Source organism: Patella vulgata, chromosome 4 (assembly GCF_932274485.2).
Source record: "Patella vulgata chromosome 4, xgPatVulg1.2, whole genome shotgun sequence".
Taxonomy (NCBI): domain Eukaryota; kingdom Metazoa; phylum Mollusca; class Gastropoda; family Patellidae; genus Patella; species Patella vulgata.
Genome location: NC_065882.2, coordinates 56,452,303 through 56,524,391, shown reverse-complemented (window position 1 = coordinate 56,524,391; position 72,089 = coordinate 56,452,303). Strand labels below are relative to the sequence as shown.

The window sequence follows — 72,089 nt, the reverse complement described above, 5'->3', positions numbered from 1 at the left end:
AGTTATTAATTAGTATTTTCTGTAAAGAACACGCGATTGATTCGCTACCAAAAGTAAAAAGTTTGTGTCGCTGATACTTTGATTAATTATGTGTATTATGTAATAAACACGCACACTTTGATGACATTATTTTATATGATGCACAAAACCACGTGCGAGTCAATCAAATTAATAATTGGTGGTATATTAAACATGTTTCATTTTATGGTAGAGGTCGATATTGGATAAAAATACAAACATGTATCATCACATGTCGTTTGACACACACTAATAGGGAAAAATCGAGTTGTAGAAGTAATTAACGGAGTCTTTGTATGGCGGGTTATCAGGTTCAAAATGCGATCTGCAGTAGAAAGGAGAAAATAAAAAGCAAAAGAGAAAATTCTTATCCAAAATGGACATTTTCGTGTGGGAAACATATACCGCTCGTGCTTTTCAACCTAATACGTCCACCTTTTCAACTTTAAGTCGTAAATATTCTACTTTCAACAACAGAATTTCTACTTTCAATAATCAAGTTTTGACATTCGACTTTCAACTTCAGATTTTCTGCTCGAGATTTTCTCCATGCATATTACGGAAATAAATTTGATCACGGGACTATTTCTGCATGTCATTAAAATACGATATTTTTCCAGAAAAATAAACGATCCCAGGGAAAGATAAATCTGGTTGTAAGACTAAGATAAGATGGTCTCAGACTAGCAATTATTTGCACATTGACTTCAATGTTAAATGGCTGTAACATCACAGCCTGTAGCTTTTTGCTCAAAATCCGTTGGTTCCAATCTTTATAGGCACAATGGGGACAACATTTGGCAATATTCTCATCATAAATTGGCAGGGGGTTGACCGTTTAGATTTTTTGCTACGGGGATTTGTAGTTGACTGGGGTGAAAATCTCACTTCCGACACAATGATTGCTCTGCAGAAAAACACTTTACACCCCCTATCCCTCCGCTGTAATATCATCAGTATTACCCCAAACTGCTATGAAATTGCAAATTTGATCCCTTTTCTCCAATTCTAGACCAAAAAGTCAACCCAAAAATGCAGGAAGAGAGGAGAAAAAAATTAAGGGAAAAATTATCATGAAATAAGGGGAAATAATTACTAGTCTGAGTCCCATAAGACCTCGCATGTTTTTGCAGTTTAAACAAATCTGTTGTTATCTAATAAACAAACATATATGCAATGCCCTGGCCAAAGATTATGAAAATCTATACATTTTCAGATGAGCTGTGCGGCATTCTGCAAACACTATAATACATCAGAAAACTGCGGAATTTCAGACAGAAATTTAAAAGCACATGAATTTTGAATTAAACAGAACATTTTTATTTTTGAACATAAATGCATTCTGTAAAAAGATGAGATAAATTCAATATAAATCAAACACGAAAATACTTTAAAATAGTAATCATGATGCAATATTAGACTTTTTAACACTTTCTTCGAAAACCACACAGTTTGTCTCTGTTAACGTAGTTTCAAGTGCCAAATTGTGGTCAAATCTAAGATGTTGAAACATGCAGTGCTTATCTATTTTAAAATATTTCCTATATAGCTGTATTTCCATAGGATAATTAAGTTGAAATAATCTGATTATGTAACACTGCAACAGCTTTTTCATCCCCACAGTTAACAGTTTCAAGTGCCAAATTATGGTCAAATCTAAAATGTTGAAACATGCAGTACCCATGAATTTCAAAATATCTCATCACCCCCCCCCACCCCCGCCCCACCCCATCCCCTTTCTTAGTTCATATCATATATAGGGACTCTATTCTTTTCGAGGCGGACAAGGACAGCTGTCTAGTCGTTCGGATGGGACGAAAAACCGAGGTCCCGTGTCCACATTGACGTGGTCGTAAAAGATCCCTTGACAGATGGAATTCGATATAAGAGTAGGCCGTAGTGCCGCTGTCCGGGCAAAATTTCACTCATCGCACAGTGTATGGCGTATGCCCGTCTTCATTAGCCCAGTTCCAAGCAGAACAGTAGGACGTTAAAACCCCATTTCATTTCTTTTCATTTCTTGAAACTAGTTGGGAAGCCCCCCGGTCTCTACCCCATACCCCGGCTCCTTCAGCTATGTCTACGAGCATGATTTGCTACCATATTATCTTAGCCCGCTGCTTAATATTGAGCGACTTGTTTATTCGACTGAATTATTCGACTGAAGTATTCGACTGAACTATTCGACTGGTTTATTCGACTGAACTTTTCGACTGAATTATTCGACTGGTTTATTCGACTGGATTATTCGACTGAACTAACTGACTGATTTTATCGACTGGACGAGGCCACATGAAAATGTCAAATACCTCATCCCCCCCCCCGCCCCACCCCATCCTCTTTCTTCGTTCATATCATATATAGGGACTCTATTCTTTTCGAGGCGGACAAGGACAGCTGTCTAGTCTTTCGGATGGGACGAAAAACCGAGGTCCCGTGTGCACATTCGCGTGGACGTAAAAGATCCCTTTGACAGATGGAATTCGATATAAGAGTAGGCCGTTGTGCCGCTGTCCGGGCAAAATTTCCCTCATAGCACAGTGTATGGCGTATGCCCGTCTTCATTAGCCCAGTTCCAAGCAGAACAGAAGGACGTTAAACCCCATTTCATTTCTTTTCATTTCTTGAAACTAGTTGGAAAGCCCCCCGGTCCCTACCCCATGCCCCGGCTCCTTCAGCTATGTCTAAGAGCATGATTTGCTACCATATCATCTTAGCCCGCTGCTTAATATTGAGCGACTTGTTTATTCGACTGAATTATTCGACTGAAGTATTCGACTGAACTATTCGACTGAAGTATTCGACTTCATTAGCCCAGTTCCAAGCAGAACAGTAGGACGTTAAAACTCCATTTCATTTCTTTTCATTTCTTGAAACTAGTTGGGAAGCCCCCCGGTCTCTACCCCATGCCCCGGCTCCTTCAGCTATGTCTAAGAGCATGATTTGCTACCATATCATCTTAGCCCACTGCCACCGCTGCTTAATATTGAGCGACTTGTTTATTCGACTGAATTATTCGACTGAAGTATTCGACTGAACTATTCGACTGGTTTATTCGACTGAACTTTTCGACTGAATTATTCGACTGGTTTATTCGACTGGATTATTCGACTGAACTAACTGACTGATTTTATCGACTGGACGAGGCCACATGAAAATGTCAAATACCTCATCACCCCCCCCCCCCCACCCCCGCCCCACCCCATCCCCTTTCTTAGTTCATATCATATATAGGGACTCTATTCTTTTCGAGGCGGACAAGGACAGCTGTCTAGTCGTTCGGATGGGACGAAAAACCGAGGTCCCGTGTGCACATTGGCGTGGACGTAAAAGATCCCTTGACAGATGGAATTCGATATAAGAGTACGCCGTAGTGCCGCTGTCCGGGCAAAATTTCCCTCATCGCACAGTGTATGGCGTATGCCCGTCTTCATTAGCCCAGTTCCAAGCAGAACAGTAGGACGTTAAAACCCCATTTCATTTCTTTTCATTTCTTGAAACTAATTGGGAAGCCCCCCGGTCTCTACCCCATGCCCCGGCTCCTTCAGCTATGTCTAAGAGCATGATTTGCTACCATATCATCTTAGCCCACTGCCACCGCTGCTTAATATTGAGCGACTTGTTTATTCGACTGAATTATTCGACTGGATTATTCGACTGAACTATTCGACTGAAGTATTCGACTGAACTATTCGACTGGTTTATTCGACTGAACTTTTCGACTGAACTATTCGACTGGTTTATTCGACTGGATTATTCGACTGAACTAACTGACTGATTTTATCGACTGGACGAGGCCACATGAAAATGTCAAATACCTCATCCCCCCCGCCCCACCCCATCCCCTTTCTTCGTTCATATCATATATAGGGACTCTATTCTTTTCGAGGCGGACAAGGACAGATGGAATACGATATAAGAGTAGGCCGTAGTGCCGCTGTCCGGGCAAAATTTCCCTCATCGCACAGTGTATGGCGTCTGCCCGTCTTCATTAGCCCAGTTCCAAGCAGAACAGAAGGACGTTAAACCCCATTTCATTTTTTTTCATTTCTTGAAACTAGTTGGGAAGCCCCCCGGTCCCTACCCCATGCCCCCGGCTCCTTCAGCTATGGCTACGAGCATGATTTGCTACTATATTATCTTAGCCCGCTGCCACCGCTGCTTAATATTGAGCGACTTGTTTATTCGACTGAATTATTCGACTGAATTATTCGACTGGTTTATTCGACTGAACTTTTCGACTGGTTTATTCGACTGGATTATTCGACTGAACTAACTGACTGGTTTTATCGACTGGACGAGGCCACATGAAAATATCAAATACCTCATCCCCCCCCACCCCCGCCCCACCCCATCCCCTTTCTTCGTTTATATCATATATAGGGACTCTATTCTTTTCGAGGCGGACAAGGACAGCTGTCTAGTCTTTCGGATGGGACGAAAAACCGAGGTCCCGTGTATACATTGGAGTGGATGTAAAAGATCCCTTTGACAGATGGAATTCGATATAAGAGTACGCCGTAGTGCCGCTGTCCGGGCAAAATTTCCCTCATCGCACAGTGTATGGCGTATGCCCGTCTTCATTAGCCCAGTTCCAAGCAGAACAGTAGGACGTTAAAACCCCATTTCATTTCTTTTCATTTCTTGAAACTAATTGGGAAGCCCCCCGGTCTCTACCCCATGCCCCGGCTCCTTCAGCTATGTCTAAGAGCATGATTTGCTACCATATCATCTTAGCCCACTGCCACCGCTGCTTAATATTGAGCGACTTGTTTATTCGACTGAATTATTCGACTGGATTATTCGACTGAACTATTCGACTGAAGTATTCGACTGAACTATTCGACTGGTTTATTCGACTGAACTTTTCGACTGAACTATTCGACTGGTTTATTCGACTGGATTATTCGACTGAACTAACTGACTGATTTTATCGACTGGACGAGGCCACATGAAAATGTCAAATACCTCATCCCCCCCCCCGCCCCACCCCATCCCCTTTCTTCGTTCATATCATATATAGGGACTCTATTCTTTTCGAGGCGCACAAGGACAGCTGTCTAGTCGTTCGGATGGGACGAAAAACCGAGGTCCCGTGTATACATTGGAGTGGACGTAAAAGATCCCTTTGACAGATGGAATTCGATATAAGAGTAGGCCGTAGTGCCGCTGTCCGGGCAAAATTTCCCTCATCGCACAGTGTATGGCGTCTGCCCGTCTTCATTAGCCCAGTTCCAAGCAGAACAGAAGGACGTTAAACCCCATTTCATTTCTTTTCATTTCTTGAAACTAGTTGGGAAGCCCCCCGGTCCCTACCCCATGCCCCCGGCTCCTTCAGCTATGGCTACGAGCATGATTTGCTACTATATTATCTTAGCCCGCTGCCACCGCTGCTTAATATTGAGCGACTTGTTTATTCGACTGAATTATTCGACTGGTTTATTCGACTGAACTTTTCGACTGGTTTATTCGACTGGATTATTCGACTGAACTAACTGACTGGTTTTATCGACTGGACGAGGCCACATGAAAATATCAAATACCTCATCCCCCCCACCCCCGCCCCACCCCATCCCCTTTCTTCGTTTATATCATATATAGGGACTCTATTCTTTTCGAGGCGGACAAGGACAGCTGTCTAGTCTTTCGGATGGGACGAAAAACCGAGGTCCCGTGTATACATTGGAGTGGATGTAAAAGATCCCTTTGACAGATGGAATTCGATATAAGAGTAGGCCGTAGTGCCGCTGTCCGGGCAAAATTTCCCTCATCGCACAGTGTATGGCGTCTGCCCGTCTTCATTAGCCCAGTTCCAAGCAGAACAGTAGGACGTTAAAACCCCATTTCATTTCTTGAAACTAGTTGGGAAGCCCCCCGGTCCCTACCCCATGCCCCCGGCTCCTTCAGCTATGGCTACGAGCATGATTTGCTACTATATTATCTTAGCCCGCTGCCACCGCTGCTTAATATTGAGCGACTTGTTTATTCGACTGGATTATTCGACTGAATTATTCGACTGAACTATTCGACTGGTTTATTCGACTGAACTTTTCGACTGAATTATTCGACTGGTTTATTCGACTGGATTATTCGACTGAACTAACTGACTGGTTTTATCGACTGGACGAGGCCACATGAAAATGTCAAATACCTCATCCCCCCCACCCCCGCCCCACCCCATCCCCTTTCTTCGTTCATATCATATATAGGGACTCTATTCTTTTCGAGGCTGACAAGAACAGCTGTCTAGTCGTTCGGATGGGACGAAAAACCGAGGTCCCGTGTCCACATTGACGTGGTCGTAAAAGATCCCTTGACAGATGGAATTCGATATAAGAGTAGGCCGTAGTGCCGCTGTCCGGGCAAAATTTCCCTCATCGCACAGTGTATGGCGTCTGCCCGTCTTCATTAGCCCAGTTCCAAGCAGAACAGTAGGACGTTAAAACCCCATTTCATTTCTTTTCATTTCTTGAAACTAGTTGGGAAGCCCCCCAGTCTCTACCACATGCCCCGGCTCCTTCAGCTATGTCTAAGAGCATGATTTGCTACCATATCATCTTAGCCCACTGCCACCGCTGCTTAATATTGAGCGACTTGTTTATTCGACTGAATTATTCGACTGAACTATTCGACTGGTTTATTCGACTGAACTTTTCGACTGAATTATTCGACTGGTTTATTCGACTGGATTATTCGACTGAACTAACTGACTGATTTTATCGACTGGACGAGGCCACATGATAATGTCAAATACCTCATCCCCATCGCCCCCCTAACCCAACATATCATATATAGGGACTCTATTCTTTTGGAGGTGGACAAGGACAGATGTCTAGTCGTTCGGATGGGACGAAAAACCGAGGTCCCGTGTACACATTGGCGTGCACTTAAAAGATGGGGGCATATGGGGATGAGGGAAAAAGTCAAGCATGACTTTATTAAGCCGCGGTGGCAATAACTAAGATAACACCTTAAAGTTTTAATTTGAACAATCAAATTTGAACATGAGGGGACGTAAAAAATAAACAAAAACAATGATAAAAGATATTGGAATTAGTGCGTTTTTTCTTTAACTTATACAGATTACAAACGATTCCAAAATTTTAATAAGCCATCGACCGGTTTATTCGACTGACTATTTGTTTTGGACTTAGGGTCGACTCAAAAATGCAGTATTTTAATGACATGCAGAAATAGTCACGTGATCAAATTTATTTCCGGTAATATGCATGGAGAAAATCTCGAGTAGAAAATCTGAAGTTGAAAGTCGAATGTCAAAAGTTGATTATTGAAAGTAGAAGTTCTGCTGTGGAAAGTAAAATTTTAACGACTTAAAGTTGAAAAAGTGGACCTATTAGGTTGAAAGAATTTTCTCTTTTGCTTTTTATTTTCTACTTTCTACTGCAGATCGCATTTTGAACCTGATACCCCGCCATACCTTTGGGGCATGGGAATACTTTTTTAAACTAAAGGGTGTGCACTTTCTAAAACACCCTTTACTGTTCCCTTTTGATATACTTTCCTATCGTTTATTCCCGTTCATATACTGTAATATACCCAAAATACAGGGGAGGGGGGCGGATTTATGACACCCCCAATTAATTCGGTTCTCTAGTGCATACACTCCAGATCCAATTTATTTATAATTCCTTGTTTGATTATTGAAACTATAAAACATACCGTTAGAGATTTAGCATGCGGTTTCGTTTAAGGGGTTTTAAAAAGTGACAAAATAGCTAAATATATAGATGATTATATTTTATATCTTAAAAAACAACAAAACATTACAAACCTACGATGAGTGAGATTTAAGGACAATGTGTCATGTATCAAAATAAGTTGCCTGTCAGTCGAAATCAGTAAACATTATAATTTTTTTAAAAGTACATAATTACAATCTATTATTAGATTGTGCTATCACAGCTAGAATACACCCGTATAAGGTTTTTATGGAGTCTGAAAAGAAAACAAAAAAGTGAAATTATCCTAAAATCTATATTGCGCCAGCCAAAGAAATTAAACCTTCCACAACCATTAATGAATTAATCGATTTATTATTTATGTACTCATTCATAAAAAGATTGTCCACGTTAAGGTTTATTTTTAAAGATAAATTATGCTAGATTTAGAAAAGCGCTGGTAATTCTTGCTATAATAGTTTAACAATAAATACTTGAAATTGAATATATTGCAATTGTCAGTCAAATTTCTGAAGAATTTTGAAGTTTTGAAAAACTGGTTGATTTTGACTGTTATATTCTCAATTGTCAAGTACCATTGCCAAAATAATAAACGAGATCTCGATTTTCAGTCATTCAATGCCGGCCATATTAGCGTTTAACACAGGACATTGTATAACCTACGCAATATCTAAGCCACCAGATGGATTGATGGACGAGTTGATTATGTGCTTGGACATGTGAAAAACATGTTTAAATAAATTTTTTTTAACATTTATGATCAGAAAAAAAACCGAAGAGGCAAGTTTAGCTCTTTCATAAGGCCTCTTTAACGGCTTTACAATTCATTCACTATATACATATATTTAGCCAAGTGTAGGATCTAAACGCTTTATATATTTCCAAGAAATCTGAAAAGTATAAAAAAAATCCCCTGTCTTATACCTGATATCGAATTGTTTAGTATGAATTGTTCGGTTTTCACCATCAAAATGAATCTTATGTTCTAAAGCTATATCGCATTTATCCAGTTCTCCAATATTTGTTAGTTTTATGCGAACAGCGTCTACCATTACAAAATCACAAAAATCAAACTCCATCTGAATAATATCATAAAATGTGATCGATACCAATATAATGATGTGAATATGATATTAATAGCCAAAACAAATTATGGCAAAATCATAGAATAAGATCATTAACCCCAAGATAAAGGAACCGCTACTTTCGATGATGGAGATAAATGAATATGATATCCATATGCTTACCATCTTAACTTGGTAAACGGAACCACGGTGACTCACTGAGCAGGAAGTGCCGGTGTCGGCGGATGCCGAGGAATTTCCCCGGATATTTCCAACTCGGTTTCCCCTTGTCAGTGGTACAGGGCGGAGGATCTTGCAAAAAATGTGTCTAGTCGTTCGGATGATATGGAAATCGAGCTCCCTTATACACGTTGGTGTACACGTAAAAGAACCCTTGCTAATTGTATTGAAATAAGAGTTGGCTGTTGGCCAGGATACAATTTTCCCCATGACACATTTCATGGCGTATGCCACGCCGGCATAGACCCAGTCTGTACAGAACAGTGAGACATTAAACTCCATTTCATTTCATTTAATTTGGTATACGCACTTTGTACATACGCAGTGTATGAGGTTTTCATATATAAATAAATGTTGGATTAAGATATATTATCTCGACCAGGTCATATTCCACAGCCACTTTTATTTGAATTAATACTTACAAATTCTACTTGAAAATCTTTCATTGCCATCAGATATTGGAAATATGTCCACAGACTTGTATGTTTTTCTAGTTGGAGTGTAAAGCCACTCGAGGAAAGATCAAAATCGAAAGATTCATTCACACATCTAAAAACACCAGGATATACATTAAATCCCATAATCTCTGGTTCTATCTTCTTCCATTCTATAATAAAAAACGTTTTGGGCGATGATAATGAGCAGGTCTTTTAGGGAGTTATATGCTATATTTCCTGGGTTTAGATTTTGGACGGGGAGCTGCATCCCACGCGCTACCCGTCTAGTTTGTTGTTCTTCTTAGGGGCGACGCTCTTCGAAATTTAAAAAAAAAATAAATACAACACTGACCTCACCAATTCAAGAAGGTCGACGTAAAACTTTTACATGACGCCGCTATTCCAAGATGGCGCCGTTGACGTCATGCTCCGCCTTTTACATTCTCTTCGTACAAGTTAAAGATGCATTATACAAGAGCTAAATATGCCTATTGCAGGTCTTTATTGTGACTTCAAATGTAATATATATTATTATTTTGACATTTATTCACATGGCATTCCTATAATCAACTCTCTAGATCATCGGATGGCCGTGATTCAAATGGATTTAAACACCCACGAGATTTAAAACCTTTACGATAAAATGGATAACTAGCGTGTCAAGTTACTACGACAATGAGTAATTCTACGCTGGTTTTTTTTTTAAAACCTTCCAACACTTATAACTTTGCTCAGAATATATCCATTTTTCATTATCTACTTTTGAACTATTATAGCAAGAACGGTCAGCTCTATATCTAAATCTTACATAATGCATCTGTAACAGATTATATTCAGGGATCAAGCATTATCTATTACGAAATCTACCTGCCTGAATTAAGATCTGTTTCCTATGCATCTTTAACAGATTATATTCAGGGATCAGGTTATTCTGGAAGTATTCAAGTAATGCTATCTAATACAAATTCTACCTGCCTGAATTAAGATCTGTTTCTTTGAGATCTGTACCAGATCTGAAAATATGCCCATATTGTTTCATATTGATAATATACACGTTAAAAATATAAGTAGGTTTGTAGATCACGGTAATTAATGTATAGGAATAATAATGGTACATTTGGTTGGTTTAGTGAAGCTTGTGATTATACATACTGAGAATAGAAGACTAGGGTTATTAATAAATTCCTGAATACATCATGAAATATGGAATGATAAACTGAGTTGTGTTGAAACGCTTTTGCAAGAATGCAAATAGAAATGACCCTTTACTTGGAAATACAATGGGTAATTGTGCAGTTCGTGTTTGTTTCATTATAATTTGATATTAGCTTCAGATTTCTTCATTATGATGCTGTAAATTTAGAATCGCCAAACTTAAATATAAATGAATAATGCAACATCACGAGACGAGCGTGTAAATAACTTTAGATGGTATTCTGGGTATTGATTGTGCGCCTATGCTTATTGGTCTTTATTTATATTCGTAATACGAATTTATAGAACGACTCATTCAAAAAATTAACAGAATAAAACTGCATTTCCTTTAGTACGGATCCGGTCCGGCTCCGGTCCGGTTGCGGATACGGAAAAAAACACTTTCATAGAATTTTAGTAAGAGTGTTTCCTTATGTGTGGGTGCGGATACGGTTCTGTATGCGGCGTCCGGTACGGTTTTTCGAAACGGACCATGTATCGTTCGGTACGGAAACGCATGCGGAACCGTGTCCGTAACCGCACATAAGGAAACACAGTTTGGATAGCCCGCACGGGAAAAAGCTAAAAATAGGTTGGGAAATTCGTCCTTTCTTGGACACGTGTTCGTGGAATCAGAAAAAGAAAAGATGAAAATCGAAAGAAAGGACACAGAGAAACTGATTGAACTTGTACGTGGCCATCGATGCCTGTATGATGCAAGCGGTGCAGAATATAAAGATGCACAACTGGTGCACAATGTCTGGGAATCGATTTCCCAGGCTATGGGATATGATTCCATAAAAGGTGAGTGGCCAAACTATCGATGTATAGTGACTGATAAGCAGATTGTATTCTATCATCACATCAATCAACTTTATAGCACATATTTCATTGCTGTGCCATCGCCAGTTTTGCTATATAGTTTACATTTAAGCATGCCCTTAATTTTGAAAAAACCTTGTTCCAAATATAATTTTAACACAGAGATCATTGCTACGATAGCCAGGTAATACAGGATTCCTGAATCGGAAGTGCCGAACGCCAAAGGAAAACACGAGTCATCCCTCTATATAACTGACTGAAGTGACAAGAGACACATACATGGGCAAATTCCGCTTGAATGACCGCATATAAGGATACACAACCTGCCATGTGCAATGTCTACTCCCGGACCGGAGCTGGACCGGAGTTGGACCAGATCCGTACTAAAGGAAATGCAGCTTAAGTCTTTCAATATCGCGCTTAGGTGTACCGTTACATATGGTATTGTGTTGCTTGACAATGTAGATTGGAGCACAAATTATATGAAATTGCCTTGGATCTGTTCTGTCAAAGCATAATGGATATATTTTTACAAAAGTTATTGCTATACTGAGGGAACCGTTCCGACTCAAACTCATAATTGCGAAAATATCAGAAAGTCTACCAAATAATTTTCTAGGTCTCCCCAATACTGAATTACAAAAAAAAATTATTTGTCAATCATATGTTTAGAATAAAAAGCTTTATAGTGATATAATAATGAGTCAGAGTATTACATTTTGTTGTTACTATAACACCAATTAATACGCGTCTCGGTGGCTCGTGATTTCAGGATAGGCCGAATTGCAATGCCCCTCCCCCCGCTTTGATTTGAAAACATATTTATCTCCTACTATAGTCATTGTTTAGGCATTCTAATTAGTCTGATATTAAGGGCATTTTCCCGTTCCGCATCTTAGTTGGGATTTTCCCCCTGAACCCTCAAATCTTATATTATCAAGCTTTCAGATATCTACTAACATGCTTTATCTGTTTATTTTGTTCTATTTTTTGTGTGTGTGCTTTTGTTTGTTTACCTGTATGGAGCTCTTCCATGAGGTTTTGTATCTTCAGCAGGGTGATACTCAATCTCTGCTTTAAAAAGTCTTTGTTTAGAAAATAACGATTTTATTAAGCCAACTGGAAATGAAAACAATGTTAGGTTTCATCTATTATGTTAAATAGAATCAAATAGGGTTTAACGCCGTACTTAACTGCAGGAAACGGACTAACCAAGAGTAAAGAGTAACACAGGAAGGACAATTTCTACTCCTTTCTTTGCAATATTATACTTAAAGCTGCAATATAATTTATCGTCAATAATCAGCCTTAAAGTTACAATTTCATATTTTCTAAAAAAAAGTCAAAACATAATTATTTCTATGTCTTTTGCTCAATAGGTTGTCAACTCACTATTATACGATCATAGGTTATCTTTCTCACACTTAAAAATCTTCACACCGGAAATAGTAACACAATTACCCCCCAATTACCTTCCTTGTTTTCCTATTCCCCACCATGGAATAGCTATCTTCAAACGTTTGAATTTGAAGTTGAAAATGATATTTTTGCCAATTTCTCAACTGGCAATATTGAATTATAGGATTAATAGGATTATTCTTTAACAAGGTAGGACTGTTTATAGATACCATCTATTTTAGGGCTTTATTTTAATACATTTTAAAAATATAACTTAAACATATGAAATTGTAACTTTAAATCATACTATTGGTTGAATATCAATTAAATATTTCTAGCATGTTAAGCTTCAGTACCTATATTGTGTTTGAATAATGATAATTGGTCATGTCATTATACATACATACATTGTGTTTGCGAAATGTGACCGTTTGAAAGATACATAAATGATAATGTAGTTCCTTTCGATATTGGTACGTATCGGATCATAACTTCATGGATTATGGCCCCTGATTGTACGCCAAATCACATTTTAGGTTGTGGACACACTAGAGGTTACAATTTTTATCCATTGTAAAAATCGTTCAAATTTATTACTGTTACACCATAATAGCAGTTGAGTTCGAATTTCGTGAAAATAGGAACGAAACTGCCCGATTAATGGCCGCTCCATAGTGTAAAAGTATGTTATACCAAGGTTGTGAACACTCTAGACGTCACAATTTTCATTTGATTTTGATGAAACTGAAAATACTGTACCTTTTGATATTCGCGCATATCGGACCGTCAAATCGTGGGTTATTTTTATCCGATTTAAGAAAAAAACTTTAATGATATCACTGTTACACCTGAATGATGGTTGAGGTCGAATTTCGTGAAAATTTGACCGAAACTGCGGGACAAAATGGCCGCTCCACGTAACAAAACGGTGTAAAAGTATGTAATACTAAGGTTGTGGGCCCTCTAGCGGTAGCAATTTTATCCGATTTGGATGAAACTTAAAATATATGTTCATATCACAAAGATCTAGATTAATTACGATAGTTGTGCGTTACCGTTCAGTGGAACATGGAACCTGATTGTACGAAAAAATCACTTTTTTAGTTTACCTAGTTCTCTGTCCATCTCTTGCAAAATATATGCGTGGCAACCGCTTGTTACTGATTAGTAACCTTCGATTTGTATTTTTGTTTACGTTTATCCTTATTTCTTGATTTTAAAGAATGACATTTGTTTGATCTGTGGTTGAAAACAATCATGAATATACACACAATTGTCTCAAAGAAGCTCATACAATGTCGAGCACATACCTGGATGTCGCAAACTACCTAGCCACCTCATATTGTCTGTTTTAGATGTCAGATCTAAGAAGTAGCCATATCCTATTATAACAGATGCGAACGAAACTAGACGATCATTTTCATATATAGATACTATGTTTGTTGGTCTTGTTGCACCTATAATAAATGTTTGAATGATTTATTACCTCTCGTTTCATTAATACAGTGCTGTTAATATATATATTCTTTTAACATGAAAATGTTATTGAAAAACCCTTACATAAACCGATTCTAGAACCTTTAAACAAGATTTGTATCCCATGTTGTCCGTGACGCTTATGTTGATGGATGATATCTGTGGTGTTAATGTTGATATCATTTATATTATGAACGGACCATAGTTTATGTAATTACATTTTGTTTTCACAGAATTGTTTGTAATTAATCAATGAAATGTATTCGGTGCACTGTTCGTTCCAAATGACATCAAAGTTAATATTTCTGTATAAAAGTCATCCGAGTAAATATTTATAACTATCATTAAACAAGAACAACATATTTGATTTATGAAAATATTAACATACTCATAAACTAAATTAGTTACTACCTCGTATAATGTGTAGCACAGAAGTGACTATGTCTTTAGTCTTGTAACACCCACCAGCTAAACCATTTCCAGTTCCTAAAAGGTTGATAAAAAAAGTATGTTTTGTGGTCTTTTATAATATAGTTACATGTCTATAAATGGTTTATAAAGATAAGATGGCTGTAAAGAATAATTCGTCTAATAGCGTTTGTCGTTAACGGCATCTTAACAATATGATTTGAAATATACCTGTAGGAATCATACCAATAGGTATATTTAAAGAATGAAGTTCAGTTTCAGGATTATTCAAACAAACTCCTTCTGCCTTTTGTATCCTGCGTAGTAAACTGTGCATCAGTTCTTGTAATGTTCCATCACCCCCCATTATCACTATCCTGAAAAGGGGAGAAACAAAACGGAGCATTTGAGTTTTATTTGAAACAATATAAATGTTTTCTATATACGAAGGTAGTGTGATATAATATAAGTACTATCCACAGCAACCATTAACTTATAATGTGAAATGCTGTTTTAACAATATGAAACTATCATAAGCTCACCCATCATACAGATTGAAATCCGTCTTTTTACCCATTTCTTCCACATGCTTTGGATAATCTGAAACTAATGTTAGAAGTATTGAATAGTACTTCAAGAAATTGTGTTCCATTATATAAATGTAAGTACACAAAATCTTATTTTATTGTACTCTATAAATATTCTGATTACATTCATTATAAAAAGTATATATTTGTACATTAAATATATATATACTATTCAAAAAAAGTAGGGGATATTTGATTTTGGGGGCATAATACTAAAATATGCAAATGACTACGAAAAAAGTCACTATAGAACCTAACAGAAGAAACATTTCCAGTTACATGTGACGCCCAAACGCACCAATAGCTACCGCATGGAATGCAGGTGATGCTTGGGATCATCATGGGGGTCCAACCCAAGATTTGCACGACTCTGACTTTGAATGTTACAGTCATTGTGGCATTGAATTCCAGGGTGGAAACATCAGTTTAATTGTTTTAGTGACCAGAAAACAAATTTTGATATGCGTCGGCTTACCCAAAATGAAAGGTTACGTGCCCTTGGCATGCTACAGATCGGCACAACACAGGCGGTTGTGGCGCGGACGATGAATGTTTCTCAGTCTGTCATAAGCAGGCTATGGTCCAGATACCGTGATACACAATCTGTACAGGACAGACCACGCTCAGGTCGACCAAGGGCGACAACTCAAGCCCAGGATCGATTTATCGGTACCTTGGCCTTGAGAAATCGTGTCATCACAGCAAATCAGATCAGCGCTCGTCTTCAAACAGACACTGGTGTGAGAGTGAGTGGCCAGACGATTCGGAATCGACTGCATAGGGGTCACCTTCGCGCCCGACGTCCTCGCGTGATCCCTTGTTTGAGAGATCATCACATTCAGGCAAGACGTCGTTGGTGTAGGGATCGTCAACACTGGGATAATCGACGCTGGAGCAATGTGATGTTTTCAGATGAGTCAAGGTTCACTGTTGATTTTTTGGACAGACGTAGGAGGGTGTGGCGTCGTCGAAACGAGCGCTTCCAAGACGTTAACGTCATCAGACATGATCGATTTGGGGGTGGTTCTGTTATGGTGTGGGGAGGCATCACTGTTGCTGGAAGAACGGCTTTACATGTTGTTGCAGGGCGTGTTACAGGCCAGTACTACCGGGACAACATCTTGGCAGTCTATGTTGTGCCGTTCGCACGACGTCATGGCCGCCGTTTCATCTTCCAGGATGACAACGCAAGATGTCACAGGGCCAGGATCGTTACAGGTTACCTCCAACAACAGAACATCACCACATTACCTTGGCCAGCACTGAGTCCCGACCTCTCCCCCATCGAGCATGTCTGGGACATGCTTGGACAGAGGTTACGTCAACGTCAACAACGTCCTGCCAATGTCCAAGAACTTGCTGCTGCGTTGCAACAGGAATGGGACAATCTGGACCAAAATGACCTTAGACGTCTCATTAGGAGTATGCCACGTCGGATCAATGCTTGTTTGGCAAACAGAGGAGGATTTACCCGTTACTGACTTGGTTGTGACCCCGGGTATCATTTTACCCTTATAATGGTCAGTCTGTGCCTTACTTAGTCTAACGATCATTTGGAATAAATCGATGAATGTGAACTTCATTTCATTTTGTCATTTGTTTCTTCGTCAGTTTCATTAGGTGACTTTAATAACACTTAAAAATCAAATATCCCCTACTTTTTTTGAATAGTATATTTGACAGATTTAATAATTTAGTATTTACCCATTACGGTTGTTTCTATAGCAGCTAGATTGAACAGGGGTTTAACAACATCATGGTATATTTGTTCAGCATTTCCACATCCACCAATAGGATTAATAATAACCAATAAATTACCAGCTTTCCCTGAAAATTTACAGAATAAACAAAACTTGTTTCCGATGTCACGATCGCTGAAGATAAATGGATGTATCTGGAGGGCATGCTAATGGCATGTGACAATAGTAGTACTTTAAAATTCCTTCTGTACATATTCATCAAAGAGACTGTAATTTTTTGCGATTATCTTACCACAGATCCGATAAACCAATTACCTCGAAATTGTCGTCTGTTAAGTAGCCTCGACCACCGCAATTCTAAACCACAATATAAATAAACATACACGGGGAAAGGGGGAAACGAAAACGATGGTACATTATTAATAAATCGCACGACAATAGTGGCTCGGATCCAGCTGCATCTGTGGTGTAGCCTCTCTTAGAAATGGTGTTCGCTCTCTACTTTATAATCTTTTAATGACATTAAGCGATTGAACATAATGTAACACAGCACAGTTCTATGGATAACAAGATTTCGCTGTTCGTTATCAAGCATACATGTAAATTATACAAACAAAGAAAAATTAGAAAGCGTTATGTATGTTGGGTGGTAATTGTCCAAGAACCACTTTACCGGACCCCCAGTGGAGTTTGTTCAATGGGCTCACCCATAGGGTCCATGCAAGTGACCATCGGTGCTACGAGCCCATTAGGAGCTCGGGAGGGCCATTGACAGCCTATGAGCAAATTGGGGGCTCGGTTCCGGTCCGGCGAGCCCTAGTGAGAGTTGGGCGCACAAATGAGTCAGTACAAGCGGGATCCGGGAACCTAATGGAGTCCAATGGGGTCCTTAATTTTTCAGTATTTCGGTATTTAAAGTTTTTTGGTAATTAGTTTTGTTTTTTCGATAATTAGTTTTGTTTTTTCAATTAGTAATATTTGGTATGTATGGGTTTACGGACATTTTCGGTAATTAGTATCTCATATTTTTTTCAAAATTTTTCGGAATTTAGTACATCCATTATATACTGCTCATAATACATCCCGTTACCAGTACCTGAATTAAAGTGACATGACATCTTTTATTTGTGTATCAAAATGAAATTCAGTGTGAAATACATTCTAAATTCATGTGTGTAGATTAAAGTTATATGAAGTCAGTTGTTTCATTAAAACGAGAAATAACTAGAGTGAAATTTGAAACAAATTATATAGATCCGATTTAACCTAATCGGATCCACGGCTTTAACTGTAATGGATATACTTAAAATAATGATATATTAAAAAAATGGCTAATTCATGGAAGACAGTTCAAACATCATACTATATAGATCTTCTTTTCACTCTTCGGCTTTCTATGTTTCTGCTTTTAACAGAACTGAATATGGCCTTACCTTGTTTACATCTATCTGTTATCTTTTTAATGAGATCCGCGCAGTTCCCCTTACAACTGAAGATCTTATTAGAGCGCAACAGTATATGATTTTGATCATTGGTCTTTGGTTTTTGAATAAAATGCAAACTGAAAGTTGAGTGCTTTTCAACTTCCACATCTGTTTCTGATTCCTTTTTTACTCCGATGATATTTATATAGGGAATTGAAACTGAAAATGGAAAAGTATATTGTTCTGTGTTTATTGTTAACTAAAATAAAAGGTCCGCCCATCATTGTATTATCCACAGAACCATATCAACGAAATAACAATGTTATTGTATGATTTCTGACATTTAAAAATTATCCCGATCATTGTGCTAATGGTTTCCAAATTAACAGGACACGAAATTTAAAAGTAGTTTGATTGATTTATTGTAGTATAAAGAAGATGTACTTAAATGTTCAGCAATATGTAATTGCATTAATCACTTTAACATATTAAGACCTACATATATAATTCATTCTGTTTCTGTCTGTGAGTTGAATAGGCGTTGTATTAGTTGTAAAGTAAAGCTGTGTTCAAAATTTAATACCGTTTAATTATTTTGCAATATTATATTCAATATGTGATCAATTTGATATTCAAATATACTATGTATATGAATTCAACGTTGTGCCTTTATTTAATTGTATCATTATGTACCAGTCACCAAAATACAACCACTGCTTTGTCAAAATTGATCAATAGCAATGACCTTAATTTACAGCTGTATGTAGAATGTAGATTGATTGAATGCATAATGCATTTAATATATACGATTACGGTATTTCAAATTTATCTATTAAATACAATGTGTGGCTAATTTTAGAATGTATGGCTAATTTAGGCATAGTTTATCAAGTAATATTATCATGGGGGGGCGTTGAAGTTATCGGGGTCAAATTATTATCTAGATGATTTTGAGTATCCAGTAGTGTTCGGGTGTCCTATTCAATCTATCATGAAGAGATCAATCTTTCGTAATACGCCAAAATAATCAACAGTGATAAAATAAATAACGAAAAGTATACCCAATCGTCTCCTTGATTTTAACTTTTACCAGTATATTTGATAGAAAAAGATGCTGGGCGGATGAGAAGAGAGACAATAGACTGGCTTTGGATAAATTACATGGTTGATTATTTAGACGGAACATATAAATAAAACGAAATTCAATGTATTAATAATCTTAGTAAGGGTTGTATACAGGGAACCATATATATCTAGTAAATAAAACCCAAACCTTGTATTTTGTCAACAATCCAATTAACACCTTGATCATTTAACCATAACTTGACTGGTTTAGATTCACTAACAAAATGGCCTTCCTCTTGCATGGTCTATTTGATCCAAGTGCTTTAGTATGTAGAATTAAAATATAGACCTAAACTACTATCTCCGCTTGAATGCAGTCTATTATAACACCTCAATAACATTCAAGATCGCTTGTTCATAAAACATTCCGCGAAACAACAATGTAATAAGTAATGAAATCGAAAGTAGACGTGCATGAAGACATTTCCAGGTACATTGCTCGCAGAAATGACGTGTGTAATTATAAGAATGATCAATTTATAGACATTGGAAAACACAAAAATGCAACTGTCTGGTCTATTAAGTGTACATCGATGTATACACGGCTGTACCCGACAATAAAAATCCCGGTAGGCTCTCGTAACAGAAAGTGCTCTTAGTACTTCTACTATTTTCTATATTCGAAACAGTTGCATCACATACCCCAAGCAGTGACATATTTCAAATTTGTTGGGCGCAACTAATGTAGTTTTACAAAAGCGCAATTTGATTTGTAAAGCCAGGTGTTTAATGAATGATGCGTAATCTTTCCGATGCGAATCCTGGGTAATTCGGGAGTTTACTACCGTACATAAGCGCACTATGGCAGCATGGGGTGGACGTTAAGGAATTGGTTGAATTTTCTCAATCCCGCGAAAGAGATCAGTAGAGTAAACACGAGAATTTCGGGCCACAGTGTATGCGCCAAATGATTATATAGCGATTAACCACATATTCCTGGATTAATCATAGCAGTTGAAACGTTTCATCGCGGCTCGCAATATGCCGCACCGACATACAAACTACACTGGAGATTTGTCTCCTGGTGTTGAAGGAATTAACACATATGACCTAAACAAATCGAAAGTAAAATATTTGTTCTAAACTGTTCACTTTTGAGAAATATATGGTTTGATTTCCAAGTATTCGTCATCCGAGAATAAAATAACCATTTCGTCTTTTACGAAGGGCTGCCAGTCCCTGTAAAACAGCAGGGCAAGGACAAAGATTTTAATTAAGTTTACAAAGTTCCATAAAGTCACACACCCGATTAGAATTATTTCAAATACATATAAAAACGATATTTTGATTTAACCAATTTTATTCAATTACATCATAAACACAAACATTGCAACTGAGTTTACTAGTTGTACGATGATGAAACCCTTTAAGCATACATAAGTTATATGAGTGGTGTACAACAAACACGAATTCTCCATTGTTCCACACTGGAAATAATATACAATAACACCTTGTGAATAAAGCTACCTATACAACACATGCTAATTGAGTTTGACGAAGATGGTAGTGAATAAGCAAAAACACGAGTTTTTCATTTCCAGTTTGTGGTTTACTATTTAATCTAAATCACAAACTAAAAAAAAACCATATACTGTTATCAGGTTCTAACATTTCTGTGAAAATGACGTACTGAAATATAAAATTTATTTATAGCCTGTACATTTATATTTGAATAGTAAAAATCCAAAGGATCATCAATTGATATTTTCTTGGAATGCCCCAAGGGGAACAACTCCCTTTTACATGCATCATTATGAATGCAGACCAGCAAAATATTTCACGTTGATTTTAAGATTATTTTCCCACCCCAAATGTTTTTCCAAATCTGCGTGTTTCGGCCTTCTTCATATCATGATCCTTTTTCATAAAATGAATACGATGCTAAGCCGTCATAATATTTTGGGCTAAACTATTTTCGTCGATTTATGTGGAAGTATCATGATATTATTTTGATTTAAATTACAGATATATAATGAGCGATTCTTAAATAATGTACAGAAAATATAATCGTGATGACTGACATATAATTAAATGTTATTTTGTACATAGTATCAACACTATTGTGGTTAATGAAAATATGTTTATTGGGTGAATGAACATAACGAAAATGCAGGCTATATTTTAATGTGTACGGAAAAATAAAACAAGCGTTTATAAAGAAAACTCAAACAAATGGAAATGAAGTGGGGCTTCTCTTTAGATAAAAGGTAAATGAATATCAAGAGGAAACTGGACCTTTTTCTGGCTCCGGATCACGATACCGTTGTCTGAAAAAGAGAACATAATTTACTGTTTTGGGTGATCTAAATCACAGACTAAAGTTTCTTTTTGTAAAATAACAGTTGCCAATCTCTTATAATTTTAACAAATAAATGCATGTCAAATAAGATAAAATATTTGGTATCTCCCATCGGACGATTTCCAATTTATCTCGGGGGCGACAACAATAGGGAATCGAAAATCGTGAAACCACTTTCAAATCCAGATTCATCGCCTCTACTGTGTATCAAAAATATAACCAGTTGATACCAAACTGGTAGTGGGAATCAGTCGTTTCCATTAATAAAACCCTGCTGATATTCCTAAAAACAAGAGAATTCTTTCAAAAACGCCATTAGCCATTTCTTTAAACGTGTACCGGTATCCATAAAATTGTGCCTTTCATTACAAAAAATGCTGGTTGGCTATACTATGACATATTGACTAATAACATCATTCTTCATTAGACCAGTCGGTGCAGAACAATAGGAAGTCAACCCACATTTCATTTAATTTATAATAACTTATCAGAGTTATTGCTTACCTATCGAGGGTATTGTATCATAAAGGTCGTGACCTCTAAAGGATCGAAGATGAATACTGATTGGTGTAGTTATTTTTTCTCCAGTTGACAATTCCCAGAAACCATCAGCCGTATGTTTCATTTTCACCCATGAATTTCCTTGAAAAGCTCGAACTTCAGTTGGCGGAATTCTAATTATTTTAAATATGTAAATAAAATACGTAATAGATGCTAAAGAATAACCAAATACAAAGAAATCAATCTAGCGAGTACAATGTTGATAACAACAGTCTTTCGGGAAAACATGCATATTCGAATAATCGATAGCTCAATAGCGTGGTATGCTCAATTTCGAAAAACGAAATATGGTGATAACATCACAACATACAAATGATTTATTAAATGTATAGTAAACGTTAAAGTTTCAGAAGTATAGCCTATTTAATGCGTTTTAACTGCGTTAGCTTTCGATTCTGACACATATTCTACCAATTTGTTTGTAAACTGTAAGCCATATTTTAAGAAATGAAGATTATCTGCCAAATTATGACTTCCTGCTCACATTTCTGAAGCAAGTGTTAGAGCATTATCAGCTTAAGAACCATTGTTAAGCGATGTTTCCGCTCAATTATCGTCTCCTAGGTTCACTAGAAATAGGTTCAACACAAACACGTGCCGTTGCATCAATGTCTCTCGGATTAAAATGAATAATACATTTCCGAAAACTGTAATCAGTGCTCGTTTGAGAGATGTATGTAGGTTTAGTACGAAATGAGATTGTATCGACTATTGTGATAAGTCTAACAGTGAAACATACAATGCAAATAATGCTCGTTGCCATTACTCCCTGCTTAAATTGTAATCTAAAGACTTAATTTTGAAAACATTAAATGATATGTTCTTTATGCTGTATACAAAAAAAAACATTACTTGGAAAGATTTTAAATTAATTACTCACCTTGCATTTCGTACCTGTAGTTTTATATACCATTCATTTGAACCTTGTAATAGATATTCTATATTACTATTTCCCACAGGACATTGCACAGCCTGCATTAAAATCTTCCATCTACCATCTCCATTCTCGGCGAAATCCAAATCTCCTGAAATAAACGCGAAAACAAAACAATTAAATTCAGCAAAAATGGAGTATAGACAGTACGAATCCTTATTTACACTTGCAGGCGGGTTTGTAAGTTTTAAAAGCTTGTGTTATTATAAATATTCCATGTGAGCTTGTCGAATGAGAAATGGTATGTGTACTAGAAAGAATTCGCACACTTTGCCTGGTTGTTAAAATACCAATATTTGTTTGTCTTCAGAACGATACCATCATTTATAGACCAAAAAGGGCCAGCAACCCAAGAAAACCCTGAGACAACACGTGTTATGTTCCTATCGATACCAATCACATAAACCAATGCCTTAAATAAACAGATGAATGTAAAATGTCACAATGATGTGATTTAAAAGATCAGTCTTAATCTTCAAACAGTTACCTTGAAGACATCCTGGACATAGATCCTTCACAAACACATTGAAATCACCAACAATAGGATTTAACCCAGCCCCTTTTCCTTCGGCGTGCACCTACATTAAAACAAAATAAACCTATGAGAGGGGTCCCGTAAGATTATAATATAATCATTTGTGGGATGAAAATAATTGGAATTTTAATTACACAGGTTATGGCATAAAAGAAAAACTTACCCGAAAGCACATTCCACAAGCAACAGAATCCAAGAATTGTGCTTTATTTAATGCTACAAGATAACCAATATGTGGGCTCATGGCTACTGGTGGTAAAGACGGTGGATCATATTGACATGTTCCGTTAGTTGTTTTAGTGTAATATGTTCCCTGAAACAAAGGTAAATCAAAAAATGTATGCAGAAAATTATATCAAAATAAACAGTTTCGGGTAATATGACAATGAAAAATAACAATGAAAAATAAGTAATCGCGACGAGTAAATTCTGTGTTTTTATGCACAGTTGTATTTAAGCACAATTAGCACGGAATGTTAACGAAAAAAAGTGCAGCAAACAGTTGCTAGCTATGTTAATATTGTGAACTTCTCAAATTGATCCAGTTGACGTGGTACAAGGGTTAATCAGCGAACTTGATGTATGAGATGTGTTGTTGACGTTTGGGAAAGTAGGACGAGGGGAAATGTGTAGGGAGTGAAGTGCTGTAAAGGGATAGTTAGATGTATTATGAATGGTTAGAGTGGCTGTGGTGTTACGGTGAAATACTATGCCGCCACCGTAACACCACAGCTTTATGATTTGTTAGACAGGAGTGATGTAATGGGTGTCAACAACTGGGTATGCTGGTACCGTCGCAACGTAGCCGTGAAATATATATTGTGGGGGGGAAGGGCGGAAACGGAAAAATATACAATGTTGACAGTATGTGCCAGGCATGAGGCTGCGCAGACCGAGCGGCAGCTCGATAGGGAGTGTGTGGGAGGGTCACCCTCATAAAAATTTTTTTTTTTAAATTTCAGTTTTCTGTAAGCAGTGAAAACACTATTTTGGCATTGTTTGCGGGGTTAAACCTAAAAATCACATTAATACACCTATTGCACGATATTGTGAAACTAGCTGACGAAGACAGCTCGGGCGGCGATTGTTCGACTCGGGGCTGCTCTGTCAGTATCTAACAAACGCATTTAGTTGGCGTACAACTTTTAAAAACCGAATGTCAGTATGGTATTTCTCACATAATTGGTTATCGCAAAAACAGAGTAAACTGAAAGCGAGTAATCTCGGCTCAAACCTATAGTCTATAGCCTACTTACTACACTCGTCACTAGGCTTCCTATATTATTGTTTGTGGACGGTTTACTACTCAGTGATAAGCCTGCGCCGCAAAAAGAGGTCTCGCCTTTTATTATTAGTATAATGACTTCCTCATGTGCGGCAGGTTAGTTTGCTTCTAAAAACACTGTTTTCCGTTCCAAAAAATACAAAAGTAATTTTCTACCAGATGACCATGGTTCTTTTCACCGAGACTAGATAATTTCTCTCGGTGTAAGGATATAGCTATGGATAAGTTCATACAAGGTCAATAAATCCGCGGTCACTTCGGGTCACACTGTTGAGAAAATAAACCGATGGGTTTGTTTAGTAGCAAATCGAGCGTGAATCAACTGAGTTTGAGTGATATGTGTGAACTGTCTTCACACATTCGGTTTATAATTAGCGATACACAGGTAGAGTGGCAAGTGTTGTACTTCACAGACTGTTTACCTCCGAACTACCTCCGCACGAAATCCCCGATTTGGGTACTTGTTAAAAGAAAAAGAAATAGTACCTGTGCGCATGCCAGTAAAAAAAACCCTAAGAGTTCGCGCATAAAAATGCCCGAACGTACCAGGCGCTAGGTCATCCAGTCAAACTGATCCACTCTGAACCGAGATTTTAGCGATTGAATTTTCGGCCTAGCCTCGATCAACATTACTAAAGACGGTACGATAAAAAAACATAGTCTCGATTATCCACTTGATGATTAAATCATGAATGGAAGTCGAACAGCAAATATGGTCCTAATCCAATAAACATCGCAGGCTAGCGATGACACCGAGAGTTGATTATGGTCTAGATAAGTTAATTAATGTCTAATTAATAATTTAGATAACAATTCAGGCCTAGAGGAAGACCTGTGTAATAGGCAGATTTAGCTCTGGCATAATGTATGTTTAAAATATATATATATGGCTTGCAATGTGTTAAGGCACGCGTGTGTCTCTTCATTAAATTAATATATGATACGTCGTATAATGCAATATTACATGATTTCCCGTACTGGACAGAGAGACGGAAATGGTGTTTAACGCGTTCACAACCAAAACTAGGTTATTGTGGGATAAACATATTTCAATAATTGCATGTACGGGTAATTAGGTTAGAGAGAAGTTTTAGAACGAAATGAAAAAAAGAGAGAGAGGGGTAGAAGTGGGGTTTAACGTCCACTCGACACAAACTAGGTCATTTCGGGACTTACATTTATTTCAATAATTCGCTTGCACGTAGGGGATTTTAGCAGTTGTGGGAAACCGGAGAAAAGTCACGAGGTTGGACAGGCGATCCTACTCCTTGTCACGTACAACCGGGGAATCTAAACTACGCCGGTTGACTCAATGACAGACCTTATGATACAATGCGCACGCGCTAACCATTCGGCCATGACCCCCCTCCCCTACGAAATTAAAAGAGAAGGTGAATATTTGATGGCAGAAATGTGGTAAAGCTTTGCGAACATATATGTTTCAGTATGTTCAAATAATTTAATATTAATATGGTTGTATGGTTTTGAACTATTATAGAAAGAACACCCAGCTCTTTATCTGAATCTTATATAAGCATCTTACATATTTCCATATAAATCATTTATAATAAACCATGTTTACACCCATTACACAAAAGCTGTCTGTATCCAATGGTGTTTATTAAATGGCTCAATTCACTAAATACTGAAGCTACACATGTTAGAATGTTTTGTTTGACAAACGAAATTAATTATAATTTACGTAAAAAAAAACGAGCTTATAATTTCAAGGTATATCATTGCGGTTACATAACACATAAATCCGAACAATTTTTACGTTTTACCGCTAAGCATGACATTTGGACCAACTTACATCTCCAAGATATGTATTTTTATACAGATCTGCTACAGCCTTATCTGTTTTTATATCCGCTTTTGTAGAATACAGCAATAATATCCCAACTAACAAAGACACAAACATTTTCACGTTGGTTCTAGAACTCATTGATTGTTTTCTGTAGCGTGATCTTCGTTTTATACTGCTCACGGTTGACAAACCTTCACTTGGTAAAGTCCATTTTTTTTACTCGGTGACTTGACACCAACAGTTGTATTCCAAACAACCATTAACGTGGGAACTCCTATTCATATCCGCAGCATATACATAGCTTGGGATTGATGTGGGGGTTTTGGGGTTTTTTTTATTATTTTTTTTTTTTTAATTTAACCTTGGTGAATTAAATAAAAAACGGTGACGTCTCTTCTTGGTCACTACGTATGATTTCGCCTGGGATGTGTGTCCTTGTGCGGTGCTACACGTTTCGAAGATGAATGAAGTTCGTATTTTCGACTGTAATTAAGTTATCAGGAATATTAAATTTTAATATGTATATTTGAAATACCTGTTTATGAATTCCATATACATGTACATTATGTCTTTTTTACTAATTCTCTTTAGAATCCACCCTTAGTCTGAGGTAATTGTATATAGATATTATTGCTTCTGTGCCCTAGAAACTGGCTAAATGTGTATTAGCATTCGGTTATGTTAACACTGATAAAAACAATGTGAAAACAGGTAAACAAATGAACTAACGTGTTTAAACATAGAACAAACCGGTAGTGTACACATACCGTCAACATCATGTCAATAAAATGAAGAATGTGTCGTAAGAATGCTACCTTAAAGGAGGTGCATTTGTCCTCCCTATTGAACCATTGACACAACACATGCACGAATATTTTACGTCATAGCCCACCAAGTACAAACTGAAAAGGGCAATTAGGTTTACAATCCACCATCATTAAACATACATTATGCAAGAGCTAAATTTGCCAATTGCAGGTCTTTCTTTATCTAAATTTTTAATTAGACATTAATTAACTTATCCAGACCATAATCAACTCTCGATGGCATCACTAGCCTGCGATGTTTACTGGATTAGGACCGGGTCTGATGCTTCTGATTAAATCAAAAAATGGATAATCAAGACTTTAGTAATGATGATCGATGGTAGGCTCAAAATTTAATTGCAAAATACTCGGTTCAGGGTGGATCAATTTGAGTGAAATTTTCAGCAAATTCCCTTTACATTATCTAGTTTTTAACTATTATAGTGAGAACTACCAGCCCTTTATCTAATCTCCCATATATTAGAATATTCGGTCTTTTGGTTGTTGTTCGTATTGATGAATCTTGCATTCGGGGAAATATAACATAATTCAGTTTTCTCGCTTACCCCTAAACTACGCTGTATTTCAAGACAAAGTTGATAACTTTTTAATAATTTCGCAAGAAAATAACATTATGATAAAGAGGCAACAGCGACAATATTAACACTACGCATATGAACGGGTACATTGCTTCAACATGTTTGAAAGGAACAATATAATATTGTTCAAGATATAAACCAACCAAAATAATATTCACTGGTACATAGCGGCCCCTCTTATGTTTATTATGAATACTGCGTGTCGTTTTCTATTCGTTCTCAATTTATCATACCACGCTAAGACAAGAACATCATCACGACCCTGTTAATCCTGGTTTCTACCTTCTTGAACTTTAGTATGGACTTCCCTTGATTTCACGTTGTGTAATTTTAATGTAATGAATCAAACTCTTTAACACCTTATTGTTCTAAATTCTTTTTATTTTACCCTAATACAAAAGTTACAAACAGCTATCTATGTTATTAAAATATTTAGAGTAAGTCTAAAACTCAGTAATTTTCTGCTACATACTGTCTCCTCCACAGCCGCTCGCATGGGCCGACTGATCCGAGAACCAACTCTATGATTCCCCCATCGTGTTGCACTTTTTACTTGATTCGCCAGCTTTCTAATATGGAAAATATATGCTCATTTCTCTAAGAATAGCTGATGGAGGGGGGGGGGGGCGCTTTCGTGACTAATAATAGGTGCCAATTAATGACCAAATGTGAATCCCCAGACAGTTGACATCACTGACCCAGTTCGAGGACACCCAATTTGCTCAAAATCGTATTTTCAACAGCCCCCTCCCTCCAAACGAAGGCAATTTTCTTGAGTGATTACAATATATGGCCTTAACTTTGCAGAACTGAGAAGTGGTATAACATGTTCTATCACAATATGAGAATACCAAATGCACAACAGCCGATGGCAGACATTTACAATGTAATATGTATTTATTTACCGTTATATTTTTCTAACAAACAATTATGATTAGTTTTCACAAAGAAAAACGGATATCAAAATATGTTATTACAAAAAGAAATACAGTGGAAATCGGTTGACTATTCAATTGCTTCCATTAAATAATTCATATAGAAATATAATTATAATTCACGTTATAGTTCTACAGATTCACAGATCCACTTATATTGTTAATTTCTGCAAGTTTAATTAGTATCGTGTTGTGAACACACAATATTTAAATTGCTACGAGGGTATGATTATCATTCTTTATCAAATACTATATCACGTTCTCTGCATAGAGTTCTTCAATTGAGGTCTTGATTTATAACTCAGGACCATAACCGACATTTTGTATATAATTAGCAGTACTCTGTTAAATGGGTTGAAATGAAATGAAATGGGGTTTAACGTCCTATTTATCTGTCTCGACTGGACTAATGAAGGCGAGTTAAATGGGTTGAATTTGGAAGTAAGTCCTTCAATCGTACCATTGTCTATCACTACTCTTCCAGTCTGAACCATTATCCAGTACTGTTTTATATGTATCGTCTAATAAACAGTTTTGATCTTGTTTCACCTGGCTGTCAAGAAGCTCATTTCTCTCCATCATACCACTGAAAATCAAACGAGGTATTCTATTAAAATCATATTCATTAGGCAACGTAATGCATAGATAAGGGAACATGTAATTTACGAATATTAGTTTCATTTCGAGTACACCTTATTATTGAACAAGTATAAATCTTCACCTCAATCAAAGACAATAGTCTGTTCTTTACTGTCTGATGTTTGCTACACCGACTGGGTTAACTGATTTTATTACACTGTTCTGGCAATCCACGTGTTCGATCTCTAGTTCTTGGGAGTTATTGCAAAGGGAGAGTTGGGAGAGAATTTGAAACAACAGAAACTAGATACTGTTAGATACACGGGGAAATGGGACAATTACTAGATGCGAGTATACTGTTTTAGAAGTTATATGTGTCTAAATATGGAGGATTTAATAAATAAGTATCCGAACTTACTTCAGTAATGTATTTTATTCCTTTGTGATTCTTTTATTTATCTTCTGGCGCCAACAATGTTTCACCCTGTTTCTTCAGAGATCTAACAAAATAATACCACCATTCCTTGCGAAGATCTTTCATTCCAATGTCGACCGAAGCACAAAAACTCATGAAAAGGTCAGATATATTAATATACTTGAAATCGAATAAATGGGTATATGCTATGATTTGTGCTATAAGGATAAATTTACATGGACAATATTATTATTATTTCGAATTCAAACCGGCAAGTGTTCTTTGACGTGGACGCCAATTGCCTCGGTTTTTCGTTCCATCCGAACGACTAGACGCTGTCCTTACCAGGCCATCCGTTCTGCACCACTGACAAGAGGAAAAAATAACATTTTTGATATTAATTGAATTTGATTGAAATATAGGATTTAAAAAATATTTAAAATACAATCCAATAAATGGGTATATGCTATGATTTGTGCTATAAGGATAAATTTACATGGACAATATTATTATTATTTCGAATTCAAACCGGCAAGTGTTCTTTGACGTGGACGCCAATTGCCTCGGTTTTTCGTTCCATCCGAACGACTAGACGCTGTCCTTACCAGGCCATCCGTTCTGCACCACTGACAAGAGGAAAAAATAACATTTTTGATATTAATTGAATTTGATTGAAATATAGGATTTAAAAAATATTTAAAATACAGTAGAATCCGTATGAGCAGCCACTCCTATTCAGCGACATCTCCTTGTAAGAGGTCACAATAAATTCCCCCCGTAGAAATTCTGTTGTTTCATCTCTTTATTCAACGGTCACTCCTCTAACGCGGCCAGCGGTCACTATTTTACTAATAAATTCAACAAAACATCGCCCATTCAACGGCCATTGTTGAATGATACCATCTTGTCGTTCTTTGTAACACCCCCGCTAATCCCGTGCATAATACTGTATAATAAAGACATATTTTATCATGTGGATATTACTTTCCAATTAGAGTGCTCATGTCGATCTTGATTTTACCACAGTAAATAATACTGATAAATATTCTAAATACTTCTTCATCATAATTCTTTATCTATATCACCAGTTTACCTTCTTCATATTGACCTTGACTTATGTTGGTTGTGGCGAATCAACTGATATAAAACACGGCTTCTGCAGCCAAAATAGCGTTTACACCATAAATTGGTATCTTCTCCTCCCTTACTAAAAACACCACATCATTAGGTTCTGGTTTCGGAGTTATACGACTTCCGGTTACGAGATACGTTTTAACGGTAGTATTGACCAATTTGGACCCAACCTCGGAAATGCCACATTGTCTGATGTATTCGTACGTTAATCCCAATGCTGTCTAATCTGACGTCTGATAGTACGTCTATATATGACCGTCACATCATATCTGGGGAAAGGAAAAGGGAGCCCTCCCTGCTCGTTCAAATACCGACCCTTGCAATTGGTACGTTTTTACTTCAGTGCTCGCAATATGTCACCCTGGATTTAAACACAATGTACTTATATGGGAACTGAGGCATAATTGATTAATGGTGGGTGCCAAAACTATGACCGAATATGGATTACCTTGCATATTGACGTTACTGGCCGAATTTATTTCCAGGGCACCTATTTAAACCCCAAACTTGCTGAGAGAAATGACCTCGATACACAAGTCCAACAGTATATTCTTAGACTTTGTATACTACAGTAGTTTCTCACAGTAGACAATTTGTAGGTTACGGCAAGTTATGAGATAAATAGGCTTTTAGTTCAATCGATCCCATAATACTTGTAAATAATAATCATCAGTTGATATGTTTCACAGAGATTAGATTTTAGTTTTAGCTAGTTGATCGTGTAAAACAGAATGACAGAAGGTGTCTTTTTGTTCTTTTATATTAGATAATCTACGGGGCCCAGACACTTATTGTTCCATGGATATGATTTCATATTTTGCTTCTAAATGACGTCATGAATTCTAACGATCAATTAGTGTTCCACCAATGAAATTGTTTTATTTCTTTGTTCTTATGTTGCTGGCTCCTTTAGACCATCTATGTCTATCTTCTTTGAATAACACTATAGATTTTGTAAATATTTATATAATTTTCTTTTTTTTAGAGGTAACCAGTGTATGTTAATAACAGGCCAATTGCCTACACATGAACATAAACAGTTCATATTTCACTCGCAAAGAGATACACTGTCAAAAGTGAAAATGGACGTTTTTTTTTATTTTTGTCTTAATAATGAGTAATTGCTCCACCAATTCTTAGACATTCAGCAATTCGTCGTGGCATGCTCCTAATCAACCGTCCAATCACGATTTGGGGCAATCTGACCCACTCACCTTGCAGTGCCACGGACAATTCTTGCAGTGTTGTCGGTTGACGTTGACGTCGACGAACACGTCTCCCGATCAAATTAAACGTAACACACTAAAGCAAAGATACGCTAAACAGTAAATCTTATGCAAGAACCGATAGGAAAGCAAACATGGATAGATAAATCAGCACGCGGCAGTTTTTATCAACCCTTCCTTGAAGTGTCAAATTTGACAATGAACCACTCCCACGTGCCAAAGCATGTCACATTTCCATGACTATTTATCATATCGCAACCTGCATTTCAATATCCCCTATTTTTTTAAGAGTATATATTTATGTTACAGTATAAGTATAAGAAATACGTTTCTATTAATTTTTCTAAAAAGTCCATATGGATTCTATATATAAGATCCTTAATGTAATATCAGATTAGAGAATAGTGGAACTGGAATCAAGCAGCGAGACTGGACCCCAGGTCTGGCTTGGTAGCTAGGCAATGTATATCATTTTGTATGTAAAAAGTATGTTTCTGGTGATAATAAATCTATTATGCCCGATGTCTAACCTGTTTTTCCGTGTATAAATGTTCCAGAACCCTCCTATGCTGTTAGTGTAATGAACTATGTCATAAAAATAATAACGTACATGTCTTGATCTACTGTATATGCATCATGGTAATGGCAAGATAAAAACAGGACAAGATGGACCCCAAGATAAATCAGTCAACAATTCTCAAATTTATTGTCTATGAGCACAAACTATTGTATTTAAATATTCAAAAATATATTTAAACTTGGATACCGGAAAAACAGTGACACTTTTATTTATGCCTAGAATCTGTTTTAAATGTCGTGAAATCGCAAACTAGTGATTCATAAATCCACATTAACGATTGCTGCAAGTACCAAATCTCGTCTGCAACGAGATACTGGCTCTGTGCTTCGCCGAAATTCTCAAATCGATAGACGTATACGAACTATTTAGTAATTGGGGTGCGTTGTGGGGTATAAAAGCATCCTACCGCTTTATTAAAGTGGACAGGACGTATGTCTTGCAAAGTACACAATATTTTATTCCGTTCAAATCTATTCAATCTTGCACTGATGTAACTTGATTAATTCTAAAGAAAAAAACATTTCAAACCAACTTTTTATTTCCTTTGGTTAACAGTAAATATAACAATATAACAATATAATAATACAACAATAAACAGGATTAACAATTTTCGGAACATTTGTCAATTTATTTCTGGACGTCGACTCCACAGTGTAAAGACCGTTTGTTTTTTTGAATATTTGAGTTTACGTTCATTTCAATTCATTTAGGTGTTAGGTGTTGATTTGATTTTTATCAACTGACAAGTCATTAATATGATAATCCCCTCGGTGACTCTTTGCTTTCTAACTCTATATTTTCACTCCAAAGAGAAGGTGGCTTTGATCCGGAATCAATCAGGATGATTTTCCAGGAACTGTTCAAAATACAGATTCTGTAAATTTTCAAACCTCTTTAACATTATATACCTGAAAATATCAATTTAGAAACATTAATTAGATTTTCATGTCTGTAATCTTTCAGTTGTGTAAAGTTATCTCATTTTACCACTGGCAATCATTTAGGGTCCGTTGTGTGTAATCATTTCTTTATAACTAATCTAATTACACACAGTGTTGTCACTCCAATTACTTCAAAATGATATTCACCGGGAACACTAAAATTCCATGGAACTTTAAAATGAAATAATACCTGTTCATTATTATTATTATTACCTTATTTAAGATATATTTCATTTCTCTGTAGTCTTTATCTCTATATTGATCTGCTGACGTCATCAGTGTCTCTCTCTGGTTCTGGAAACACCGAAGAAAATAATCCCAGCATGCTTTGCGTAAATCTTTCATGCCATATTCAACAGAAGCACAAAATAAACCTGAATGATGAGAAGTGGTTCAGTAAACTGGTTTATTATAATGTACAATATTGATTAATTTCATTTAAATATCAGTCACCTATGTATTTACATGTACCTCGAATAAAAAGGTTTAATATCTTGTAATTATGAATATTTCATTTCTTCAAACAGACCGAGGTGTACGTAGACAAAGCATGATTTTAGATGAGTCCATCTTTCTTTTATTTATTTATCCACAACTTACCTATAACAGTATTAATATCCACCTTGATTTTACCACAGTGAATAAAACTGATAAATCTTCTAAATACTTCTTCATCATAATTCTTTATCTCTATCACCAGTTTACCTTTCAACTTTTCAACGTTAACCTTCTTCTTATTGGCCTTGACCTCACGTTGGCTGTGAAGAATCAACTGATATAAAACTCGGCTTCTGGTAGCTAAAATAGCTTTTACTCCATAAATTGGTATTTTCTCCTCCCCTACTAAAAACACTACATCACATAATTCACTCATAGAGAGAATATAGTCCAGATTATCACACAAAGATTCTCTACTTTTAAACACCATCATTTCTTTAGTAGAATCACATGGTGCCGGGGAGGTATCTGTTTCTGATTGACAACTATCACAAGATTCATATCCAGATGATCGACTTGAAATATCTGAAAGAAATAAATAATAACGACAACATTTCATAATTTATATTTACTTCGGCTAAATATATTGATCTCATAATCGGCTTTTGATAAATACAGACATTTTGGACATAGAGTTACTTATTTAAAGCTTTGAAGTCACAGCTAGTAAAACAATGACCTACCATCGGAATCGTAGTTATCATAATTTCCAAGCTGGTCAAATTTCATAAGATCTAGAGATGATCTGCTGGAATCCATCTTGACGAGATAATTTGAACAAGTTGTAAAATCCTTATGTTATAGACAGATGCTATTATCCAAAGGGAGGCACACAGAACGAATGATGCTGAACCAAAAGCGGAACCAGAATTTATTACACAGCTGGTGTCAAAGGTCACACGTGACGAGTGACATGGATCAGTTGAGGTTAAAATTTGCCCAAATAATTGACATTGATTATATGTTGTTATAGTGACTGTCAATCAACTGACATGTTTGTTTGTACAACAGATTATATATTTTAATTGTGTAGGTAAAATATTAACACCTTGTATTAATCCTTTTACACTGTTCAGTTTATTGTTTTTTTCCCTGTTCTTATGATGCTTCATTTATTCCATTTACACCTTTCTAACGTTGCTAGTGTAACTTAATTACATGGATTATGTCAAATATTTCAATAATTTTTAAAAAATTTTGTGAATTATTTTATATCCGATTTTGTAAATCTTTTTAATTTTAAAGACTTTTAATTAATTTTCATCTGCCTTGGGTTAATTTTGTCTACCTCGTTTTCAAAGATTATATAGTAGAATCTGTAATTAGTTTATATTGTTTTTACATTAATAAATTGTAGTTTAAACATAAACACGTGGTTTGGTGTTAACAAAACATATATTTATATTTTACTTAAATTGACACTAGATCGTATTCTTTGAATGTCTCCATATTGATGTCTAGATCGATTGCTTCATTCAGTAATAATAAATAAATAATTTGAACATTTGTATAGCGCTATTCCTCACTGACATACAGCGCGAATGCAAAGAGTTGAGATTTCTACAATTCTAGCAACAATTAAAACACAATTCTAAACATAGCATTGGAACAGATAAGTCTTCAGTGATGATTTGAAAGTTGATAGGGATGGGCACTGTTTCAAGTGAGTAGGCAGCTTATTCCAATGTGAAGCTGCCAGATATGAAAATGATTTTGCTCCAGAAGTTTTTAAATTGTAAATTGGTAACTGTGGCTGAAAGTTATTTTTTGATCTTAGGTTCCTTGAGGGTAAATTAATGTTCCTGGACAAGTTCCTGGAGGCACACGGGTGCTTTTTTGCGAACTGCCTGATATGTTAAACACAGTTTTATTTCAATAATTCGCTTGCGCATAGGGGTCTTTAACAGTGGGAGGAAACAGAAAGACCCGGAGAAAATCCACGAAGTTGGACAGTCGACCTCATCTAACAAACTTTACTGCGGAAAACATACACTTGTTCATAATGATTATCTGACACGCTCGTGCAGACACAAATATCACCAGTATTTACTATTTCTACGCTAATACACCATTTGAACAATCGGGGTAAACATGCCTTAAAACAGATAACTATACTCCCTTTTTGAATATGGTTTTAGATAATTGAAAACGTTGTTCAAAGTAGGATCATTTATTTTGTAACTCAGACATACACAACAAGCGTCTCTAACATAGCCTATACAGAATTGAGATGTTCCAGAAACATCACCGTATGAGTATATCCGGTGTACTGATTAAAAAACAACAATGTAAAATTTATTTTCTGTTTTATTTTTCTAATAGACAATTATTAAATGTATAACAAAGAATATTAAATGTGTTATTACAAAATAAAAACAGTAGACATCGGGTGACTATATGGTTCTCCCTTTGTTAATTTTAAGCAGTTACAAGGATTGTTTTTTAAAAGACTAATACATTCATTTAGTTAATATTAATTATGTAGTAGCAAGATATAAAGCCTGTACTACAATTCTAAACGGGAAGGTGTAAATGTATTCGGACAAGATGGTAGAATTAGGTTAAATTCTTGATGGGAATGTCCTTTCTCAAAGAAATACTTCACTCGATTTGACGATAACTAAAACAACAGTTAATCAAGGCCAATTACTACTAATTAACTTTTGATTTTATTAACTAAACTGACCTATGACACGTGCGATCTTTGACCCTAGTCCTATAAATTCTAATGTTAGGGTTTTAACACCATTAATTTAATGTTCTGCTGATAACAACAACAATATAATTTATATTTCTCAAGAATTTGTATAATTTTAGAATAATGGATATATCGAAGTCTTCTCTTAATCTGACAAAATATGGCCAAAGTGATAACTATGGTTCAGATGGTAAGATTTTCTGATTTGTTGCTTTGAATAATAATGTTAAGAGTCTTGAAGACACTTTTCTATCACTGATCACCGCCATTTTAGTGTTATGTGTGCTGTTATCGATAATAAATTATATATTGTTCATATTTAATGTATCTTCTTTTTTCAGATACTGTTAGTCTGTCATCTGGATATGAATCTTGTGATAGCTGTCAGTCAGAAACATACTAAAGAAATGATGGCGTTTAAAAGTAGAGAATCTTTGTGTGATAATCTAGACTATATTCTCTCTATGAGTGAATTATGTGATGTGGTGTTTTTAGTAGGAGAGGACAAGATACCAGTTTATGGTGTAAAAGATATTTTAGCTACCAGAAGCCGCGTTTTATATCAGTTATAAATGTTGGATATGATGTGTAGAATGTGCATATGTATGTAAAATGCGCATATGTATAACATATATTTCCTATCGGTTACCATGAAGCTACATAAGACTTAAAAGCCTAATTCTCAGTACTCATGTAGTTTTGTGGATTAAATGGGAAATCATAAATATTATTTTATATTATTCTGTATTTCAGAAGAATGTAAGTGTTCAAAAATGAGTTATTCACTGGTCGGGTGAGAAATGATTTAATTAACTACTACGGGTGTACTTTGGACCAGGAATCGAGCCTTCTACGTCATCGGCGCCATCTTAGAATGGTCCAAAAAACTAGAAAGCCGAGTTTCATGTATTTTAGAATTGGCAGAACCTTAAGTTTTTATCGAAGATGGTCACCTTTATAGGAAGAACAACACGATGATTCCTAGCACAAAATTACGGTTGACGGATGAAGCAGCGACAGACGGAAGAGAGAGAGAGAGAGAGAGAGAGAGAGAAATGGGGTTTAACGTCCACTCGACACAAACTAGGTCATATCGGGACTAACACATGGTTTAATTTTACTTCAATAATTCGCTTGCGCGTAGGGGGCTTTAGCTGTGGGAGGAATCCGGAGGACCCGGAGAAAACCCGCGAGGTTGGACAGGCGACCCTACTCCTTGTCACGTACAACCGGGGAATCGAAACCCCGTCAGTCGACTCAATGACAGACCGTATGGTACAGCGCACGCGTGTTAACCATTCGGCCATCCACCCCCCCCCCCCCGACAAACGGAAGAGGATTGAGGCCAAGTGAATGGAACAGTTAAAGAGAGTATACGAGAGATGTGTATACAGCTAGTCATAGAAATTATAAAACATACTAGGAGGGGAAAGGAAGCCCTGGCCGGATGTTTATTATTATTTTGAATACTAGATAGTTTTCCTTAACAAGACACAGCGACCGTAAAATTGCACCTTGAAGACAAATTGATGATCTGGAAAACTGCACCCCAGTGTATAGTATCAAGATATTGAATCTGTTGTAATAACCTGAACTGTTTACAATAATTAAGATCTTTCTAATGGATAATGTATGTCAGTTTTTGTTCACCAAATAAATATTATTCAATGGTTTCTTTCCTTTCAACGAGGACTGGGCGTAGTAAAATATGCTTGAATATGGAATATACATCTTAAATGTTGTCAAGGTCTACACATATTGAATAGTATATACGGATAGTTGATATAGGAATAAAGCATATATTCTTTCATACTTCCTGATCCGTCCGCCCCAAAATCATTGATAATCGTCTAATCCTGGTAGGAAATGGAAATCAAAACACTATTCTTCAATATTCTAGACCAACAAAAATTGCCATCAAAAGGAGGGGGGAAGCAATTACTAGCCTTAATCCAGAATCACCCCTTGTAGTTTTATTTGGTAAATAAACAAACCATTCCGGTATCAAGACTGTCGAATATGATCATTTGATCTAAACCGTATTATTGTATTGTGGCTATTTTCTACTATTAATACTGGATATTTTTTAATGTGAATAATAAATGCGGAGGTTATCTTGTCTTCACTGTAGTGTCTTATTTAATAACGCTTATTCGATGACTTATTGTATCCGTCTACCACCCCCACCCCTCTTCTCCCTGCACAGTAGCTTTGGATAGCTGTGTAGACCTATAGATTTTTACAATATGAACAATTCAATAAAAGGATGCAACATTTGAAATTACAGGACAGGAGTTGAGGGAATTAAAACAGCGTCAGTTTTTGGGGGATTGTTCTTTTATGTTGATGTTATTATACAGTTACGTTGGGGTGTTTCAGTTGGATTGTGTGGAAAACCGGCGATGCAGGCGTTTTAATTTCGAATTCCGTGTATGATGTACAAAAACAGTTCCAAAATTCACCCCTCTACAGAAACTATTACTCGTACTGTTCCATAGACATCCTGATGTGTTAAAAATAACGAACGGTGATGTTTTCCATAGATTAGATAATATACTTGAGCACCTTTAGTGTTGCTGATGTTTTCACCGCAGTCGACGAGAGACGTCCATACCCCCAAGTTTGAAGGTATACAAAGGGACAAAGTAGCATCAGAGAGAAGGGATCAATAACATTGTATTATCTTATAACAGTGCTCATCCTGGAAATTGTCAACTATGGGAACTGGTAATAATCTTTAAATGGCATTTAGTAACTGGATGGAGTAAAAATAAAAGCACATACTTATGGAAACAACAAGAGTATTCTCTCAACTATATCAAGCTAATACCGTTTTGAGAATACTCGTCGAAACGTCGCCTCAAAATACAATAGTAGCTGTGTTCCATAAGAATGTGTTTTTTATGGGAACTGGTATAGACAGGAACGACTCGACATTAACCATACTAAACTTAGGCTGTCTGCGTACTATTAGCTCCGCTTGAGAACAGCCACTAAGCTAGATGACCGACATTTTATGTCCGAAATTGACGATTTTTATATAGTCAAAAACACTAAGTATGCTTCGAGAATTTTGAAAATTATTTTTTCTACTTCCATTTAATGGAATTGCATAGATTTATCTAGTCTTTGTGTGTATGCCAGGTGTGAAACAGAGTAGAACCGCATTACAAAACAATATACTAATGTACTAAATTTTGGATATGGCGGCCATTCAGGACAGAGATTTAATCTCGAAGTATGAAGTAGATGGATCTTGTGTTCAGAATGAACATTAACAAGATAAAATTGAATGATTAAATAGACTTTTTGCAAATTCTCTTTTAAGCAGTAAAGCTCTCTAGTTCTTGAATTACAATAGATTAGACAAAAAGAAGATAACACAAATGTTAACATTCTGTGAAATCGGACGTGAGCTTGGATGGTTTCCAGACATGATTCGTATGAAACTAGAAATAGAACCATAAAACGTTCATATGTAAATTTATATATCATCTCTTTTTTTTATTTCAAGTGGTTCAGTAATGTAATAAAAAAGACCATTGAAATAAAATAGTTTAGCTGTACAGGTATACTTTAGATTCCATTACTTTCTTCCACATCAATACGAATAACTGTTCTCTCATCCATCTTCCATTCTCTCTGTCAGCACCGGTATGCTACATCTAGCTTCCATATATGAAAATATAATTAGGTTTGTTTTCTCTCTGCTGGTAACGGTGTTCTGCAACCAACTTCCACTGGGAAACTACTTAGTGTGGATTTCACTCTTGCTGGTAATGCATCCATAAATATCTTTCTAAATAGAGTTGATTTCTGTCAGCAGCAGTATTCCATATACAGCTTCTATTGGGAAATATACTTATTTTGGATTTCCCTCTGCTAGTAACGACATTTCGCATTCCATTTAAGGTGTTATTCTGCTGTGAAGTACCCAAACGTTGAGATGTCGTATTGATACTCATTCATCTTTCTATTTTCGCATGGTATCAACTACGTTCCCTTCTCAGAAGACCACACGATTGTCGTAATAAAATAGACGAATCTTGTTTCCAGACTGTGGACTGATGAACTCATTTCTCAACAACATCATACAACTGAAATAGATAAAAAAAAACCAAATGTCAGTGAAATTCTGTACAACGTGAAAAAATGTCCGAAGGCTAAAGGTATTATTTGTTTTTAATTAAGAACATTGGAACAAACATATATGTTTAAGACAAAATAACAACTTCTGTCCGAGTTATTTTAGGTGAGATTACTGTGGATGGTGGTTTTAAATTAAACATCTGGTCATTTCTGATGCATTATGGAAAGTAGCAAAGTGCAATATTACCTTATTTAAGATGTATTTTATTCCTTTATCATTTTTGTATTGATCTACTGACACCATTAAAGTCTCTTTTTGGATACCTAGACATCTCAAAAAATAATCCCAGCATGCTTTACGAAGATCTTTCATTCCAAATTCGACCGAAATACAAAACAGACCTAGAAAGTAAACATAATTGTTATATCATTGCTATAAGTTATAATTTCAATGAAATAGCGGTGACAGTTTCAATGATTCAGAACAAAACGGGGTAAGGGTATAACTACTTCTTTGTAACACATACAGGTAAATACACTTACTATGAGCCACATTGATCAACAACAAAAATGTATGTATGTATATAACGAGTTGATATTACTTACCTATAACTGTATTAATATCCACCTTGATTTTACCACAGTGAATAAAACTGACAAATCTTCTAAATACTTCTTCATCATAATTCTTTATCTCTATCACCAGTTTACCTTTCAACTTTTCACCTTTAACCTTCTTCTTATTGACCTTGACCTCACGTTGGCTGTGAAGAATCAACTGATATAAAACGCGGCTTCTGGTAGCTAAAATAGCTTTTACACCATAAACGGGTATTTTCTTCTCCCCTACTAAAAACACCACATCACATAATTCACTCATAGAGAGAATATAATCTAGGCTATCACACAAAGATTCTCTACTTTTAAACACCATCATTTCTTGAGTTGGATCACGTGTTGCTGGGGAGGTATTTCGTTCTGATTGACAACTATCGCAAGACTCGTAACCAGATGAAAGACTAACATTATCTGAAAATAAAATATTACTTTTTAATACGAACCACTATAATTTATGATTAAATAACATATATATTTAAAATGGCTGTCGTCTACTTATATACTTAAAATGGCTATCGTCTAAGAAAAATGTTTTTAAACTCAAACATTATCATTGAAACAAAGGGTCAGAAAATCTTACCATCAAAATTATCGTTATCACATTGGTCATATTTTGTCAGATCTAGGGAAGACTTGGATATATCCATAATTCTAAAAATAGACAATTTCTTGAGGAATATAAAATATAATGTTTGTTGATACCACGACGAATCTTAAATGAATGATGTTAAAACGCGAAATTGAGCATTTATAGCACGGGAGTCAAGGATCACACGTGTCATGGGTCAGTTGAGGTTGAATTTTAGTTAATAAATTCATTAGTTAATTTGTAGTAATTGACATTGATTATATAAATGTTGTGATAGTAACTGCCAATCAAGTGAGAGGTTTGTTTATGCAAGTGATTAACTAATTGTAGCACCTTGTCCGCAACCATTTACACCTTCCAGTTTAAATTCTAGTACAGGCAATATATCTTAACTACTACATATTGATATGGTTTAATAAAAAACACCAAACTTCGATATGAGTTTATAATCCAACATAAACCTTTTTATGTATTAGTATTTAAAACTAAAGCACATGAAATAGTTGGTAGTTATTTTAATCAAGTACATGTACTAAATGAATTAATATAATTTAATATTATAGGGAAAGTGGGTTAATATAGGCTATTGAGATACTTATAAAAAAAATAAAAACTTCAATATGATGTTGTAATCCAACACATTCAGTTCGCTTTCTGTTTACTTGTACAAAACTACCTGTCAATAAATATATTATTCTTTAAAATTAATTGTTAACTGTTGTAAGATAACGTTTCTTTCAAATTACAGGCCATAGTTGACACTGATTGTAAATAAATATAAAATCCAAAGGAAAATAAATCATTAATAAATAAAAACGTATGTCGAAACACAAAACACAAACTGGAATGCACCACGAAAAACTGGTTTCAATTATGACAATATTAATCGTTAAGATCACTCCATTATCCAAAAAAAAGAAAGAATATATGTATCTAAATTAAAGTTGTTAAGAAGATAAAGGTGGCCTAAAGCCACAAAGTATTATTGACGGTAATCTACGGTCTAACATTTCCAAATGAGCTATTTTATTTACATATTAGTGCATAAATCTGCTATAGTAATTAACGTCTTTAAGCTGCTAGAAATTTATAGACAAAATTAAACGCGTGGCTAATATTAGTATACGAATTAGCGTACACAGTTAAAGTGTATTTACGCTTTAAAGTAAGCAGGATAATATTATAACCTGTTGTTATCAATTTATTGAAAATAGGAAAATACTATTTTTGCTATAAATTCTATGTTATTCTGTCGAAATTTAAATATCATTGGGAAGTGTTTACCTTATCCCTGCCCTACGATAAGTACTAAAGAAATATTTAAAGATATTTAAAATTATGAGATATCAAATTTGGATAAAAGATTTGAGAAACAAATTGGAATAGACTATCACATGTCTGGTAAATTAAGCAACGAAGCCACGTGATTCACACACATTCTGGATTATATATATATCCAAGCTACTAGTGTGGAGTGTCGTCTATACAGACGAAAACTGAATTTGAAAATCTATATCGTCTTGCACTTTGAAAAACTGACGAAAACATTATAAAATAAAGAGATTGTTATATTATCAATGAAGCTGTTTTAAAAAAAACACATATTGGTGTCACTTATCCGTATAAACTAATTAGCACTGATTAGCTTTTAATCTATCACTTTTAACCCCTGTCATTAATTACTTGTTCAGTGGTGTCAGTAAGGGTATATATTCGGAAGGTAAAATTTGACTTATATCATTCTCTACGTTTTAGAAGAAACATATATATTCCTTGAAAACTAAAGAAAATGAATTCAGCCAAATCTTCCCTGAATCTGATGAAATATGACCAACTTGAACAACATGATAACTATGATTCTGATGGTAAAACTATATTTTATTTATCTGGGCAAAAATCCCGAAATTATAAATTCTCATAGAAAAAACAATCTGTTAGATTACTCACAAAGGTCTTGAGAAATTAAAATGAATACTACACGTCTGTATTCTGATGAAAAGCTAATTATTATAGGACTAATTCATCTATTTTGTCAGTGGTGCATTAATTATGTATATTCCTATTTTTCCAGATAACTCAAGTCGATCATCCGGATATGAATCTTGTGACGGCAGCTATCAATCAGAAAGAGATACCTCTCCAACCCCACGAGATTCTGCTAAAGAAATGATGGTGTTTAAAAGTAGAGAATCTTTGTGTGATAGTCTAGATTATATTCTCTCAATGAGTGAATTATGTGATGTGGTATTTTTAGTAGGAGAGAAGAAGATACCAGTTTATGGTGTAAAAGCTATTTTAGCTACAAGAAGCCGGGTTTTATATCAGTTGATTCTTCACAACCAACGCGAGGTCAAGGTCACTAAGAAGAAGGTTAAAGGTGAAAAGCTGAAAGGTAAACTGGTGATAGAGATAAAGAATTATGATGAAGAAGTATTTAGAAGATTTATTAGTTTTATTCACTGTGGTAAAATCAAGGTGGATATTGATACTGTTATAGGTAAATAATATTTATTACATGGAATATTGACATATGTGTTGACATATAACCGATTTTCTGTTCTATTCTGAAAGCGTCCGTCCGTTCACTAATCAAATCAACACATCCAAAGTACCCGTATACAGTACTTTATTTGGACCTAAATCAAAGAGAATCAGAAAACATAGCGTTTTAAATCGGAATCTAAACCAATTTGCATTCTCTCTTTAAACATTGTCTGTTGCAATTGCGAATACTTAAATGAGACGTATTGTATATTTTCAGGCTTGTTCTGTGCTTCAGTAGAATTTGGAATGAAAGATCTTCGTAAAGCGTGTTGGGATTATTTCCTCAGATGTTTTAAGAACCAGAATGAGGCTTTGAAAAAGTCATGCGATAACTATCGAAATCACAGAGGAATAAAATACATCTTTAATAAGGTAAGTTTGTAACTTTGAGCATTTATTTTGCTGGTGCCTCATGAATAGAGGAATGTTACAAAATGTATGAAACTATTCTTTAGATAAATCACCATCTGCAGAAATCTGAAATCATTAAAAACAATAAAAGACAAATGTTAACGTATCTAAATTATTTTTTTAGGTGTATGATGTTGTTGAAAAATGAGCCAGTAACCAGCCAGTAGTAAGAAATGTAATTACTGGTTCCAATTGGAGGTAACGGCAGAATTTGTATCAGGAATTCGATATTACCTGAGCGTGTGATCGCCAGTGTGATCGACAAGATAGTGATGAAACACCAGACCCAAACGGTGACCGAGGAAATTAGAGAGAGGAAAGAAATGAGTTTCTAACATCAAATTTAGATCTTCAAAGCTTGTTCCTAATTATATTTTAAAATACGATTTTTGATGGAAGAAAGCGCCGAAGTGCAAATTAATTTTGAAATAAGTGAACAAGTTCATTAAATTATCTACTTGATCACTTTCAAAAAATTTTGTTATTTTTGTAACCTTCACTCTTGTTTGTTAAAGAATTAAAAATATATATTTGATATTGTTTTATTGCATTGTTCTCCCTATGTGGCTAAAACTTAGTGAGTTTCATTTCCGAATTCTTTCTCGTCGGAAACGAACAGATGTATATTGGGTTTAAAATGAAGATGTCGATTTGGTTAACTCTGGTAGGGTGCCCCACCATAAATAAATATTTCCAAATATCACGACAATTGCACCACAATGTTCACTTATAGTCACTAAATAAACGGTCATGTTGTATTTAATAAGCCATGACCATTTAACCATCCATAAATAATACGCACGTTAGGCAACTCAACAATTGTTTTAAAAACCTTGTAAAAGTAAAATGAACTTACTGCTAGTATCATGTTCTTGCCTAAACTGAGTGTTTTAGAGATATTATTTGTACTAAACCAAAAGATGCCACTCTTAACGGTACAGTTAATGATAAAGTAATTTAAAAAATAAAACGAACGTAATTTCTAAAGCTGCTGTAATAATCAAAAAGCTAAATATTACTGCTATTCAGAATCGTTAAAAATAGATTTTTTACGGCTGTAATAGTTGATAGATATGTAGAGAATTTCACGTGCGATGACTATTTATAGACTCGCAGAGTCTGTTATCGCACTGTGTGATTAGCCAGAAATCACTTCGAGACACGCCACTGAAGCGTGCACATTCGCCGTGTCGAGTTCAACTTTCTGTGAGAAAATAAAAATTTCGCTGCACTGGGCACCCCATGTTCTTGAAGCAACGACTGCGAGTTTTACAACATCTGGGCGTTGCTTGTTTACTTCACAATTCCCGAACTTATGGCTATGTTATCTACAGACACGTGAGCAGTACCGTCCAATCAGAGGTTGTGACTTTGCGACCTCCACGGAAACCTTGAGATTGAATGAACCTTGAACTTTGCATTTTAGACATTTTAGCTTGAAAGCGCGAGACTTGGTATTCGCGACGATCGAGGAATCTGATAGGCTCACAAGCTGGGCTTGTACCGAAATATGCAGGGTATTACGCGAAGGCTTTGATGAGGGGGGCATCCTAGCTCTGGTGTGTTCATTGTTGTAGCGAGAATTTTACAACCCTAGTTTCGTAGAATTAGTCAAAGTAGAGATCTTCGACAATATAAAAAGAATTGTTGAAACGATTGACATCCGCTTCCCATTTCGGTGTGTAATGGTTTATCACTTTAATTAATCGAAGAATCATATCATGTGTAACCAATTCAACCCCATCCACCAACCCACGTGTATAATACTTTTAGTGGCTAATAAACCTGACATGACAAAAGCCTCGTGTCTTTTAAATCACCGGGACTTACACCGTGTGCTTATTTTTAAGGTGTCCCCGTTGTGTTAGACAAATTCCCGATTCACATCTTTGTTTATCTAGATAATTATAGATGTGATGGAAATTATTTGTTTAAAGTAGTTTAAAATATTTATAAAATTCGAAACGCACCTTTTTACTATCCCTAAATAAAGCTTTTCACAACGAAGCTGGCGGGTACATATTGTGCTTTGACACACATGGTCGTTAGTTATTCTTTAAAACGCGAACAATGTTAAAAAGATCCTATGTATTTCCTACACAAGTGTTAAAAATTATATTTTGTTTTCTCACCCCATCTCCGTCATCAATATTAAATACCCCCACCAGGGAGCCACGGTGGCTCGCCGTGTAAGAGGTTGGCTTGCTAGCCTGGAGGCTTCGTTTTCGATTCATGTGTTGACCGAGAAAATGCCTCGGGGGGTTTTCCGGCGTGGTTCTCCCTTGTCAGTGCTGCGGGACGGAGGGCCTGAATAGTCGTTCGAATGGGAGGAAAAAACGAGGTCCCACGTACACATTGGCGTGTACGTAAAAGAAACGCTTCGATATTATAGTAGGCCGTAGTGCCGCTTCCGGGCAGCAGTAGAACAGTAGGACGTTAAACTCTATTCCATTTCATTTGATTTTTATCACCATCCTCATAATCATCAATGTTATTCCGTAACAAAAGTCATAAGAATAAACACCATCTTCACTCTTGTGATAATATTGTGCTCGTTTTCGGTGTACCCGTTTCCGTCGGCCAAAAAGTCTTTCTAATGAAAGTTAATGGACCTATTTCCAAGTAAGTGTTTCCGTGGGTCAGAAAACATTCCAAACTTTTCAGCGACTTTTCAATACACATGGAAATACAAAACATCTCGCGCAGAAACGTCTGTGTCTTCCCATTGGTGAAAACACTTACATGGAAAGTGAGCTTAGAATGGCATTACTGATGATCATGGCGAAAATTATTACTGTGTCGAGGCTTGTAATCATATTTCAGGGGCGAATTTCCATAGCTCGATGAACAATGAAAAATAGTACTGTCGATTCTAATGATAAAATTTAATCAGCTTCATATTAACAACAATAACGAGCACCCTTACAATGAAGTGTGTTTGAGGAGTTACATGATTGCCTTTAGGACATGGTGATCTACCTATGTATCCTGACTACCAATTAATTACGAATGTAGGACCATCACTCCGATTAAAAAATTCACTTCCCTTTACCCCAATTTTGCATGCGTGCGATTGTTGGCGTTTTGGTGAAACATCGAAAAAGAGAGGTTGAATTCATATTTTCCTTCGGGTTAAGGCGAGTATTCGTGAATTTGATGCGGAAGGATAAATGAGTAAAGCGGTTAATTACATTGAAATGTACGGCGGATAGTTATATCTCAAAACATTCCATTGCGACCCTCAAATATATTTTTGGGATGCGTTTCTGCATATTGCTCCATCTATGATAGAAACTTTTGACTATGGGGTCAATGGAACTAAAAGTAGTCTGTATCTCAGAATTTGATGTAACATATTGGTAGATAGGGAGTATTGGACATAAACAAGATAAAAAAAATTAACGCTAACATCAGATTTCTTGCAAGTAAAGATATCCGTTTGAAATGGAATGATAACCCAAGTATTGCATATTGCATTCTTCCCGCCATCCAGTGAAATTGGAAGTGGAGCTTCAATGAATTAAAAATATGACTCGTATGAAACTAGAAATAGGCTAATAAGAAGAAACAAAAAACGCTCACGTGTAAATTTGTATATTATCTTTTATATTTTATTTCAAATGATCGATAATGTAACACGAATATCAAAAAAGGAATATTGTACAAGTGGGTCAGATCAGAGATCCGTTACTTGATCGATTCAAACATGAGAATATTAAAAGTTAAACAAGAATGATATTCCAGAGTTCTATGTTGGTGGTATTACCAACTGTCTTCCACATTACTCAAATTCATTTTGCAGTCGGGAACATATTTCTAGTCAAGACTGATTTGTCTCTGCCTCATCAGTATGCTGCACTCTGTTTCCTTCCATTCAGAAATACATTTCTAGTCAGGGTTGATTGTTCACTACCAGTAGAAGAATTCCACATCCAACTTCATACAGAAAAATCTTTCTAGATTTCTCTCTGCTAGTAACGGTATTGCATATCCAAGAAAGGTCGGGGTGATTTTCCTCGGCCGGTAATGGTATACCACATCCAACTTCAATACGGAAATATTCGTGCTCCAATTAAGGTGTTACTCTGTTTTTTAAGTACCGGGAGTCGAGATGACGTATTGATGGTCGTTCAGCTTTCTATTCTCTTCATACCAACTTCGCTCCCTTCTCAGAAAAACACAAGATTGTCGTGAGCTGGGCTATCTTCATCAAACAGTAGAATCTTGTTTCCAGACTTTCGACTACGATTAACTCATTTCTCAACAACATCATACAACTGAAATAGATAAAATACTTTCAGTGAATTATACACGATGCGCATAAATACCAAAAGGTCTTTTGTATTATTTAACTAATAAACAAAAAGGGACAAAACGCTCAAAAATAATATTTGCGTTTGATTAAGAAAATTGTAACCAAAATCTAGATCAATTTATGGCGTCGTGAAGATCTGTTCGTTTTTTTTTTATCTAATTCCCCATGCCCTCCCTCATCATTCCTTCTGTTCCTGTCCAAAATACAGAAAAAAAATTAAGTGAAGTATTACCTTATTTAAGATGTATTTTATTCCTTTATGAGCTCTGTATTGATCTACTGACACCATTAAAGCCTCTTTCTGGTTACCAAGACATCTCAAAAAATAATCCCAGCATGCCTTACGAAGATCTTTCATTCCAAATTCGACCGAAGTACAAAACAAACCTAGAATTTAAAGTGAGTGTTATTAAATACAATGTGAAATATTTACTGTAATGATATTTATTTTATTCAAGAATCAAATTCCAATCGCATCCACTCTTGTTTATCAGGTTCATAACAAAATTCCGATATGTATTTTAAGGGTTTATATTAGGCCTACATACCTATAACAGTATTAATATCCACCTTGATTTTACCACAGTGAATAAAACTGATAAATCTTCTAAATACTTCTTCATCATAATTCTTTATCTCTATCACCAGTTTACCTTTCAACTTTTCACCTTTAACCTTCTTGTTATTGACCTTGACATCACGTTGGTTGTGAAGAATCAACTGATATAAAACACGGCTTCTGGTAGCTAAAATAGCTTTTACACCATAAATTGGTATCTTCTTCTCCCCTACTAAAAACACCACATCACATAATTCATTTACAGAGAGAATATAATCTAGACTATCACACAAAGATTCTCGACTTTTAAACACCATCATTTCTTTAGTAGAATCACGTGGTGTTGGAGAAGTATTTCTTTTTGATTGACAGCTATCGCATGATTCATACCCAGATGAAAGACTTACAGTATCTGAAAATAAGAAAATACATTTGTAAATATGAACCACATATAATTTATAATTGGATAGCAGATATATTTGAATTGGGTGTCGTCTGTGATATAAAAGTATCTTCAAAACTTTAAACATTATTATCCAAAGCAACAAATGAGAAAATCGTACCATCAGAATCATAGTTATCACATTGGTCATATTTTGTCAGATCTAGAGAAGATTTAGACATATCCATTATTCTAATAGGCAAATTCTTAAGAAATAGAAAAATATATTTGTTGTTGTTAACAGGAAGAACTTCAAATGAATGGTGTTAAAGCCAAAGATTTAGAATTTATAGGGATAGAGTCAAGGATCGCACGTGTCACGGGTCAGTTGAGGTTAAAGTTTAGTTAATAAGATCATTAGGTAATTACTAGTAATTGACATTGATATGTTGTTGTAATGGCTGTCAATCCAATTTAGTATTATAACCGAATCCATTTACACCTTCATGTTTACAATTTTAGTACATGCATTCTAATCTTAAACTACTACATTTAAATTGCATGAATTATTATATTTCAATAATATAACACCAAACTTCAATATGATTTTGTAATGCGACATATGCAGTTTAGTATTTGTCCACGTGTAACAATCTACCTTTTACATAATCAGTTCATATATTACTTTTTGCATATGTAGAAACACAAAATACCATCTGAAACGCACGATAACAAGCTGGTTTCAGTCATAACACTATTAATTGTTAAGATTACACCATTATATAAAACAGAATGTTTCTATCGAAATTAAAGTGTTTAAGTAGATAAAGTTGACCTAAATCCACAAATTATTATTAACGATAATCTGCAGTATTTACAAAATGAGGTTTTTAAAATTTACATAAGGGCATAATTCTGTCATATTAACGTCTTTAAGCTGCTAGAAATTTAAAAAATATGTGAACGCGTGTCAAATGTTATTTTAGGAATTAGAGCATATTGCTAAAATGTATTTCAAAAAGTAAGCAGGATACTATTATTATACGTCTGTCATAGATTTCATCAATTGTTAAAACTCGAATATCAGTGTTTATCATATTATACGCCTACTCAAGAAATTAATAAATAACTATTATATATGTAATCATTAATTGGGGTAAATATTAGAGAAGATAACTCGGATAGACTATATCATGTCTGGGAAAGTAAAATTAGCAATGAAGCCACATCATTCACATTCACAACTCACAATTATACATCCAAGCTTCTGGTGTATGGTGTCTTTCATACAGAAGAAAACTTTGATTTAAACATCTATTTCGTCTTGCACTTTGAAAAACTGGCAAAAACACTTTTAAATAAATTGATTGGTATATTATAAATATAGCTGAATAACAAAAACACACTATCGGTGTCACTTATCCGTAGAAACTAATTAGCACTGATTAGCTTTTAATCTATCACCTCTAATCCCTGTCATTAATTACTTGTTCAGTGGTGTCAGTGAGGGTATATATTCGGAAGGTAATTTAACTTGTCTAATTTTGTCTACGATATCGCCCTAGGTGGAAGTGGGCGTAAAACACTAGAAACGAACGAACGTAACTTGTCTACGTTATCACCTATGGTGGAAGTGGACGTAAAACTTTAGGAACGAACGTAACTTATATCATTCTCTACGTTCTAGAAAAAACATAATCAATATATATTCCTAGAAAACTAAAGAAAATGAATCCAGTTAAATCTTCCCCGAATCTGATGAAATATGACCAAGTTGAAGAACATGATAACTTTGATTCTGATTATAAAACTATATTTTATTTATCTGGGCAAATATCATGAGATTATAAAATCCCGTAGTAAAATTACACCAAAATACATTGAGAAATTAAATTGGTTACTAAACATCTGTATTCTGATGCAGATATTGTAATTATTATACGACTATTTCATCTATTTTGTCAGTGGCACATTAACAATGTCGTTTCGTGCTTTTCCAGATAATGTGTGAACAAACTGACCACCGGTTAAATATTCGTTGGGGAATTGTTTATAGCTTGCACTTGAAATAATCAACAATACCATCTGATCAAATCCAAAGAGAACTCGACGAAATGTCGAGCAAATTCAAAGAGATATTTTTCCAGTATTCTCTTTAAACACATTTTATATTGATGAAACATCAGTGGTACATGTGGTCATTTATTCCAACCCTCGAATAAATGTAAATGTGTCGATGTAATTAGTCATGGGGGGGGGGGGGGGGCTGGAGGTTAGCTAGCGTGCATGTCATTAAGTCCACTGGAGTGGTTTCGTCGATTACCCGGGTGTATGTGACAAACCTCGTGGGTTTTCTGCGGGTCCTCCGGCCGGTTTCCTCCCAGTGCTAAAGACCCCCTACGCTCAAGCGATTTATTTATATAAAATGGAACTATATGGTTTGTGTGGAGTGGCCGCTAAACTCTCTCTCTCTCTCTCTCTCTCTCTCATTAGTCATCATACACCTGGTATTAATTTCTTAAATTGTATGCCACCTTTTGTATGCAGAAATCGTGTTGACGTTTTGTTGTAGAACCGAAGAAGAGGACTAAATAAACATTTAAAACATTGATGTTAACAGATAACATTGTTAAATATTGCTCCACCTATGGTAGAAAGTTTTCAACCCGGCAAGGAATTGGCCATATGCTAGAGACACACAAATGGACATTAAATTTAATGAGACAATCAGTTTGAACCGAATGAAGGTTGGTTTCCACCCTAGTCTTTTTTAACAGCTAGACTAATTTATCAGACCCAGAATGAAATTAGTAAACTGTGATACATATGTAATATATGATTATCTGTATACTGACTTTGTACTAAAAACAACCAACAAGCTAGAACCAAGACAACATGGATGCTGAAAATAGTGTCGATTCCGAGATTTATTTCTTTTAACAAAAGATTTTATTACCACAATATCTCAAATAAAAGCACTTGATATTCTCTTTAGGCATTTAGTTTGTTGTTTACTGCTTGGTTTTTCCTCCACCCATTATCAACAGCCATTTTGAAACTTCCAGTTAATGTTGAAATTAAACCCCATCAAGTACAAGTGTAGGATGAGTTATAAAATATCTCTACCCTAACAACCGGTACACATTTGGGTCCTTCAGCTTCACCCATCTTCCACATAGCACATTCCAGTAAATGTTGAAATTAAACCCCATCAAGTACAAGTGTAGGATGAGTTATAAAATATCTCTACCCTAACAACCTGTACAAATTGGGGTCCTTGAGGTTCACCCCTCTACCACATAGCACACTCGAGGTGTGATAGCGTGGTCGCTTGTGAGGAGATCCCCTCTTAGACCGAGTTAGTTATACATATGTATAGTAATTTTGGTTGAACACACTAGAAAGTGGTTCAGTTCCGAAGTAAGCGTCATTTACGTAAAGTTTCAGTACAAAGTAGATCCATCGAAGTAAGCGTAGTGATTGCTACACTGCAAAGACGTTGTGTGTCTCTACAGCTTTGAATGTAACAATGTCGATCGGTTGAGATACGAAGCCTTATATACCTACAGATATACACTGACAAATCTACTGTTTTGTGCTGGCGTAGCAATAAATCTATATTTCATAACACAGAGTAATAGTAGAGGGGCTCTTTTGTGGTTAATACCGATTGTAGTCTACATATATCTATATCTACAGAAATCAATAAACCCCCCCAGATACCCTTACTTAAACCACTTACCTCTCATATATGTAGGTAACAAACAGCCGGTTGCCAGGTAGTGGTAAATAATTACATTAGTGATAAAATGAAAAGAAATAAAATTGGGTTTAACGTCCTACTGCTGCTACTGGGATAAAGAAGACGGGCATATGCCATGCAGTGTGCTGTGAGGGAAACTGAGCCAGGGCAGCAGCGCTAGAGCCTACTCTTATTTCGAATTCCAACTGCCAAGTGCTTTCGTCCGATCCGAACGACTAGACATTGTTCTTGTCACACACACACAATAACGACGGCCTCCGCAAATAACAGGGGCGGAACTGATAATGTCAGAAATATTACAAACCTCTGCCCGGGCTAAATTTCCGTCATAGCCAGAGCTCGTGACAGAACATAAGCAACTCAGCGAGTTCAAAGATACAATGGCATTTGTAGTGTCATTTTCGCGTATGTCTAGGGTAACTGGAGCACACTTTGCTACAACACAGAAACCGAGATTGACAAAAATTTGGCTTTCAGTTTCATTTTTAATGAGATACCAGTCAGCCTACCTAGAGCGACCGATAAATGCGTGCACGATCACTGACGACAGAGCGCTACACGGGTGCGCCACATTTATACCCAGACCGACACCAGAGCCTCAAACGGGACTTAAGAGTTTTTAATTCATCAATTTTTACAAAAACAGTGGAATGGCATAATCCGGTTCTAATCCTACCCGCGCCATTAGGTATCCACCAAGAAGTTTTAATGACGCCACGCTATCTTTAGTTCATTAAAGCTTCTTGGTACCTACAAAGAGAAAAGTCACCGTTTTTCCTCTACTTTACGACCAAGTAACAGTGTATTTTGTTTTTATTAATAATTTACAACTTTACCCCCCCCCCCCCCCCACACACACACACCTTCACGGGCCCTGGTCATAGCACGCTGTATGGCATAAGCACGTCTTCATTAGCCCAACCGGTACGGAAAAGTGGGACCTTCAACCTCATTTCATTTTGGTTCAATTTCGTCAAGATAGAATATCGCTCGCTATCTATGAAATCTCTTAATTCAACTTAAATAATATCGTTGGAAAAAACTACCACGACCTTAAGTCAGGTAGGAAGAATGAAGGCATCAGAAAATTCATTGCGATCCACATGTTATCCTGGTCTCCTTTAAAAGGCAGTTTCATCTCCACATTTGGGGTTTCTAATCGGTATATCTTTCAACCATTTCAAGAAAATGTTTATCCAGATTCAACTACGTTCCAATTGGAACCCGAGTCTTTAAGGGAAGAAGAAGAAGAAGCTGACAGTAACAGAATAGTGATCAACATTATAATATACATTTTAATTGTCTCAATTAGAGTAGGTCGTAGTGCCGCTTCCGGGCAGCGACAGAACAGTAGGAATTTAAACTCTATTTCATTTCATTTGATTTTTGTCACCATCCTCATAATCATCAATGTCATTCCTTAACAAAAGTCATAAGAATAAACACCATCTTCACCCTTGTGATAATATTGTGCTCGTTTTCGGTGTACCCGTTTCCGTCGGCCAAAAAGGTTTTCTAATGAAAGTTAATGGAACTGTTTCCAAGTAAGTGTTCCCGTGGGTCAGAAAACATTCCAAACTTTTCAGCGACTTTTCAGTACACATGGAAATACAAAACATCTCGCGCGGAAACGGCTGTGTCTTCCCATTGGTGAAAACACTTACATGGAAAGTGAGCTTAGAATGACATTACTGATGATCATGGCGAAAATTATTACTGTGTCGAGGCTTGCAATCATATTTCAAGGGCGAATTTCCATAGCTCGACGAACAATGAAAAATAGTACCGTAGATTCTAATAATGAAATTTAACGAGCACCCTTACAATGAAGTGTGTTTGAGGAGTTACATGATTGCCTTTAGGACATGGTGATCTACCTATGTATCCTGACTACTAATTAATTACGAATGTAGGGCCATCACCCCGATTAAAAATTTTACTTTCCTTTCCCCCACTTTTGCATGCGTGCGATTGTTGGCGTTTTGGTGTAACATGGAAACAGAGAGGTTGAATTCATATTTCCTTCGGGTTAAGGCGAGTATTCGTGAAATTGATGCGAAAGGATAAATGAGTAAAGCGGTTAATTACATTGAAATGCACGGCGGATAGTTATATCTCAAAACATTCCCATGGCGACCTTCAAACATATTTTTGGGATGCGTTTCTGCATATTGCTCCATCTATGACAGAAAGCTTTCGACTATAGGGTCAATGGAACTAAAAGTAGTCTGTATCTCAGAATTTGATATAACATATTGGTAGATAGGGAGGATTGGACATAAACAAGATACAAAAATTAAAGCTAACATCAGATTTCTTGCAAGTAAAGATATCCATTTGAAATGGAATGCTAACCCAAGTATTGCATCGTGCATTCCTCCCGCCATCCAGTGAAATCGGAAGTAGAGCTTCAGTGAATTAAGAATATGACTGGTATGAAACTGGAAATAGGCTAATAAGAAGAAACAAAAAACGTTCACGTGTAAATTTGTATATTATCTTTTATATTTTATTTCAAATGATCGATAATGTAACAAGAATATCAAAAAGGAATATTGTACAAGTAGGTCAGATCAGATATCCGTTACTTGATCGATTCAAACATGAGAATATTAAAAGTTAAACAAGAATGATATTCCAGAGTTCTATGTTGGCGGTATTACCAACAGTCTTCCACATTACTCACATTCATTTTGCAGTCGGGAACATAATCTAGTCAGGACTGATTTGTCTCTGCCTCATCAGTATGTTGCACTCTGTTTCCTTCCATTCAGAAATACATTTCTAGTCAGGGTGGATTGTTCACAACCAGTAGAAGAATTCCACATCCAACTTCATACAGAAAAATCTTTCTAAGTTTAGCTTTGCTAGTTAACGGTATTGCACATCCGAGAAAGTTCGGGGTGATTTCTCTCGGCCGGTAATGGTATACCACATCCAACTTCAATACGGAAATATTCGTGCTCCAATTAAGGTGTTACTCTGCTTTTTAAGGGAGTCGAGATGACGTATTGATGGTCGTTCAGCTTTCTATTCTCTTCATACCAGCCTCGCTCCCTTCTCAGAAAAAACACAAGATTGTCGTGAGCTGGGCTATCTTCATCAAACAGAAGAATCTTGTTTCCAGACTTTCGACTACGATTAACTCATTTCTCAACAACATCATACAACTGAAATAGATAAAATACTATCAGTGAATTATACACGATGCGCAAAAATACCAAAAGGTCTTTTGTATTAATTAACTAATAAACAAAAAGGGACAAAACGCTCAAAAATAATATTTGCGTTTAATTAAGAAAATTGTAACCAAAATCTAGATCAATTTATGGCGTCGTGAAGGTCTGTTCGTTTTTTTTTATCTAATTCCCCATGCCCTCCCTCATCATTCCTTCTGTTCCTGTCCAAAATACAGAAAAAAAATTAAGTAAAGTATTACCTTATTTAAGATGTATTTTATTCCTTTATGAGCTCTGTATTGATCTACTGACGCCATTAAAGCCTCTTTCTGGTTACCAAGACATCTCAAAAAATAATCCCAGCATGCCTTACGAAGATCTTTCATTCCAAATTCGACCGAAGTACAAAACAAACCTAGAATTTAAAGTGAGTGTTATTAAATACAATGTGAAATATTTACTGTAATGATATTTAGTTTACTCAAGAATCAAATTCCTATCGCATCCACTCTTGTTTATCAGGTTCATAACAAAATTCCGATATGTATTTTAAGGGTTTATATTAGGCCTACATACCTATAACAGTATTAATATCCACCTTGATTTTACCACAGTGAATAAAACTGACAAATCTTCTAAATACTTCTTCATCATAATTCTTTATCTCTATCACCAGTTTACCTTTCAACTTTTCACCTTTAACCTTCTTCTTATTGACCTTGACATCACGTTGGTTGTGAAGAATCAACTGATATAAAACACGGCTTCTGGTTGCTAAAATAGCTTTTACACCATAAACAGGTATCTTCTCCTCTCCTACTAAAAACACTACATCACATAATTCATTCATAGAGAGAATATAGTCTAGACTATCACACAAAGATTCTCTACTTTTAAACACCATCATTTCTTTAGTAGAATCACGTGGTGTTGGAGAAGTATTTCTTTTTGATTGACAGCTATCGCATGATTCATACCCAGATGAAAGACTTACAGTATCTGAAAATAAGAAAATACATTTGTAAATATGAACCGCATATAATTTATAATTGGATAGCAGATATATTTGAATTGGGTGTCGTCTGTGATATAAAAGTATCTTCAAAACTTTAAACATTATTATCCAAAGCAATAAATGAGAAAATCGTACCATCAGAATCATAGTTATCACATTGGTCATATTTTGTCAGATCTAGAGAAGATTTAGACATATCAATTATTCTAATAGGCAAATTCTTAAGAAATATAAAAATATATTTGTTGTTGTTAACAGGAAGAACTTCAAATGAATGGTGTTAAAGCCAAAGATTTAGAATTTATAGGGATAGAGTCAAGGATCGCACGTGTCATGGGTCAGTTGAGGTTAAAGTTTAGTTAATAAGATCATTAGGTAATTAGTAGTAATTGACATTGATATGTTGTTGTAATGGCTGTCAATCCAATTTAGTATTATAACCGAATCCATTTACACCTTCATGTTTACAATTTTAGTACATGCATTCTAATCTTAAACTACTACATTTAAATTGCATGAATTATTATATTTCAATAATATAACACCAAACTTAAATAGATTTTGTAATGCGACATATGCAGTTTAGGATTTGTCCACGTGTAACAATCTACCTTTTACATAATCAGTTCATATATTACTTTTTGCATATGTAGAAACACAAAATACCATCTGATTGTTAAGATTACACCATTATATAAAACAGAATGTTTCTATCGAAGTGTTTAAGTAGATAAAGTTGACCTAAATCCACAAATTATTATTAACGATAATCTGCAGTATTTACAAAATGAGGTTTTTAAAATTTACATAAGGGCATAATTCTGTCATATTAACGTCTTTAAGCTGCTAGAAATTTAAAAAATATGTGAACGCGTGTCAAATGTTATTTTAGGAATTAGAGCATATTGCTAAAATGTATTTCAAAAAGTAAGCAGGATACTATTATTATACGTCTGTCATAGATTTCATCAATTGTTAAAACTCGAATATCAGTGTTTATCATATTATACGCCTACTCAAGAAATTAATAAATAACTATTATATATGTAATCATTAATTGGGGTAAATATTAGAGAAGATAACTCGGATAGACTATATGGACTCAGACTAGCAATTATTTGCCCATTGACTTCAATGTTAAATGGCTGTAACATCACAGGCTGTAGCTTTTTTCTCAACATTCCGTTGGTTCCAATCTTTATAGGCACAATGGGGACAACATTTGGCAATCTCCTCATCATAATTTTGTAGGGGGTTGACCATTTAGATTTTTTGCTACACGGATTTGAAGTTGACTGGGGTGAAAATCTCACTTCCGACACAATGACTGCTCTGCAGAAAGACACTTTACACCCCCTATCCCTCCGCTGTAATATCATCAGTATTACCCAAAACTGCTATGAAATTGCAAATTTGATCCCTTTTCTCCAATTCTAGACCAAAAAGTCAACCCAAAAATGCAGGAAGAGGGGAGAAAAAAATTAAGGGAAAAATTGTCTATTTATAACTCGCACCATCATGAAATAAGGGGAAATAATTACTAGTCTTAGTCCATATCATGTCTGGGAAAGTAAAATTAGCAATGAAGCCACATCATTCACATTCACAACTCACAATTATACATCCAAGCTTCTGGTGTATGGTGTCTTTCATACAGAAGAAAACTTTGATTTAAAAATCTATTTCGTCTTGCACTTTGAAAAACTGGCAAAAACACTTTTAAATAAATTGATTGGTATATTATAAATAAAGCTGAATAACAAAAACACACTATCGGTGTCACTTATCCGTAGAAACTAATTAGCACTGATTAGCTTTTAATCTATCACCTCTAATCCCTGTCATTAATTACTTGTTCAGTGGTGTCAGTGAGGGTATATATTCGGAAGGTAATTTAACTTGTCTAATTTTGTCTACGATATCGCCCTAGGTGGAAGTGGACGTAAAACACTAGAAACGAACGAACGTAACTTGTCTACGATATCACCTATGGTGGAAGTGGACGTAAAACTTTAGGAACGAACGTAACTTATATCATTCTCTACGTTCTAGAAAAAACATATATATTCCTCGAAAACTAAAGAAAATGAATCCAGTTAAATCTTCCCCGAATCTGATGAAATATGACCAAGTTGAACAACATGATAATTATGATTCTGATTATAAAACTATATTTTATTTATCTGGGCAAATATCATGAGATTATAAAATCCCGTAGTAAAATTACACCAAAATACATTGAGAAATTAAATTGGTTACTAAACATCTGTATTCTGATGCAGATATTGTAATTATTATACGACTAATTCATCTATTTTGTCAGTGGCACATTAACAATGTCGTTTCGTGCTTTTCCAGATAATGTGTGAACAAACTGACCACCGGTTAAATATTCGTTGGGGAATTGTTTATAGCTTGCACTTGAAATAATCAACAATACCATCTGATCAAATCCAAAGAGAACTCGACGAAATGTCGAGCAAATTCAAAGAGATATTTTTCCAGTATTCTCTTTAAACACATTTTATATTGATGAAACATCAGTGGTACATGTGGTTATTTATGTCAAACCTCGAATAAATGTAAATGTGTCGATGTAATTAGTCATGAGGGGGTGGGGGGGCTGGAGGTTAGCTAGCGTGCATGTCATTAAGTCCACTGGAGTGGTTTCGTCGATTACCCGGGTGTATGTGACAAACCTCGTGGGTTTTCTGCGGGTCCTCCGGCCGGTTTCCTCCCAGTGCTAAAGACCCCCTACGCTCAAGCGATTTATTTATATAAAATGGAACTATATGGTTTGTGTGGAGTGGACGCTAAACTCTCTCTCTCTCTCTCTCTCTCTCTCTCTCATTAGTCATCATACACCTGGTATTAATTTCTTAAATTGTATGCCACCTTTTGTATGCAGAAATCTTGTTGACGTTTTGTTGTAGAACCGAAGAAGAGGACTAAGTAAACATTTAAAACATTGATGTTAACAGATAACATTGTTAAATATTGCTCCACCTATGGTAGAAAGTTTTCAACGCGGCAAGGAATTGGCCATATGCTAGAGACACACAAATGGACATTAAATTTAATGAGACAATCAGTTTGAACCGAATGAAGGTTGGTTTCCACCCTAGTCTTTTTTAAAAGCTAGACTAATTTATCAGACCCAGAATGAAATTAGTAAACTGTGATACATATGTAATATATGATTATCTGTATACTGACTTTGTACTAAAAACAACCAACAAGCTAGAACCAAGACAACATGGATGCTGAAAATAGTGTCGATTCCGAGATTTATTTCTTTTAACAAAAGATTTTATTACCACAATATCTCAAATAAAAGCACTTGATATTCTCTTTAGGCATTTAGTTTGTTGTTTACTGCTTGGTTTTTCCTCCACCCATTATCAACAGCCATTTTGAAACTTCCAGTTAATGTTGAAATTAAACCCCATCAAGTACAAGTGTAGGATGAGTTATAAAATATCTCTACCCTAACAACCTGTACAAATTGGGGTCCTTGAGGTTCACCCCTCTACCACATAGCACACTCGAGGTGTGATAGCGTGGTCGCTTGTGAGGAGATCCCCTCTTAGACCGAGTTAGTTATACATGTGTATAGTAATTTTGGTTGAACACACTAGAAAGTGGTTCAGTTCCGAAGTAAGCGTCATTTACGTAAAGTTTCAGTACAAAGTAGATCCATCGAAGTAAGCGTAGTGATTGCTACACTGCAAAGACGTTGTGTGTCTCTACAGCTTTGAATGTAACAATGTCGATCGGTTGAGATACGAAGCCTTATATACCTACAGATATACACTGTGACAAATCTACTGTATTGTGCTGGCGTAGCAATAAATCTATATTTCATAACACAGAGTAATAGTAGAGGGGCTCTTTTGAGGTTAATACCGATTGTAGTCTACATATATCTATATCTACAGAAATCAATAAACCCCCCCAGATACCCTTACTTAATCCACTTACCTCTCATATGTGTAGGTAACAAACAGCCGGTTGCCAGGTAGTGGTAAATAATTACATTAGTGATAAAATGAAAAGAAATAAAATTGGGTTTAACGTCCTACTGCTGCTACTGGGATAACGAAGACGGGCATATGCCATGCAGTGTGCTGTGAGGGAAACTGAGCCAGGACAGCAGCGCTAGAGCCTACTCTTATTTCGAATTCGAACTGCCAAGTGCTTTCGTCCGATCCGAACGACTAGACATTGTTCTTGTCACACACACACAATAACGACGTCCTCCGCAAATAACAGGGGCGGAACTGATAATGTCAGAAATATTATAAACCTCTGCCCGGGCTAAATTTCCGTCATAGCCAGAGCTCGTGACAGAACATAAGCAACTCAGCGAGTTCAAAGATACAATGGCATTTCTAGTGTCATTTTCGCGTATGTCTAGGGTAACTGGAGCACACTTTGCTACAACAAAGAAACCGAGATTGACAAAAATTTGGCTTTCAGTTTCATTTTTAATGAGATACCAGTCAGCCTACCTACAGCGACCGATAAATGCGTGCACGATCACTGACGACAGAGCGCTACACGGGTGCGCCACATTTATACCCAGACCGACACCAGAGCCTCAAACGGGACTTCAGAGTTTTTAATTCATCAGTTTTTACAAAAACAGTGGAATGGCATAATCCGGTTCTAATCCTACCCGCGCCATTAGGTATCCACCAAGAAGTTTTAATGACGCCACGCTATCTTCAGTTCATTAAAGCTTCTTGGTACCTACAAAGAGAAAAGTCACCGTTTTTCCTCTACTTTACGACCAAGTAATTAACAGTGTATTTTGTTTTTATTAATAATTTATACAACTTTATCCCCCCCACACACACACACCTTCACGGGCCCTGGTCATAGCATGCTGTATGGCATATGCACGTCTTCATTAGCCCAACCGGTACGGAAAAGTGGGACCTTCAACCTCATTTCATTTTGGTTCAATTTCGTCAAGATAGAATATCGCTCGCTATCTATGAAATCTCTTAATGCAACTTAAATAATATCGTTGGAAAAAACTACCACGACCTTAAGTCAGGTAGGAAGAATGAAGGCATCAGAAAATTCATTGCGATCCACATGTTATCCTGGTCTCCTTTAAAAGGCAGTTTCATCTCCACATTTGGGGTTTCTAATCGGTATATCTTTCAACCATTTCAAGAAAATGTTTATCCAGATTCAACTACGTTCCAATTGGAACCCGAGTCTTTAAGGGAAGAAGAAGAAGAAGCTGACAGTAACAGAATAGTGATCAACATTATATATACATTTTAATTGTCTCAATTATTAAAAGTTCAAATAAAAATCTCAAAATCCAGCACTTGTCTTAAAGTAATAAACAAATGTTGTATAGCCTATTTGACATAAAACACAACACACGAATACGTTAGTTTAAAACAATAAGAAAGTAATTTAGACTATTGATCTGTCGATGTCAATCGTCTTCCAGGATATATAGATTAACCGGAGAAAAGATAAAATATAAAGGTACACTTGTTTAAGTGAATTAGTTAATTAATTAATCATGTGTCAAAGAAAAAATTTATAAAAAAAACCCAAAAAACTGATCACCATTATAATTTTTCGATAATTCCCCCCCCCCCCCAAAAAAAAACCCAACAACTCATCACCATTATAATTTTTCAATAATTACCCCCCCCCCCCCCACACACACACTTGTTTATAACGAGTAGTGGCGAAATTTTACCTGTACTACGTTGCTAAGGTAAATTGTTGTTGAGTGTGCATTGATCCATATGCCCCCAGCGCGTTGACTGTGCGTATACAGTAACGACATGTATAGACTTGATTTACCTTTATATTTTTATTCAAATAACGCATGAGTAAGCATCTTACAATAAACTAGGATACATACCTAGGTAAGTATGTATATTTATGTTACTTGATGTATTAAGCAATATTACATCTTGCTTTAAAAGATCTGTATTATACAAAGTATATTCGACCTATAGGTAATTACTAACGGCGACACGTATACATAACCAGTGAGACCTAGATATGCAAGTTAAATATAGCATCATGTCATATCGCCCGTGTGTCAAGATATCAAAATTATCACTATGATTTCAAATTTTGACCGCATTGTTATAATGTCCAATATTTCTAGATCTATACCTATAATAGATATAAAACGTTATATGCATGGCATGATCAGTAAAGGAGAGGCCGGGCGTTCTTGTAAAGCGAGTTGAGCCACGTAACCCCGAAATATGACGAAAATACTAATCCAACCAGTTGGCCTATTTAAGAATTGTGAAGCAATTATCCGTGAAAACATTTCGTTACTATGTAGATGGTGCACCATAATAAGAGATGTTTATATCAGTAATGACGAGGGGATAAAATACATGAAAGATACTACACTATTATTATTTATTTCAAATACATATGCCTGTATATCTCCTTTCAGCATAACTAAGGCTTAACGAGACAGTATCTTTATCACCAAATACCCATAGACTTATATTACTAAATAATATTATAGCCTCTGTCTAGAAATAGGGTCGAATGTTAAATGAGTATTTATATCTTTATAACCAAATAACCACATACTTATATACTATTCAAAAAAAGTAGGGGATATTTGATTTTGGGGGCATAATACTAAAATATGCAAATGACTACGAAAAAAGTCACTATAGAACCTAACAGAAGAAACATTTCCAGTTACATGTGACGCCCAAACGCACCAATAGCTACCGCATGGAATGCAAGTGATGCTTGGGATCATCAAGGGGGTCCAACCCAAGATTTGCACGACTCTGATTTTGAATGTTACAGTCATTGTGGCATTGAATTCCAGGGTGGAAACATCAGTTTAATTGTTTTAGTGACCAGAAAACAAATTTTGATATGCGTCGGCTTACCCAAAATGAAAGGTTACGTGCCCTTGGCATGCTACAGATCGGCACAACACAGGCGGTTGTGGCGCGGACGATGAATGTTTCTCAGTCTGTCATAAGCAGGCTATGGTCCAGATACCGTGATACACAATCTGTACAGGACAGACCACGCTCAGGTCGACCAAGGGCGACAACTCAAGCCCAGGATCGATTTATCCGTACCTTGGCCTTGAGAAATCGTGTCATCACAGCAAATCAGATCAGCGCTCGTCTTCAAACAGACACTGGTGTGAGAGTAAGTGGCCAGACGATTCGGAATCGACTGCATAGGGGTCACCTTCGCGCCCGACGTCCTCGCGTGATCCCTTGTTTGAGAGATCATCACATTCAGGCAAGACGTCGTTGGTGTAGGGATCGTCAACACTGGGATAATCGACGCTGGAGCAATGTGATGTTTTCAGATGAGTCAAGGTTCACTGTTGATTTTTTGGACAGACGTAGGAGGGTGTGGCGTCGTCGAAACGAGCGCTTCCAAGACGTTAACGTCATCAGACATGATCGATTTGGGGGTGGTTCTGTTATGGTGTGGGGAGGCATCACTGTTGCTGGAAGAACGGTTTTACATGTTGTTGCAGGGCGTGTTACAGGCCAGTACTACCGGGACAACATCTTGGCAGTCCATGTTGTGCCGTTCGCACGACGTCATGGCCGCCGTTTCATCTTCCAGGATGACAACGCAAGATGTCACAGGGTCAGGATCGTTACAGGTTACCTCCAACAACAGAACATCACCACATTACCTTGGCCAGCACTGAGTCCCGACCTCTCCCCCATCGAGCATGTCTGGGACATGCTTGGACAGAGGTTACGTCAACGTCAACAACGTCCTGCCAATGTCCAAGAACTTGCTGCTGCGTTGCAACAGGAATGGGACAATCTGGACCAAAATGACCTTAGACGTCTCATTAGGAGTATGCCACGTCGGATCAATGCTTGTTTGGCAAACAGAGGAGGATTTACCCGTTACTGACTTGGTTGTGATGCTGTGGTAACTTTGCTGTTTGACCCCGGGTATCATTTTACTTTTATAATGGTCAGTCTGTGCCTTACTTAGTCTAACGATCATTTGGAATAAATCGATGAATGTGAACTTCATTTCATTTTGTCATTTGTTTCTTCGTCAGTTTCATTAGGTGACTTTAATAACACTTAAAAATCAAATATCCCCTACTTTTTTTGAATAGTATATATTACTAAAGAATATTATAGCCTTTGTCTAGAAATAAGGAATGTTAAATGAGTATTTGTTTATATCTCAGGGGTGGCAGGGCACAAACTGTTTTTTACCAACCCGTCATTAGCGTTAATTTCTCTTCAAGGGCAATGATTTCTAACGAACTTGATAATTTATTTCTAAGATGATTTATTCATAAGACGACGATATGGTAGATTATGTATCGTCATATAGAGTTGGATGAGTGCTTTAGTTACTTATTCATTCTATTTTCTTTATTTATAGATATATAAACACACTCGCAATGAAACGACGAGCGTCCAGAACCGTGGCACACCCACCTAGCAAGTTATTTAGAGAAGACACCGTTACCAGCCTCAATAAAGCATTAAGTAATGCTTCAAAGGTAAAATCTGACCCAAGACCCCCAGTTCCTTCAAAATGGCCTTCATTGAGGAGACGCTCGACTGGTGTTAAAGAGGTCACTAAAACAGACACTATCACTCCTGAGCTACGCAGGGCATCGACTTTAACTTTGGAACACCCAGAAGACATACCAGCATCTTCATCCACCGGTTTAAGAAAAGCTACCTCCATATTAGAGACAGACGATATCATGACAACAGTGACCCAACTACCATCTGGCTCGACCATCACAAAGACATACAGCATCGAAAATGCTTCAAATTCGGTTCGAAAAGAATTGTCGAAAACTCTCTCAAAATCGAAGACCCATTTATTAAAGCCAAGCAACACATCCTCAGCACCAGTACCCTTTTTGCCACCAGGAGGCCTTTTTGAAATAGTATTTTCATTTGACACTACCTCTTCCATGTATTGTTGTTTAACACAAATTAGAGATAGGGTTCAGGATATGATTCAAAGACTACAAGCTGACATTCCCGGTATCAGGATAGCAGTTGCAGCTCATGGTGATTACTGTGATAAAAAAAGTAAATATGTTCTACAGCTTATTGACTTTGGAGCAACTGTTCCAGAACTCTGTGATTTTGTTAGACAAATTGAAGGTACATTTGGTGGCGATCTAGATGAATGCTATGAGTTGGTTATGCAGAGAGTAAGAACGGGGCTATCTTGGACGCCCAATAGTCAACGGGCTTTAGTGATGATTGGTGATGCTGATCCACACGAAAAAGACTATGTATTTGAAGGCTTCTGTCCCAATATAGACTGGAGGGAAGAGCTACAACATTTGAAAGAAATGGTAAGTAATGCTTGGGTGTATATTAAATTCAAAAGCACAGAAATGTAATATCACGACTCTTAGCCAGATCAAGTATGTTGACCAGGCCATGCACAACACCTCTTACTACTGAAAGTTAAATGGGGCTGAAATGCGGACGGAAATTTTATTGCTCCAGGAACATTGACTGGTAGCAATGTTTCAACGAATAACAATGTTTCATTATAACATTTTGATGCGGTTTGGGTTCTGCTTGCTTCTTATGATCACCATGGCACCCAAATGGGATTGTCAATGATATACCTTAATTCATTTACAGGGTGTTAGAATATATGGTGTAAAGGCCAATGGTGAAACTTGCCCTGCAGATGGATTCTGGAAAGTGATATCTAAGGAAACAAATGGTCTATATTTACAAATGGAAAAATTCGACATGATATTTGAGACCCTGATGGCTATATGTTACCGTGAGGGTAATACTGATATTTTACAGGTAAGAATCCGGGGTCATCTGATAATGTATGTCTGTTTCCAGTCTTATATATTGAATCGTAATATTCTAATGTTGTCTTACTGAATTGCCAGGTTATCTATTTTTCAGGTAAGTATCTGGAGTCGTCTGATAATGTATTCATGTTCTCAGTCTTATATATTACCCCATGATAGTAGAATGCTGTCTTACTGAATTGACAGGTTATCTATGCTTCTTCTTTTGTACGCTATCACGTTGCAAACGGACCGCACATAATCCTGACTTTATTGATGTAGTAGAAGTACACACAGAAATTCAGACGATGTGTTTGTATTGTCACTGCAGCAGTAAATATTATTTACAGTCAAGCTGATATAGATATTATCGTTACAGGATTACCTCAAAGAGGTTGAAGCTGAGAATGGCTCCAAAATGAAGACCATATTTGGCACACTACGCAAAGCTGGTGATCCCACAGGGAGTAGCTGTTCTGAGCCATTTACCTTCAAAGCGTCTGGGGTGTCAGCAAAAAAGTTCAAGCCCATTGCTAAGGTTGGCCTGAAGGAAACAACAAAAGCGTCCAATAAAAAGGTTTCGACAAAAAAGATGCCAACTGGTGCGTCTAAGAAACCAAAGACAAAAACGAAAAAGGTCGCAATGAATAGGGGAGTGGAGATACCAAAAACAGTTATAACGAAAGGGCCGTCGAGAAAAGCCGCGAAGAAGAAAATTAAAGTTGGCAAGGAAGAAACGTTAAAGAAGAAAAGTGTAGTGAATAAGAAAAAAGCACCAAGAAAGAAAACTAAAGTAGACAAGAAAAAGACGCCTGCTAAAAGGAATAAAAAGAACACAACAGCCCTACAAGTAAATGCAATAAAATCAAAAAGTTCTAAGACAAAAAGTTCTGAAGTTGAACAAAGTAATCCAAAGAAAAAGACAACAAGAAAATACTTAAAGGTAGATTACAGATGTTTTCGTTATTCTTTTTCTGTTTCTATTTAAACTGCATCTCTGCTCTGGGAATATGTATCTACTTGTTAGATATGTCTGGGGCCTCTGTCTATTCTATCTATTCTTATGACAGATGACGTCAACTGTATTGTCCAGACAACGCTTTCGTAGATTACGCGGTAATTCTTGGTTGTTACAAAAATAATGGTATATAGGTGGTAATATACATTCCATTATCACTGCTATAAATTCCACACCTAAGTGTTGCTCTCGGTAATTAACTTACTCCTTCTCAAACTCCAAGGATACATCATCCGTTTCAAGGCAGTCGTAACTAATACTCTTTGTATGTATTTGTATGTATATATTCATTGAGTATATTCATATCCATTTCAGAAATACAGGGAAAATACACAACTTCGTATGTCCTACTATCAAAGAACTCCTTTAGCACCCCTAGAATGTTCCGGGTGGGAACTTGGAATTGCTCCAGAGAAGGTGAAAAATCAATCTACCTGGAAACCACGACCAAATGGACCAGGGATGAGACGAGTATCATTATTTAAAAAGCACACCGATCTAAAATCGATATTTGAATTCGCTGTAACAATACCGGGCAGGGTTAAAAAATACGGCGTTTATTACAAAATATGTCAGGGTTATAAAACGAATTCTAGCTGGGATGTGTATCACCTCAGCCAACCGTCGATACTGAAAGAAATCAACGACATCGTTTCCAGAGGTGGTAGTATATATGTCCGACGTTTTTTGTTTACAGACAAAGCTTACGAAAATATGAAGAAACTTTCCTTGACGGAAGAAACAATAATGAGTTATCTTCCAAATAATTATAATTACCCATGGAGAAGACATTTATTTGAGAAAAACACGCGTCACCGAAAAGTTACAAGACATGGATTTGCCATTTCGCATATTGATTATTGATTAAAGACGTTTTTCTGCCTTCAAATATTATATGAATTATAATTTAGACATTTATTCACATGGCAAGTGCATAATCAACTCGTTAGACCAGTGGATGACTTAGGTGTTGAGTGGATTAGACAATATTTGTGTTTAATGCTAATATGGCGAAGACTGCTTTAAACGGACTGGCAATCGAGACTTTATTATAATGGTAATCGAGAATTTGAATATTTCTTGCCGAAACTTAAAACATCCATAACGTTGCTCAAAATAGAATCTGAAGCTTTCAATATTTTAATTTTTCATTATCTGTCGTTAAACTATCGTTGAATTTTCGGGAATATTTAGTATTGGGTAATATTTAGTCTCTATTAATTTCCCCAAAATAGTTTCAGAGTTATATCCTCGGAATCATATGGTAGTTAATAAACTTATCTCAAAATCACACTGCAGCGTCGATTCTTTACGGATATTTATTATATATTCAATGGTTGTTTATTATATATTCAATGGTTGTTTATTATAGGTATTATGGTGGTTCCTATCGGTCATACGATTGTTGATAAACAGGGAAGATCCAGGAATTTTTGCAGGAGGGGGTTTACCAGAATCCTGTTAAGGAAATCTGTCATCATCGTCTCTAAATTACATATGCATACATACAAATTGAGCTTTCAAAAGAGAGAAATCATTTTTGTAATGATGTAGGAACACATTGTGATTTAATTTCATTGATGCAAGGCATTCAATTTTTTTATGTAGCTGAGCAGGGTGGGGTTTGGACCCCATCCCCCCCCCCCCCGGATCCGCCCCAGGATAAATGTACAATAAGTCACCCTATTTTTCCAGGAAAAGTTAGCATTTCGTTAAAGACACTCCCTGTACATTTCTGGACTCGTGTCCGCTATCCGAGCAAACTTCACACATCCCCCACAACAGAAAAAGTGACCATATAGGCGTGCTTCCTGTGAAAGCCAAGTCGATGGGCAAATGTTATTGATGAGTTGGTTGACTGAGACGGGTGCAGTTTTCTTTCATCGTGCCCCCCCACACCGAAAAAAAAAGACCACCTGGGAACTATTTATGAGCAAAACCTGCTCGGCGCTATGCAGATTTAGTTAAAATTTACTTAAAATGCATTTAGTTGCATGGAACGCCAGCTAGAAACAAAACGATTCTGAATAGAAAGCTCATTGCATTTTTCCAATAAGCAAATATTCCCGTGACAGAATTATAGATTCGATAGAGAGAATTACCAAAATTCGAATGAGGGGATCTTTTAGAACAGACTCGTTTGAGCTGCAGAGGGGCCTTATTAGTAAATATGAGGGAAAGGAAATCTGTAAGGCCGCATTGAAACAACTAGAAGTTTTCGTAAGATTTTAGAACGTATGACAGATCAAAACAAATGCGATATAAAACAAAATTCACTGATTAAGTCTAACCAACAAATCACTGATGACATTGTCCATGTGTTACATTCTTGTTTGGGCTGTCAGGTAATAAACGGTTTTATAAAAAAAAA

General features: G+C 36.1%; 3 protein-coding genes across 4 annotated transcripts; 1 reads left to right on the top strand and 2 right to left on the bottom strand.

Annotated features, from left to right (window-relative positions):
- Positions 1 to 6,796: 6,796 nt before the first annotated feature.
- Positions 6,797 to 19,894, bottom strand: LOC126818500 (ceramide kinase). 2 transcript variants are annotated; one of them, XM_050545963.2, is made up of 12 exons: positions 19,742 to 19,894; positions 18,478 to 18,687; positions 17,049 to 17,171; positions 15,300 to 15,363; positions 14,989 to 15,134; positions 14,761 to 14,835; positions 14,184 to 14,330; positions 12,492 to 12,594; positions 10,435 to 10,472; positions 9,445 to 9,629; positions 8,643 to 8,797; positions 6,797 to 7,974 (listed from the first exon to the last, which is right to left on the bottom strand). In XM_050545963.2, exons 1-12 carry the CDS (start codon positions 19,833 to 19,835, stop codon positions 7,923 to 7,925), a joined length of 1,392 nt encoding a protein of 463 aa, XP_050401920.1. In that variant the 5' UTR covers positions 19,836 to 19,894; the 3' UTR covers positions 6,797 to 7,922. The 2 variants fall into 2 exon arrangements, with proteins under 2 accessions (XP_050401920.1, XP_050401921.1); XM_050545964.2 differs by lacking the exon at positions 14,184 to 14,330.
- Positions 19,895 to 57,932: 38,038 nt separating this feature from the next.
- LOC130012398 (serine-enriched protein-like) lies at positions 57,933 to 58,781 on the bottom strand. The gene is made up of 3 exons (XM_056100240.1): positions 58,556 to 58,781; positions 58,212 to 58,289; positions 57,933 to 57,940 (listed from the first exon to the last, which is right to left on the bottom strand). Exons 1-3 carry the CDS (start codon positions 58,779 to 58,781, stop codon positions 57,933 to 57,935), a joined length of 312 nt encoding a protein of 103 aa, XP_055956215.1.
- Positions 58,782 to 64,673: 5,892 nt separating this feature from the next.
- LOC126818382 (uncharacterized) lies at positions 64,674 to 71,009 on the top strand. Its single transcript, XM_050545778.2, has 5 exons — positions 64,674 to 64,792; positions 67,296 to 68,235; positions 68,534 to 68,707; positions 69,080 to 69,643; positions 70,034 to 71,009. The coding sequence occupies exons 2-5, from the start codon at positions 67,315 to 67,317 to the stop codon at positions 70,580 to 70,582; spliced, it is 2,208 nt and encodes a 735-aa protein (XP_050401735.2). The 5' UTR covers positions 64,674 to 64,792; positions 67,296 to 67,314; the 3' UTR covers positions 70,583 to 71,009.
- Positions 71,010 to 72,089: the final 1,080 nt, after the last annotated feature.

What these genes read in the sequence shown, in the direction of transcription:
- LOC130012398 (XM_056100240.1), bottom strand. Translation starts at nt 58,781, where the DNA reads ATGATGGTGTTTAAAAGTAGAGAATCTTTGTGTGATAGTCTAGACTAT. An exon ending in TAAAGGTGAAAAGTTGAAAG is followed by an intron (nt 58,290 to 58,555) that starts GTAAACTGGTGA and finishes TTTAAATTCTAG; the next exon opens with GTTTGTTTTGTACTTCGGTC.
- LOC126818382 (XM_050545778.2), top strand. Translation starts at nt 67,315, where the DNA reads ATGAAACGACGAGCGTCCAGAACCGTGGCACACCCACCTAGCAAGTTA. An exon ending in TACAACATTTGAAAGAAATG is followed by an intron (nt 68,236 to 68,533) that starts GTAAGTAATGCT and finishes ATTCATTTACAG; the next exon opens with GGTGTTAGAATATATGGTGT. An exon ending in CAACAAGAAAATACTTAAAG is followed by an intron (nt 69,644 to 70,033) that starts GTAGATTACAGA and finishes TATCCATTTCAG; the next exon opens with AAATACAGGGAAAATACACA.
- LOC126818500 (XM_050545963.2), bottom strand. Translation starts at nt 19,835, where the DNA reads ATGCAAGAGGAAGGCCATTTTGTTAGTGAATCTAAACCAGTCAAGTTA. An exon ending in AACAGATAGATGTAAACAAG is followed by an intron (nt 17,172 to 18,477) that starts GTAAGGCCATAT and finishes GTAAATTTTCAG; the next exon opens with GGAAAGCTGGTAATTTATTG. An exon ending in AAGATTTTCAAGTAGAATTT is followed by an intron (nt 8,798 to 9,444) that starts GTAAGTATTAAT and finishes GATATTATTCAG; the next exon opens with ATGGAGTTTGATTTTTGTGA.